The sequence below is a fragment of the Myzus persicae genome, unplaced genomic scaffold, assembly GCF_001856785.1.
Source record: "Myzus persicae strain clone G006 unplaced genomic scaffold, MPER_G0061.0, whole genome shotgun sequence".
Classification (NCBI taxonomy): domain Eukaryota; kingdom Metazoa; phylum Arthropoda; class Insecta; order Hemiptera; family Aphididae; genus Myzus; species Myzus persicae.
Window position 1 is genome coordinate 1 of NW_019102757.1, and position 72,089 is coordinate 72,089.

Genomic DNA, 72,089 nt, shown 5'->3' on the forward strand with positions numbered 1-72,089 from the left:
TTAATTATTACTTTTATTTCAGAGTTATTTTTATATTATTTTATCTGTTTTTGTTAGGTTTTACTACACTTATTTAGTTTTTATCTGATATGTTTTCTTTATATAATTTGTAAAAGGGTATATACCCGTTGATATACAACATAAATAAATCAATAAATAAATAATATTATGTTGTTACGCCGCTCGTATGCTATTGTTATACACAGTTCTCATCTAGTAGTATAAGTTCTATCATGGATGGTATCATTCAGAATCGTTTTTTGCAATGGTTTATTAATTATGACTGATTTTAAATTACACGTTATCCATTGCTGTAACTACTCAATGACGAGGTACGCACTAGAAACCTACATACTAGTTATATACTCTTTACTGCAGCAGATCGACTTCTCTGTTTTTTTGCTCTTGGTTGTTTATATTTCCCTGCAAAAGGCCGTTTTGTTAATACCCGATCTGAGGCTCGCGGACAAAAATTGACAGTCGCCATATCACATGATGATGTATTAATAATTTAGAATTGATACCCGGCGTATGGTGATGCGTTATTGGCGCGCGTCACCGCCCGGTTTCTTCCGGTCGGGGGCAATTGGGTCGAACGGCCGCGACTTCGCGCTGGAGACGCGCTCGCGAGAATAGACCGACAGGCCTAGCCGCCGTCTCAGTCTCGCGCTCGCTGAAGCCCTCCGTCTACTATTTATAAATGTTACGCTGCCGCAAGCAACGCGCGCGTCACACAATGGGCTGAAAATACGATTATCGGCCTTAGATATATGTGTGTGTATAGCGCATGTATGTTTAGTGTTATTATTGGTCGTTACGCAGTGCAATTTTTTTTTCTAACAAATACCTATATACTCCCTGCTGCCGCGTGTGTTCGACGACGACGTGACGCGGCTCGGCGACGGCGGCGGCGGCGGCGGCGGCGGCTTAACGATTTTGTTCGACCTCCATCCACCCCGATGCGTACCTGCCTACAAACGCACATCACGAGTAGTAGATACCTATATATATATATCTGGTATTATTATAATCGCGTAAGTACGGTTTTCTTTCTCTCCTACACATGCATCGCTCGCTTTAAGCTACTCATATACAACAGCCGTATTATTGCTACGGCGTTCATTGGACTGCGGCATTTGTCTAGCGGTCGGTCGGTCGGTCTGGCACTCGGGCCTGCTCGTCGTCGTCGTCGCGAGATAAATAATAATACTCATCGCGACGTATATAATAATACCTTTAAGACACACGTGACATCGTCGTCATCGTCGATATATTGACCGCGTCCGGATTTGTACGTTTTCCAAAATAAATCTTTTCGCGCGTTTACTAGTCGTTCTCCTCGTCGCGCGTCGTCGTCGTTGTTGTTATAGTTCGAAACGTCATTCTTAAAACTATGTTCCCCCGGCGGCTGTCGCTTTTTGAGCGACAAGAGTTCATAATGATCGGTGAGTTGGCCATAAAGCAAAAAAAATACGCATGAAACTTTTTGACCTTGAGAAAACTATAACTGTTTCGTTTTCGTCTACGTGTTTTCATCTTATATAATAAATGTATGTAATGTGTAATTATAATCATATCATTTGCGTTAAAAAATTATCCTCTTCTTAACCTGCGCCATGCCCTCGAAATGTACGAAATTTAAAAAAATAACCTCTGTAACTGCTGCACTTGTGTTTTTGACGTGTTTCACGCCCGACCGATTGATTTTCAAGAAACACATTTTTTATTACATATTTTTTTTCGTCGTAATGAGAAATAAACTTATCAGGAGGCGCCGCGCCCGGTATTTTAAGGCCTTATCCATTCAGTATACTTCCGTGGACTTGACAATATTATTATCGTCTACTATAAATGTAATCAACATAGACTCAATGTATACTCAAATATACCAAATATTCATTCCGATTAGCAGTACATAGTAATCACTAATATATTAATTTACACTTTAATATCGTTTGTTTTTTATCTTTTATTTGTTAATCCCATGTCGATAAGAGCTGTTAGTGTGTACAACGTCAGTTTTTAAATTTTGCAACTATTTATATGCATTTACAATAGTTATATACAAATTAATAATATATCATATGAGACGCACAATGAAAATTGATTGGCTTATGAAGTATTTATGTATAAAAATTGGATGATTATATAGACACTATAAAATATTGTATCTTTTCAAACATTAATATTACAAAAATATAAAATATACTTCTTAAAATATATATTGCATTTGAAAAACTAATTTTAACGTACTTATTGGTTTTCAATAATTTACCTATATTGTTAATTGTTATTTCACCTTGACATGGTTAGTTCGAAACGTGACAACGAAATGTTGGATCATAAATAAATTATAATATTTAACACTGTTTAAACTATCTGAAATTTTAAGCCTGAACATGTTATTATTTCTTTAAAATTATTGAAACATTTATGAACCAATAACCTAAAGTAACATATTTTTAAACCAATGTATTTGTGTTAAATGGGTTTGTACAATTCGTTTAAATTGTATGCCATAATAAAATATAATACGATATTTTCTGAAACATAATTCCTTGGTCCCGGGTCTTAACATAACATGACTTTGACGTTTATTTTAAATTTGAAAATACAACGTTATATAGGTTTTAATATTGGAAACAACAATTATAAGACCAGTATTTATTTCTGACAGTATTAGGCTTAAACATAAATTTGTATTTTTAATTATATCAACAATAATAGGGTTTCTTGGGTACTTATATAATTTTAAACCGCATATTCGTATGTGCGTTTAATAGTTTTAACCTATGTTTTAACTTTTGATTTTAAAATATTTACTATCTATTAGGCACTGGCTTCTGCCTACTATATAATATAGATTATAGGTACATTTTAAGTTTACGCTTCACAATAAACAAACGTTTTATGAGGATATTTTGATTAGAAATTCGTGGTATTAAATAGACTGTGATTCGAAAAAAATGAAAAGTTTTCATTGTTTAGTTTATGTATATAACCTCAAATGTAAACCGCTAACTAGGTTTAGACTATCACAAAAATATGTTATTATTCATGTAAGTATCTACAAAAATATTGAAGTTATTGGTACGGAAAAAATTGGTTATCTGTGTGTTATTTGGCATTAATATTCATGCATTTAATCAGTATAAAAAACCTTTAAGCTGTTAATTTAATTTTTATTTACCTAAACATGATTTATGATATTGCATTATATTGGTGTATTGTTTTCCTTTTTTATTTTCATTAATATAATTATATACACGAATCATGACTATTGTTTTATACAATAAAATATTATGTATCTAGTAGGTAGATACCCAATTGTGAAGTAGCCATACGCTGATTTAGTACCAACTTACCTATATAACTGTTATAGCCAAATACATTGGTTGTGATATGTAGACATTTCTTATTGTTACCTATAATCAGTAATCTCTTTATAATGTTTCTATGTTATCATTGTTGTTAAAGCCATCTATAAGTTATAAGTTATAACATAAACATTATTTTTATTTCTTAGTTTATTATATTAAAACTTGTATGATAGTTTGAAGAAGTTTTGTTAAATTATGAATTTATAAAATGTAGACAGAAAGAAAAGTTATATAATGTATGTGTTGATTAAAAAATTATTTATTTAACTTATTTCTGTAAGAATCTTATAAATTGTAAACAGATAACTTTGTAACTAAAAACTTACAATTTTGTATGGCAATTAGTCACACAAAATTGTATTTTAATAATTAATATCACATATATATGCTCATTGATAAAAATGTTTATGATAATAATAGTTTTTTAAATAATTTTACTTAGGTATATGGTTTAATTTTAATAACTAATAAACATTTTTAAGATAACACAACTAAACAAAATTTATTCTTTATTGCTATGTCGAATTCTGTCAATGGGAATAATAGTAATCTTTTTTAATTACGCATTTTACTAAATGGCTTATCACCTAATTATATAATACGTACGTCTTACATGAACAATTATTATAATATGTATTTATGTTATATGGTAATAATATGTGGTCACTAGACATAACTGTTACATAAATACAAATTATACTGATGTCTGATATACATAGAACAAGAATATTTTTTTGTATTGATATAATTATGTACAACTGCCATATTAGTTCAATGACATTTTTTGGTGTAAATACGATAATTTAATTGAACATGAATAAATGAGAATTGCAGTAACCACATTTTTGAGAATTATGTAGAAAAACACGTGCTATACTTATTTCTACTAAAATTTTCTAGGTGAACGCCTAAACTATGTTAACACGCCGCACGTTATCGCCATGGTCGGACTGCCGGCGCGAGGGAAAACTTACATTTCGAAAAAACTTTCCCGGTACCTAAACTGGATCGGTATCAACACTAAAGGTTAGTTTACAGACAGTATAACAATAGTTATGTTTAGTATAGACAGGGTGTAATATGAAGACCTAACAAAAAATATTGTTAAACGTGCGACAAAAATTGTGAAAATTATATAGATATAAAATAGTTTAAGAAATATTCTAATGTCAGAAAATTTCTAAAAATAATATTTTGAAAAAAGTCATTATGTTTTAAATTAATTTACCCCAGAACGATATTTATATTAAAAAAATTCTAAAAGATAAATTATTTGACTTAGATAAATGTTTTTACCTTAAAAATAATTGTTCTTATAATTAGGTTTACTAATAATTTGCTATTGTGTAATTTTTCAAAATAATTTAAATTAAATTTTTAAATTTTTGTTTTTGGTTTCAAGAAATAAAAATGAAAAAATGTATGCTGTGTTTTTAAATTATATAACAATTTTTTTAAATATTAATTATAACAAGTTATTGCATTACCTTATAACCTAGTCAATTATTTCTGTTACACTCTGTATACTATAGAATATGTTCATTGTTTTTGATACATCTGGTTTTGAGCGTTAGTCAATAACTGTCGTACATGTGAACTTCAAAAAATATTTCAGTTTTCAACCTCGGAGAATACCGGCGTCATGCCACCACGGCGTATAAGTGCCATGAGTTCTTCCGTCCCGACAACGTCGAAGCGATGGCAATTCGAACGCAATGCGCCATCGACGCGCTCGACGACGTCTGCGCGTGGCTGGACAATGGCGGTGAAGTCGCTGTAAGTACACTATAATGCTATTAAACAGGGTGATTCTTTTTGGGTATTTTTCTTAAAATGTATTGTCTCACGTTTTTGGAAATATATCTTTTTAAATTTGTAGTTATTACACAATATAAAGTGTTTTCAAAACATATATTAAACCATTTTTTTCACCGTTATAGTGTTTAATTTTTTACTTTCTTAATTTTTAATCAAGTAGGTAAGTATATTAATTGAGATGAAAAAAGTCTGAATTTTGAAAACTTCAAGCTTTGGGTGTGATATCGAAAAATATTCATATTAAGTACACTATTAATTTCATTTCTTCTTGTCTTTTTTGTAAATAACATATCTTATTTGTCATGTTTTGATCTTGCTTGTTAATACTTAACTGTTGGAATTAATTGTAAATAATAAAATTATACTATTTGTTATCACATTTAATAAATAAAACAAGCCAACTGACTCTAATATCTCTTAAATTCAAACCAGTCATATTCAACCTATTATATTCTACTATAATCTATAATATCTTCTCAATAAATTAACTTGCATTTAATAACTTCCTTTAAGTACAATTTTGGTTTAATCATATTTTTATAAGGTGCATACAGTTAGTACATTTCTAAAAATTAAAAATCATGAAAGTTTAGATGCCAATCTCTGACTTGCCAAGCGTTTTTAACTTTTGAATGACTGCATATTCATCTTCATTTTATATTTCAAATCCGAATCATTTTCTGATAGTTTGTATGTATACAAATTTAATTTTTAATGACTATAGTTAATTATATTCAATGTTTAAAAGAGATTAAAGTATAGCGTAGACAAACATTTTACTGTGCAACTCCACTCCGGGGCCTGGGCTCTACATTTCAAATACTTATAATAATTATAACTAATCAATTAATCGTTATATATTCGATTTTTATACATCTAAGGTCAAAGCTAGAAACATCTATTCTGCTTCATAGATATGTAGGTAAAAATGTATGTATTTCTATTAAAAAAGTGAAAACTTAAAATATTGATTTTTCAAAAATCTATTACATTGACTTAGGAATCGATGAGAAAAATGTTTTCATAAGCGTTAATCCTGTTAGGGAGAATAAAAATGTTTTTAAAATATACGTTTTATGTACCTGTGCTTGAAATGTAATTACATAATATAACTCCGTGGTTTGTAGGTGTTTGATGCCACGAACTCGACTATTGAACGTCGACAATTGATATTGGACATCGTTGTGAAAAAACGAGGATTCAAGTTATTTTTTGTCGAATCGGTGTGTGATGACCCAAAAATAGTCGAACAGAATATAATGGTAAAGTTAATAGTATATTATAATATAAATTAGGATAGTTGCCTTGTGTATATTATATAACATGTTGATTGTTTATATAACGCAGTGGTCTCCAAAATCTTTTGACTCGCAACCCATTTTTGTGAGGATTAGTTCGTGAAATTGGGTTGAAAACCAGTGGCGTAATTATTATATTGGTTTATTTCGTAGGAAGTGAAGATTAATAGCCCGGACTACCAGAGCATGGGTGCTGATGTGGCCCTCAGGGACTTTTTGCAGCGAATAGAGCACTATCAGGAACGGTACGAACCACTAGACGAGGTGACCGAGTCTGAATTGAGCTTCATGAAGATATTCAATACTGGAGAAAAAGTGTTGGTGCGGAAGCACGAGGGTCACATACAGGCGCGGATCGTCTACTATCTAATGAACATTCATATCATTCCAAGAACCATTTATCTTACTAGAGTGAGTGCGCCAATACACAATATATTGTGCATATTTTATCCAGAAAAATATAGTTTTTTCTCTTGAAATTTAAAAATCTGAGATACTCCATTTGAAAACTATTTATTATTGTTGAATTTGGGAACATTTACTGCCCTGCATTCCCAAGAGTCTAAATACTAGAAATTGATATATTATACATTTGACGTCAACGACTACTCACTTTTTGTAGCACGGCGAGAGCGAATGGAACAAGGAAGGAAAAATCGGCGGAGATTCCCAATTGTCACCTAACGGTGTCAAGTATGCAATCGCATTGGCCAATTACATAAACGAACAGAATATCAAAAATCTTCGGGTGTGGACGTCATGGCACTACAGGACCATTCAGACCGCGAGCGGCGTTCAAGCTCCGCAAGAACGATGGAAATCGTTGAACGAAATTGACGCCGTAAGAAATAAAATACATACCTATATGAATAATAAATATGATATAGTAGTACCACAGACATTGTAGTACAATTGACGTGTGTCATGTTATCACTCATTGTTCAGACGTCTAAAATCCCATTAGGTGAATGTTTATTTGCCCATTTGTTTTTTAAATTTTAATTTTTTAGGGTGTGTGTGACGGTAAAACGTACGCTATGATCAAACGTGAGTATCCTGAGCAGTTCGCAGCCCGTGACAAGGACAAGTTTGCGTACCGTTATCCTAGAGGTGAATCGTATGAAGACCTGGTTGCCCGGCTAGAACCAGTGATTATGGAGCTAGAGAGACAGGGAAACGTTCTGGTGGTCAGCCATCAGGCAGTGTTTCGGTGTTTGCTGGCGTATTTCTTGGACAAAAACTCAGGTCAGTCTCTACAATTGTATTCTTTTACAATTGTTGTGGACTTGTTGTATATTTTGAAATTAGTCAACAGTCGTTGTTTGTGTTTATAAGATATTCTATACGTATAGCAATTGTCTTTTTGATATTTATTTCTTTACAACCTTACCATCTACCGTATAGCTTAAATAGATGACCAGTTAAGAGTTTATGTATTTTTTATTTTATAGAAGAGTTACCGTACTTGGAAGTGCCATTGCATTCGCTGATAAAACTCACACCGGTGGCGTACGGTTGTAAAATGGAGCAAATCAACTTTCCCATTGAGGCTGTTAACACGCATCGTCCTAAGCCCCAGGTTAGTCATTTAAACAAAAACAAAAAAAATAGCATACAATAAGAGTTTATCATGGCATACACGTGATGTCACATTGCCATATGAATAAAAAAAAATGGCATTCACACGAAGATTGGAACTGTTATTATTTTTTAATCCCTATACTTAATCAAATGTTTGTTTGAAAATTAATGTTTACATTTTCATGTGTAAATTAAATCACATTTTATAATCTAATTTTAAATCATTTTATTATTTTTAATGATACTTATAATAAACAGTAATTTGCCAGTATTACAGGATTTTCTCTACTCTTAAAAATGTAAAAACTTCTTTGTTAAACTGTTTTGATTTCATTGTTTGTTTTTGTGTTTATACAAAATTAATAATTACTAATACAGTGCACATGCGTTAAAAGTTTTTGGCCAAATGTACCTAATATTTTTGTGTTTTAAAAATATTCTTAATATTTTAATTGACATCTTGATAGTAATTCTTTTCTAGTAACTTATACAAATTTTTGTGGTTTACAGTTAGGGCCTTTACTAAATCAACCTCATATTGTTTCATACATTTATAAGTCGTATGCAATATATTATATTCCTATACATAATATGTACTTTAAAATTTGTTCGATTTCAATAACCTATTGGATCCGTTGTGTGAATAAGTAATACATTTTGTTTATGTTTTGTTCTACCAAACACATATAAACTGAGTATTGGTCAAAAGTCAATGTTTGCATGTCTCTTGACTGAAAATCTACGCATACAATATAACTTTATGGTACACTATCGTATCGGTTTAGACATAACTATGTAAGTGTAATACATGCCCACAAATAAAATCTGTTTGGGTGACCTATCTGAACAAAATATGGATTAGGTAAAACATTGAATATTAGAACTGGTATGATACCACATGCCATCAATACATATTAGACATTGTAAGAGAGTATATTTTGTACTACCATACCTAATACTATTTTCAAATGTTGACCAAATTTGTTTGTAAATCACACAATGAATTTCAATCCTCGATTTCATACTTTTACAGTTTTGCTTGTCCTTAACTAATAGTTTGGCATAGTTAGAGTTCGGTTTCTTACGTAAATTAATAGATCTACATGTCAATTTGGCGTTCAAAAGTCATATAGGCCAAAGTGACTCAGTCACTTCAAAATACATAATGGTGTCAATCCTGAAATCACCAAATGGGTTAAAATGTTGACCAGCTCTTTTACAAATTATAAACGTTTTTTTCTACTGTCTTTTTTTCTTTTAAAATATAGCTAGTTATTCCTCCGGTCTTCAATATGCCTGTTTCATATGTAAAGTATGTCTACAAACCATCATGTAAAAATTGAATACTTACAATAATAACCAATTTTACATAAAAACAAAATATTGTCTTAAACATAGAAACATTTAAAAAAAAGTATTTATTTATATGTAATAGGTATTTTTGTTTCAAAAACAGTCTGTTTGGCCAACCCTAAAAATGCCAACTTCAGCTCAGTTAATACTTAATGCAACTAGATAAGGATAAATTATCTAAAATAACAACTATTCAGAATGCATATGCTGTTATAGATACTTCAATAATACTTTTCTAAGACTAATAAGTACCTAACATATCAAATTATTTGTATACATAAACATTTGTTTTACACAATTTGATATTACATTATATGCATTTAAAAAGGTAAACATATTGTAATTGATATATTATATACTTAATTATTGGAACACGTTTTTAGATTTAGTTGTCATATTATGACAAATAAATATATAACGATTATACGGTAGGCCCAGTTGGGCTTATGCATTCAGACGACACCATACACACCTGACTACCTGAGTCCTAGTTCACTGATGTCTTGAAGCACTTGCGTCTATGAGTTATACATGTTGGAAGAGTCCTGATTGTCCTGATTCTTAGTATTTATTCAATTTATTTGTGGATCAAAGTTTGTTATTAAAGACTAAAGTTAAATTCTTTAAATTTTTACTCTCATGCTTTTTAAATGATTTTACCTCTATCCTCTATAATATGATCATTTATTTATGTCAGTAAAATGTTAAGCAAATTTGTATTTAAATATCTCTTGTATCCTACTTGTTTATAAAATAGCTTTGATAGTTTGATTTGAATTATTGCTGGAATAATAAGTATCCAAAATGATTTTTAAGGAAATTTTGATCCATATCTTTTTTCCTATATTAAAACACCGGTTAGCAAGATAGCTAAAATCTCGAATAAATCTAGGCATTTAGATACCTGTGTTTATTGTATTTGGAAAAAAAAGTTATTACATGAAAATAAAAAATATTGTATTCGTTTCTCAAAATTCAATTTTTAAAACATTCATTTAAATGTGTTGATATTTTTAAATAATTTTTTCTAGAATTTGCTTAAAAACCAAAGACACAAACTAATTATTTCCAAAGTAAGTCTATTAATATATTTGATTTTACACATTTTTGCTTGACATGAAAACAAGGGTCGGTATTATTATTAACAAATACATTTTGTAGGTATTTAAAACTTGATATTTTTTAATAATGTCAATATTGTAAGTAACACTGCTATCAATGATTAATAATAATTAATATTGTACATATATATTTTCACTGGTATCAAAAATATTTAATACTCTTACTTAAACTTAACTTTAATATCTATACTTAACAAATGAATATGCCTAAAAAATAAGATTTATGATTAATTAAAGTGTATTTTATCATATTTTAAGTTTTTACTTTTTTGTATGGCAACATACACTTTTAATTTCATATTCTGGGACATAATAGTTTTTGGAGTATTTTCATACATAACAATTTAATTTCTGACTAGTAGCTAATTAGGTATAACTTATAAATATTTTAAACTTATTCCATAAGCGGTGAACAGGTGGCACCTTAGGTTGGTAGTGTTGGTACTTCACAAAATGTTGATAATTTATGCAAATAAAATTATCAAAAATAGATTTAAAAACTTTGTAAAAATTCTGTTTTGCAATAACTCATAAAATCATGTAAAAATAATATTTTTAAAATAATGAGTGTAGACACATGAATGGATTACATTCTATAGAAAACAATGTGTAACATTAAGCGATTAAATTTGTTTATGGGTCGGTACATATTTAGTATTTACAGATCAATTTTGGTTTGAGAGAACGCCATCCTGCATGCGTTGTCTTACAAACGTACTAAGTACAACTACGTACTTATAATATAGCAAATTATACGTTTTGAATAACTCATTTAATTCTGGTATATTTAATTTTAGAGTGAATTGACCTAGTACCAAATTTAGAAGTAAGAATATTATCGGGTTGATGACATAGAGTTCTCTTTTTATATTTTGATTTTTGAAAACAAGTTATTAGCATTTTAAAAAGTGCGAACAATTTACTATTTTAAAATAATCAAAACATACCCGATTTCGTCCTCTTGATAAGTATTGTGTATAGTATGATCATAATATTATCTATTCCTTGGTTTCCTTGTTAAATCTATATACATATGGGTACCTATAGCTTTTTTGCCGTATTCGAGTAATATTTAAAAAAATCAGATTATTATTACATTATAATACTCAATTTGCCACTTATTTAAAATTAGATTATATTATAACTGTACTACAATATTAAACTGGAAAATTTGTATATAATATGTACATACAGTTCAGGGCACGTCTCTTGTATAGGTCATACATTTTGCAAAAAAAAACTAACTATATTTTCCATTACATTACAATATTGGTATTTATGGTACTAAACAGTGCCTCCGTGCGTTATCCCGTTCAGGACAAACTTTTGACACTACAAACACTCATTCAACCACCAATTAAAATGTACATACAATTAAGGTAGTTCATTCTGCTAATCTTGTTCTTACCGAAACAAAAATGAGAAAGTACACAGTTTTGTCCAACCAGCCTTTTCGCAGAGAGTATTATTTAGGTTAGGGAATACGCGCATTGTGTAAACAATATTTACTGACTTAATTATTTTCAGTGTCGTATTTAAGGGGTGGTCCAGGAGTACTGCCCCTCCCCCCAAATATCACGAAAAAAAGTATAACTAAAGATAATAAATTTTAATAAATCCTATATTTGCATTATGTGCTAATATGTATAGTAAATAATGATCGATGCTCACTATTTAATTAAATCTTGAAGAATCGAAAAACACTGCTATTTTGGAGGAGGTTAGACTTTGATACATTATGAACTCTAAAATTGTGGATTTTAGGTAAAAATCATTAGGAACGAATGTAATTTCTCGGAAAAAGAAATGCAAAGTTACTCAGTTACATTGTAAAATGAAGGTGTGTGTGTTGTTTGGGATTATTTTTTTGTACATTTAATATTATTTAATTGATAGATCGAGTGGAGGTGGTGTCAACATCACGAATGACTATTTAGTGTCAAGTATTGTGTCGTATAAAACTATAACCAAACCTAATGTGGCAGTAAAACATGTCTTCGAAAGCTTGCCAACTTTTATTCTAGAGAAGGTGTAGAGGGGGGACGACGTGCACGTGCAGTCTTATGAAACTCGTATATTGTCGCTGAATGCGAGGGGGAAGCCATTTTTAGCTGCAAGTTGCAATTATCCGTGTTATAACAAACATATTACACGAGTCATTATCAATAATATATATGTATTACCCTTGTATTAATAACTATCTTATTATATTTTAATCGGTCAAGCGTTTTAGTTTTTTTTTTTTTTTATGTACAGGTTTACTGCACAAGGTTTTTTTTGCTCTCGAAAAATGTGTCACTTGATTAATGCGTTTATATAATATAATACAGATATCAGTGTATTGTAAATAATAATAAACTATGGCTGCAGAGGAGTAGTACTCGTATTGTTCACATTGAGTCTCTTCTTCTGTCGGTTAGACGGAAAAAAAATAATATATATTATTTTATTTAATGATATAATATGTAAATTAGGAGTTAAGGACTTGGCGTCTAAGACTTAACATCTTCGCTATACCAAGGTATAGATAGGTTCCAGTAGCAGAAAGAGCTTATTATGCGGTCCGTAGGGTAGTTAATTAGAGTTGACATATAATAATATTATTGCATTCATGAGGTATATGCGATAGGTGCATTGTCAACTCCTGACCTTAATTTTTTCAATTCAATTTTTCGTTTGAAAATTAGAGTTATGGACTATATTATGTAATATGTATATTGAATAGAATTAAAGATATTTGTACAATCATACAGTAAAATATGCTCCTACGTTAGTATATTTACTAAAATAAACTGATCGCTGAACTTGGGATACTATTTTTATTTTGACAGTGCACCACACTACTTACTCATATGAAATCGTATGATATCATTGTTGTGTTTTGTTTTTAAAGGATACGGTCTTCGATAGCACGGGCATCAGATCTACTAATACGGTGTGTGTTCTTGATAATAATATAGTTATAACTAGAGTTCGGATTTTTATGTTTTTCCCCAACTTCATTGAGTATACCTATGCAGTTTGACGGGAATGAAAAAGAGAAAATGATACATAAATTATTTTTTTTAAGTATAGGGAAATGTATTATTGTTTATTAAAATAGCTGTTTGGTAACCATGCAGAATCGTTTTTCGTATAAATTCAAATTTAACACTTCCATTACAGGAATATACTCAATACTCATTAACCATTACACTTGACCCTAAGGTATACTGTATTGTTATCTATAATTGACGGGTTTTTAATTATGATTTTGTTTGAAAATAGTTTTTGATTGGTCTCATTATTTGTACCTACATACAATAATTTATTACACACTCAGTTAAACTTTCAAGTTCCGTGCCGTTTTTCATGTTTATTTTTCTGTTAATTATTTTAATTTGCGCATTAAATCGAAATATTTGTACGTTCATTTTTAAGATTGAATATTTGTAGGTTTTTTTACAGTTTATAAGCATCATATTTTGAAATGTTTAGCATAAAACCCGGACCCTAGTTATAACGTTATGGCATGTGCGGAATTTTTAGTTTTATAACACTAATTTCATTGTATAATATTAATATTTGGCTTAATGTAAATAATACATACGCACATAAGATAATATAATGCTAAACATACTTTGTCAATTTTTTGTTTTAATTTTGTAGCACTTTCGTGTTTCGTATTTTTAAATTGTTACTATTATTATTTTTAATGCACTTCATGCAAGCTGCATTTCAGCATGTACTTTTGCAAATTTCTCTAATTTTTGGTATACGAAATTTGCGGATATAATTCAGTGGTACGCAGAAATAACGATATAAAATCGATCAGCTACACAATATTACTTTAAATTCACTAACGTCGTATGTTTTATCTTATAGGAACCGGGATTTCTGGAGGACCGATTCAAGGATGATGTGAAAGACAGCGCCGGAGGTGGCGACAGTACGAACGGCAAAAAGGCAAACAACGGAGATGCCACATTGCCCACTTAACTTACTATCCACCACCACGACCACGACCACGACTATAATATTACCATACTTTTACTATACCGGGGATACCGCACCGCCTTCTCTGTATGTGCGCTTGCCGTCAGAAACGACTTCGTTTCTGCAGTGGAGGTCGTGATGAAGAAGGCATCGTCCACGCACTAAAAATAAAAAAATAAATTACCCATTATTATTATTTATTGTTTCCGTATGGGGGAAGGGGAAGAATGGTGAATTTCGATTTTTTTTTTTATATATAATTTAATATTTAAGAAATATATATATTTGTGTGTGTGTGTGTGTGTGATTGTGTGTTTGTAAGCGTGTGTGTATCTATAAGTGGATGATATCAATACATATATTATATAACACGCGACAGCAACAAACTATCCGAATTTGACTAATATACCCGTGTATATATTTTATTTTAATAATATATGTATATACATGTGTAAAAATTTTTTCGATTTTTAAAAGCTACTTAATTTTTAGACGGTATTGTAAGTACAGTTTTACTTTATTACAATCAGTTTTACATTGTATAATAATATAAGTAAGTAACATATACAAACGTCGTAAACCACACATTACCATTAAAATATTTATCGGTACCTACAAAATTTACTTAATTGTTTTTTTTTTTGGTAAACTTTTTACTTTCTGTTTTTTTGATTTCATAGTTAAAGAAACATAATTTACTATTATAATAAGGAAATTGTCTGTCATCTTATCGTATAAGCTTGCTTTGTAAATGGAAAAATAACAATATTTTTTCAAAAGCATTCTTCAAATAAACATCGCCTATACTATAGGCCATATAGCATATGTTATTATTGCTTTAAACCAATTTTATTGTGATATTTTCGGAAAATAACTGTTCATCTTTTGTTTTTGTATACTAAATGTTCTTCAAAATAAAGAATGTTTGTTTTTTGTTTTAAATCTATTTAACGTTGTAATAAATTGTTAAGTATAGGTGAGCACAATAATTTTGCACACATTACTACATAATTATAACAATAATCAGGCCATTTTTTTGTGGCATCACTATAAGAGGACAGAACTGTTAGCATATTGCTTGACTCTCATCATGTAGCATCGTTTATTAACAGGATAATACATACAACGTTAGATGACCCTTAAGAGTTAAGGGTGGAGTATCCGAATTGATTTCCATCTAAAAAAGGTGTTTTGCGAAGTTGGACCGAATTGGTTTGCATTTGTTTTCAGGTCAAATAGTTTTAAATTTACATTTTTAACCATTATTTTGCAATAGTAAATCATATGTATGTAATACGTTTAATTGATACAGCAAATAAATTAGATCGTACAAAATATAAATGTGGCTACACTCTATAGTATATACAATAAAATGGCAATACAATGTTAATGTATTGGTGTTATTAAATTTCGAAGTAATAATGCAAGGAAATTTTCTAACAAATAGGAAAGGAATAACCAATACTTGAAAAACTGTATGACTGAGTACATTGATGAGAAACTTACATGAATTGAATATTTGAAAGAAGTTTGCTTCAAATTTGCAAATCAACGATTTAAAAATTACAATTTTTTTTATTTTGTATACCTAAGTGATGACTGGTTGATTTCCAAATTTGTCCATTTTAAGTTGATTATATTATATTATATTTTTTAACATTCATAACCGCGCATTTTTAACCAAGCCTACTTTAAAGTTGACAATCCTAAGCCTGTTCAATTGAGATGGAAAATGTAAACGGGAACCTATTCGGCTCAACTTAATAGGTTCTGACTAAGAGCCCGTGACTACTTTCCTTAGCATGTACAGGTGTGAACTGTTTATGCAAAGACCCAAGTTAGGGTGATAATAAACATGCCTATTCACGACATCTCCACAATTTTAAAGGTATTTCATAATTCCGTTTACGTTTTCAATGTTTCCGTGGGATACTTGTTTCGCGTGAAGAGCGTTTTACGCTAGGCCGTGATTGCCACCACTGGATGTTGTGCTGCAATTATTTCGAATCAAGTACTCGTAAAATATTTCAGACGAATCGTGTACCTGAGAAACTAGCAGCTTTCCGATAACGGTAGGTACATACCTTTAATTTAAACATATCCCAAACTAAGTGTACATCTCATCTCGAATTGTGTAAGCTCCAAACATCACTCGCATGTTTAGTGTACAATAAATTGTTATTGTATGCTTAACGACATCACTATAATAACCAAATCCCTCGTCGGTACCACCATTTCAGATCTATTACATTATTACTATTGCGTCCTCGGTCTGTCGCTTTTTAATGGATTTGGCGAATGCCTGTGCATATATGACATCATTATCGTTTGTTTGTAGCTGCAGTAAAACGTAAATAATGTTGCCAAGTTTTATATACATACTTGCCTTTCGGATTTGTAATCATTATTGTTAGGAGAGCTTGTTTTTCGTCTTGTATCTGCGATGCACTCGTATAATATTATTGTTCTGTTGTGTGAACGACTCTGTTCGAGTCCACCTTGAGAAACTTAAAATGGATAATCAAAAGTGCAAGTGTACCTGTGCGTATAATAAAACAAAAATAGATGTTACTATTTCACAGTCGTAAAGGCTATTGGTTGGTAATGTTAAGTATTTATTTTTCGAAGTACTATAGATATACAAATTACAATCATGAACCTCGTATTCAAGTTTTTGACGTCTGTTCGATGTACAGACGTTTAGATAGTGGTTTTTAAATAGAGATTTAAAAAGTGGAACTGTAATCTTGGCAATCGCCGACGAATTTATGTAATAAATAATTTTATATTTATAATGATAAAATATGATAAATTATAAAGTAAGATTTTTATGATAGTAAAATTATGATACCACGGCGTTGTACACGGCTACCAAAGATACATATCCGTCTGTTCATCTTTACGACTAAGGTAACTATTACAACATCATACTTTTCTAAGCGAATTCCATTTTTTACATTTTAATATAGATTTATTTAAATATATTCTTAAGTGATTTGAATTCAAAATTTTAACATTTCAGAAATGTAATAAAATACAATACACTGATTTATAATTAACAGTTAAACATAAATTAAAATAAAGAAATTAAAAGTCGTTCAAAAGTAAAACCAATGACGAATGTTTAAAAGTCTTTTTGGATAAATAGATCATTCGACAATCAGTATATAATGAACTAATAGCACAAATTTTAAGCGAAAACAATTCGTTCTAACTGGGGACAGTGCTTAGTAATATTTAAATTATAAACCAATTTCGTTTTTAGGTAATGGTTATTGGTTATGTTTTTTAAAACTAATAGATTCAATATATTTCATTGTTTTATACATTAATATATTAGTAGATATATATAGGATACTTACCTGAGTAAAACAATGAAAATGTCTTACTTACACACAGGGATATCACATATATATTAGCTGTATGCCTGTATTTATAATTACTATCTAATATCTATTAGGTTCTCAATTATATTGTTTGTAGTAAATTATAGGTACCCACGTGTACAAATTAAAAAATTAAAATATTTTAAAATCTGTAATAATTATATGGGCGAGTCATATTTTTACGAAAATCTGCACGAATATAAGTTAAATATAAGCCTTTTCCCTAAGCAGTATTATATTTTTGTAATGTTAAGTCGGTGGAAGTTCAGCCCCCATCTATAAAAATATGTCATTGGCAGATATTTATAGATGTTCATGCCTCTAAATTGACAAATTATAATGGTTGTAGGTTTTAAACAGTAATGCTTTCTCTATTCTCTCCTACATACCTAAAAAATTACTGTTTGAGGTCATAGGGGGCACCTACCACTTTTCTTTCTCAAAATACAATACATCAACTCCTAAGGGTAGAGATCGCACAGTCAATAACATGTAAATGTTTCAACAGTATCGTACACTAATACATAGGACAGAAGTCTATTATGTGAAATGACGTCATGCGTTTTGTAAAATATACATTCTGATTAAATATTGTTTACATTGTACATAAAAAATAACTTTACGAAAGAGTTTTCGGGCACTGTACAGACGCGATGAACACAAATAGTAAACACTTGTTGAATCCTATAGATATAATATTTTAACTATTATTATCAACTGAGCGGAGTATGGACATTGGACAGATGCTATTTATTTATTGAAATCACAAGTCGTGGCCGTGGGTGCATGCATTGCTATCTGCTTCACTGTAGGAACCAGTCGCTGACAAATGCTCAACGATGCAGAACTTTGGCAAATAACAAATACACAGCATTATGGTGTGTGTACAAAAAATTCTCATTCAAACGTCGGCGGACACGACCTTAGTATAAAATAATTAATCATATTTCATATAATATTATACATGAACCATTTGCAGTCTTGAATTATATTGTCTATGGACCTATACCGGGCTATACAACTTTGTATGTATTATTTTCTTTTATAACAAAATAATATTCCCCCTAAACGGTTACCTTCGATTATGTAACTATGATACAAAGAAAAATTAAATTCTGAAAAAAAACTTGATGACTAAATTAATATAGTATAGCCTATGATTTATAAACATTTAAAATGTTGAAGAGTGTTGAATGGTGCATAAATTCTAAGAGTGTTCGGATGTTCCCTGAATACCAACTACTACTATATAATATACAAATATAGTAGTCAATTGACAATTGAAGACTATTAGAGGTCAACTGTTGATACCCATTTAAATATAAGATACTTCAAAATTTGAAATCCAATCATTGGAGTGTATCAAATTTAAAATACGTGATTAAAATAGTTGAAACATAACTTACCATAGTAAAAAATAGTAAATCATTTTTAACGCAATGTTGTGTTATTATGAGCTGACTGAGCTGTGATTATATAATAAGTACCTACACTAAAAAAAATACATACAATATTTACTCATATAATGAGTGTACTGTGTAGACACAATATAAGGGGACTTGGAGGGGCTTGGTATTAAATCCTTCATTAGTTATCTAATCTATACATGATTCAGTCAGCGTAGTTTGAAGAAATTATTTTCTAATTTCTGAATTCGGGTCCACCTACAGAACATAATTTAGTTTTAATATTAGTATTACAAATTATTAATTACAATATATATTACTGATAAGTGATAACATTAAATGTATTTAGAATATAATCGATACTCAATAGCATAATGTTTTTATTTTATAAATTTTGCAATTTCAAATACATGGTTAAAATTATTATCAATTATAGGTACCCACTTATATGTTGGAATTTATTATGAAAATATTTTTCATTTTAGTAATAGGTATATGTATTATTTTAATGTTTATTCGATGTACGAAAGTGGGTGAAAAAAAATGATGATGAATATATAATTATGTTGCATTATATTACGTAAAGTAATATATTTTAAAGGTATTTTAACAGCCTCCCCCCACCACTAGTCTGTTTCATTTGAATATATAAAGCCCTTCCAAGTCAAAAACTTAAATTGCGCCTATAGAAACATACATACGGTAAATCAATATTTACACTACATAAGAGTATGGGTGTATGGCACACACACACTGATGGTTATGGCATCATTGCTGATGAGTAGGTACCTACACAAATATTCATTCAGTTAATAAATTATTATTTTTTACAGGACTGGTCCATAACATAATCTCAAAATTGATTTTTTCAATCTGACTGCATAATATTTAATTACTTTTTTGAAGTACCCATATCAAAATTTATGTAAGTACCTACTATAAATCAAGTTAATTTTAATTATTTCCTTTAATGTATTCAATCAGTTGTTAGATTTTCAAAAATATTTTCATATTGTACTTGGTTTTGAAATATGACATTTATCTAAGCAGAGTTGCACTAGTTGCAGTATCTAATATAAAATATAAAGGTCTATTTAACGGTACAACAAACCTATCCGCGCCGTCGGAAGCAAGTGTACTTATTATAATAATATATATCAATGTATACATTGTACACGTTCGTAATAAAAATAACTTGAAATTTAAATAATTAGTCAAATCAACTAAATAACTATACAATTGTAACAACCTTTGTAGATATTTATTTTCACTATTAAAATAATTCAAATAATGACCCAAAGTTGTAGTAAATTAAACCCTCTAAAACCATTAAGCTAAATAACATCGATTTTCAAAAAAGTAATTCTAATGAGTTATTTCAATACCTTCAAATATAAAAGATACTATATTTAGATAAGTGTTTCATTGCAAATAATTTAACTGGCAAATGCAGTTAACTTCAACTAGTTAAAACAACTATCCCATTTCTATATGTGTGTAGCTCAATAGTAATTTGTCCATATTTAGAACGGACTGGTTCTCGGTATAAAATAATAATAAATTATGAAGTGTGAAACTTTCTTTTTAATTAATATTTCAACGCAAATATTTGGTCCCAACTACAACTTTAGAATAAATAAATAAATTACTAGCATACCTATAGTAATATGAATGTATTGTAAACTAAGTAGGTACCTACCTATCTCTTGGTAGTTATTTGAGTAGGTAGGTATTTGATCAAACATTAATTGTAAGATTAAAATGTTCTAAAAAAACTATCCTTATTCTTGTTCGGTAGTTATATTTTACATTTCTAGTTATAGTTATACTATAATTATTAGTTATACTTTATAGCTTTTATACGAACAGGATCATATATATAGTAGTTAATAGTTATATAGTAATATAGGTACACGTCCAATTACTTTAAAATGCATCCTACCTGTTCGGCTATACATATTTTATATTTTAGTATACAGAATATTATGTAAGTACTATACCTTTCAAATTCAACCCAACATTTATTTTCGTTATAAGGTTAACCATATAAGTATCATGATATTGAGAGTAGTGTTTAGTTTTTAAATTTTAAGACAATGTGTTTGCTATTTGATATCAAAGGATCAATGACGTTGACTGGTAAGCGTCAGACAATAGGTGCTCATATAATAAATCACGGTTTGCTTGGTAACAAGGTCGAGTGCATTTTATTGTACACCTTATCCTAATAATATGTCAATTATGTTTTGGAAATTTCATTACTGTACAACCATAAGAGCAATTTCAATTTTTAAATTGGGAGCGATACTATTTGAAGTAGAATAGTCCCTTGGACTACCACGGTAATTATAAATTACCCTGGGTATACACTTTTTTTTTTTAACTTTGTGCGTTATATGGTTATTGAATAAATGTTCTACTGCAGCTTTTGACATATTCTGTAAAAAATATTAAACCGATGTTTTAAAAATATTTCCCACTTCGAATATTTAATAATAGGTCCCTAAACATAATATGTATATATTTTCTTGAAATTGTATTAAAAAATAACATTATAATTTATATTTTTATACATTAATGTTTAAAACATAGCAAACTATGTGATTGACAAAAAAATATAGAGGTATGCCTCGAAATATATTGAACCATTTTGAGTACCTGTATGTACCTTTCTTTCTTTTCTTTCATATCTCTTTACATCTTCTTTATTATCTTAGTACTAACTAATTAACAAAAACTATAGTTACGTAATTGATTCTGGAAATAATTTTGGTTTACTTATTATCAATTGCGACTCTCTAATTGTTAGTAAGCTTAATAATACGTTTTTAATAAAATAATTGAATACATATAAATTACTAGAGCTAGATAATTTTATTTTAAAATTACTTTCTTATCCAATTTCATAAATTTTTATAAACTTAAATGGACAATTTAATGAAACACACACACACATAGAAAACATATTTGCAAACAAACTTACTTAATTATTTTTAATTTCATCATACAATAATAAAATATGTAGTTATTTAGCCGATTGCCAAAAACATTCAATATGTTAAGTGTGTGTTCCACTAATCAGAATATCAGATGTACGCAAGAAATTATTAACTATGATCCTCCTACATATTATTATGTTGAAATAAATACCTACTAAACAGAACGGTAAGCAAAAAGAGTACCTTAAAAAAACAATAACAATAATAACAAACGGACTGCTGCCACACACCAAAATCGGTTAAAGAAGATAAGAAGTAAACACTAAACATGTGCTGACAAGGACGGTCACCGCGGACGTCGGAGCTGACCTCATCATTTCGTGCCGGCGTCCGCCGCAGGAGTCGTCGATGCCAGTATGCCAAGCTCAACAGGTGGTCGATCAAGCCTATCTTGCTCGGGTGACATTCCGACTAGATTCGGTAAATGGTGCAGAACGTGAACGTGAGGTGCGCGCGGTCTCGGCTGTGCTTGTGGTCGAACAGCCCTGTTCTTGCAGACTTTTTACTCCTCGGCAAAGGCATTAGAAGAGGCCCTGTATTACGGAAGGCGGACACGTTGGACACGTTGAATGTACACTGAGTTCCGGTGTGCGAAATAATTTTGGCCCCATGCCCGGATGCTCTAATGCGTTCTAGCATACTACGCTCGGTCGTACCCATAACCCATCTGCCGACCACGCAACTGTTTGGGACATCAGCGTCGTGCGCGACTCACCAATCACCTGCAGCGTCCAGCAACGCGTGTACACCGCGAATATGTAATATCTCCTGATCCACGCTCGCTGTCCGAGTTTTGACGGAACAGTTCGTGATTAGTAAACTAGCATAAATGTGTTGACGAACGACAGGCCTCCACTCTGCCGGTCGTCTTCAGATCATCCCTGGTTCATCGTGCAGTACCCGAGTTACCTATATGTAGCTTAAATAAAACGTTTTGAACGTGACGATCGGATCGTCGAGGAGTAACGTTAGTCGTAGCAGTACCACGCGGTCTAGGTCACCGACGGCGTACACTATCAGCAAGCAGAGAGCTTGCCGTCGGAAAACAGTATCCGGGCCACCTGCAAGCTGCCCGTAAATGTTGGGCCATAGCTGGATCGGCTGGCGCAACGTTTTGGTAGCGCTACACGGGCTGTCGCGTGATCCGTGTGATCATATACGCCCGTTATTTCATACGGACAGTTGATGTCGTTGTCCAGTTCCTCGATTTGCGGCCGCGGACACGGTGGCCAGCAGCGTTCATCGCGCGTTGTCTGATATGGACAGGAAACTACCGCCAAGCGCTTGATACTCGATCTTGGAAGCTTTTATCCTCGAATTTGAGTGAATATTGTAGCTCAATAGACGAGGTGGCCGGCGCCGTGGCCCACTGATCGCAGTACGGCCGGTTGCTCCCCACGTGCACCGTGGCCAGGTAGTATATGCGGGATGTTGGTGGACGGTGTGGCCATCTCGTGCTGTCAGTCCACGTCGGACGTCAGCAGCAAGTTGTCAACGAACGACGGCATGTTCGATACATCGTCTGACACCACAGAATAATATAATAAAGTTGTTCCTTGTAAGCTGTCACTATTCAGCCACTAACCTGACCTACAGCTGGCCACTATTGGCGCGGTATCAGTAGTGCTCACCACGATGAAAAATGTTGGCTATTAACATTGTTATTATTTTGTTACATAATTTGTTTATAATTATATCTACTTGAAACACCATAATTAAATTACATTTCAATCAATTAAGCGTTCTAAACGTTTGCATCTCCACAGAACAATTCTTAAGTAGTACAATAATTCTCAAAAGTTTGAAAATATGTTCAATCATTTACTTGTAAGTGAATTTAAAAATTCCAAAAATTAGATTTTGAAAAACTGCATTATTGAAGAAAAATTTGGCGAGCATTCTTGGTGAATCACCCTGTATATTATAACATAGAAGTTGAATTGTTATTATTTGTTATTATTTATTGTAATTAAAATTACAACTATCATAAGCTTTAGAGACCCGTATTTATTGGAGTAGTAAACCAATATATTATTATTATTGCAGAATTATTATTGAATCCGATTCAACCAACAAAATGTTCAAATAAAAATCTTCTATAAGTACCTATTCTTAAAGAAAACCATTAAAAAATGTTGTTATTTACTATTTAAAAAAAAGTAATTTTTATTTGGTAGATGTTAAAACTGAGTCAAAATTTGAAAACTACTTTTTACAAATTTGCAGTTAAATAGAAATGAAGACGTATTTTTATGTTTTTTTTAACATCCATACCTTTTTGATAATTTTATTGATCCGTAATCATTAAAGAACAACACGTACATTGTTTTGTAATAAGATATTCACTCTGTATAGAGCAAAGTGGTTAGGTATTTAACAAACATTGTGATACGCACAACTACTGTATATGGTATCAATCTTATAATTCCTAAACTAATACCACTAACGTGATTACGTGGATAATAATATAATATAATATTAATACACTATATAGTATAAACGTATCAATTGACGTAGGTAAACGTTAAGTGGGACCTGCCACCGTGACCAATTTAATTTAAAATTATGTAGTGATTTACCAAGTAAGTGTTTTTTTAAATGTTCAAATAATTTCCAGCTTGAAATACGATTTTGGTGTCCAGATTTACGCATCTTTCCTTCCTCATCTTGTTACTTCATGCAAGTTCCCGAAAGTTCACTTATACCCAAGCTAAATGGTTAAAACATAAATAGTTTTAGTTTCTCTGTAGTCTGCATTGCTTATTTAACTGTTCACCAATTTTTAAAGATAAATATGTGTATAAAATATCACATATATCTACATATGAATCAAACATTGTAATTACCAATTATACAACTATTATATACTAGAACACATTATATTGTTACCATATTGATATCCCTGTGCTATGGATTTATTACTTTTGTAATTAAATTATGTCAAGGATTTCGAGATTTGTTTTTTTTTTCTTTAGATAGAAAACAATAGGATAGGTGACTCTGTTGGACAATACTCGCGCAGCAAGCAACTGCTTTTATATAGGCTTATACTTCAAATCAAACACGGAAAGACAATCGAAATCGACTTTTGGGATCACTGAATGTGATGTAATCTAACTTCGGGGTTGGCGTATTTAGATTATTATCGTGATTAAAAATAATAATTACCACACGACCGGAAATTTACATATTGGGCGTAACTATATTACCGTATTGTACTTACGCCAACTGCATCAGCAGATATACATAATATATATAGGTACTATATGGTAGCACTTCGAGTAAAGTTAGGTTATGATATCCTGCAATATCCATTGTGTCTTAGAAATGTCATACAATTATAATAGTATTACTATATATACATAGTACAAAAATTTAGAAGTAGTTACAGCTCGTAAAACAGCAAAATTTAAATCAGAGATTTATTTTGAGTAGAACTAAGTTCTGGAACATGCGTTTTATCAATGTACCTAACTTCCTACCCGTAATATGTTAATTTAGAAGTTATTGTTATTATCATTAATTAACCGAGTTTGTGTATTAAATAATAATATAAAAAAAAAAATATTAAATAATATTAATATTTTATAATTAAAAAAGTACATAAAATATACCTACCTACCTAGTATATATTATACATTTTAATGAAAATATGTTTTTGTTTTATATAGGTGATCGAATGATATTATAACGTCTTTAAAGTAGTGTGCCATTAATATTTTTGACAGGAAGACAATACACATTAAAGTTACTGGTTTTACAACCATTAAACAATTTTAACTATCAAAAATAGATTTCTCAGTGCACGCATTTATCTTTTACTCTCCTGACTATAAACATTAAATAATAAATCACGCCTATAACTGCAGTACTTTTCAAAAAAACTTTTGGTCTGTGAACTGTGGTATTCAGAACTCCCTTCCCAAAGTAAAATATTGGATGCGTTGTAGCCTCGTAGGTACGTATAGTACCTCCTGTCCTCCTACATAATAGAATAAACCTTATATTATAATATCTCCATAGACTATAGAGGATATATACAAAATAGTGTATAAATGTAAAATAAACAAAAAATAATGCGATAACAAATTTAAGTTTTTTTATTTCAATAACAAACCGTTAATTAAATAACGTTCTTTTTTTATAAATAAATATTTAAAAGTCATTCGCAAATGATTTGTCCATGTATTATACACGCAGTTTTAAAAAAAACTTTTTATCGAAGGGCATTTCAGTCATATCAGTCCATAATAAATATCCTTGCGCTATAAGTACTCTATTAAATTACACTCCCGGTGAAATTTTTTTCTTACCGTTTATTGAATAGGTAGAAGATTGCAGTTTATTATTTATTGAATTGTGATCATCCTAAAAATTATCAAATAGTAATATTATCAACATTTTATTATGCTTAGTTACATTTAATTTCAGATTTTGAACGCTATAACTAACATAATAATATATTAATGTGCCATAATAGTTTAGTGATACGAGGGTTGGGGCCTAGATGCCCCTAATAAATAATATTTATTGACTAAGGAGGTCCCGACTAAACCAACAATATCCTACTTCGGTATTTGATTTCAAATTTAACACCAAATATCAAAATTATAACAGGTATTATATTGAATGAAACAAATTCACGAAATACGGTGCAAGGTTAGGTTAGGTTATGTCCAATGCGACGATAGATATATTAATAATCAAATAATTCCAAAGGCACAATGTAAAAGACATAACATAAAAATACAAGTATATTGTAACTTGTACGTATATTATATAAACTTTATGGTCATCAAATTGTTTTAGCGATACAGTGAATGTATTAGTGTATTACTATAAAAAAAGTCATTATTTGGTATATATAATATGAAATAAGCATTTTTTGCCTAGATTTGTACGTAGGTTAGATTATAACATAATCTTATAACACATTTAAAAAAAACTATTTACTTTTTTACATGAGTTTGTATACAAATCAAAAAATTATTTCAAGAAAAAAATCTAGGAGTTACCCATACATTATAATATATTCATTGCTTTGCGTTTTCAAGATTAATAATATAATAAGTCTGGTATAATAATAATTAATAGGCATCATAATATTATGTCCACCACTAAATGTATTTTGTTTAATTTAATAGGTAATTTTTTGAGTTATGGCCGTTGAAAAGTCGAATCTTTTAAGTATAACAAATCGATTATACTGTATCCTTAACGAGCAAGTTATTATATATAACCTAACCACCTATAGGTATACATGCATGTATTTAATTTAAACTTTTATGTGATGTTAAATTGTTAACCCCAACCTGTTACGATAAAATTTGTTATTACTTTTAATTGTATTTTTAACCATCATTACCTTATTTGTAAACGTTAGAATTCATAATAATAAATTGATGTTATGAAAGACGGAAAGTACAAAGGCGGTTAGTTTTATGGAATAAACATTACGGAAGACATTACGGACAAATGGTTTATAAGTAGAATATCACCGGTTTGTGGAATATAGCTATAATAATAGTTTAGGTACCTACTTTAAGAAAATAAGCCTCGTCCTATCTATTTAGTTGAATGGCTCATACTTGTGTGGGAAGGGCTTTACATAAACGCTTCGGAGTCCGTAAGATTACGCAAATCGGTTACTGGAAATGTTTTGACTAGTATGAATATTAACGTTTGAAACAGATTTAGTATAGTCGAAAAATCCACTTTCGAAATCATTCCTGATAATAAGTAAGTTTAGTTCAGTTTTCCTATATTTAAGTATATTTTTATTATTTTTTTATATAGGTTCATGTATAAGGTATACTTATGTCAAGATGCATTACGACCTACGAAGACGATCGACGTGAACAATAAAACGCATGACCATCGGGTTCCATACGAATGTCATTATAGTATTATAATATATTTTAGTTCGTCGAAGAACGCGGCTCGAGCATTTCAATTGGATATTTGGATAGGATTAAACGTGTCGAGCGTAATAAATGGTTGTGTTTGTTTTTCGTCAAAATAATTTTTATCCTATATAGTCTGTATAGTCTGTATCTACAGGTTAGCTAAACTGTGAAGGTTTTACTTTATATGCTCGCGCTGGTTCGTATTCGCGGACAAGTCACGTAGAATACGATGTTCCTATCTTATAGACACTTAGTTACTTTAACACATCCAACATTGTAAATATAAATATACAAAATAATATGTATTATATACAATATAAATATATATGATGTGCACATACACATTACCCCTGGGAATTAAGTTTATTTAGGTGCACGAAATACAAATATCGAATATCGTAATGTTTTATAATAATAATGTGTAATAATAGGTAAATTCATAATAAAAAAATCGAAAATGTCTAATATTTGTTAATAAAAACCTCAAAAAGCGTCAAAATATTATCATACAGAGAAAAAGATAATATACACATTTGGTGAAAATTGCAAGTACCTATCTAAGGTTATTAATTTTTGGTTACACCAAAAAAACAAAATAGGTTTTGCATAAAAATTCTCGTTTTTTCTTCATTTTTCACTTGTTTATCCCTAATTAAATTGAAAAATAACACTGTGATTTTTTACTCTTGATCCTCAAAATACTAACTGGATCTAATTTGCTAACAGAAACCACACTCAAAGTTGAAAATGTTAGCATTTTTTCTACAATAGTAAAAGTGTCTTCGGGCACAAACAGAATAACACACCATTATACATTTAATACACTTATACGCTCCCTTCAAAAATCTAAAATAGTAAAAAAAATCCAATTTAATAATACAATATGGCAAAAACTGTATCTATATAAAACAACTGGCCTGCAGGATGCAGGATGTGATTAGCTTCGGTGACACCCTTCAATGGCTACTGTAGGCACTTTAGATATTATTTATTTTTTATTAGAGCTAATACACGATTTATACTAGGTATCTATCTGATTTATTGTCATAAAGTCATTCACTCCAAACTAGGTCCTAATCTAACTTTTAAAATATATTCGACTATTGGGATTTATCGAGTACTTCGGTAGTTTAATGAATTTAGAGAGTGTCAAATGAGGTGGCAGGGGTAATGTGAAAGATGTACAAGTATTTATTAGTTTGATTCTTTATGATATGATATCATCGACTATCGGAAATATGATATTATAAAAATGTTGAAATCAAAATCTGTAAAAGTTTAAACTACCCTCAAACACAAAATTTCTCATTCTTATGATGTAGATTAGGTGGAATCCATCGAAAGATTATAGTACTTACTATTGTTTATTATACCAATTTATCCTATTCATAATCGTAAATTTGTCAAGTTAATTCAGCTGACCGATTTGGGTTCTGCCAGTTGGTATTCTAAGACCTCAACTGGACCACAACATCTAGTTGCTGGCTGCTGCTGCCCAGTATTCGACGGAGGTGACTATAAGCGAGTGTTTCGATGTTCTAATATTATTATTTACCCACGTCCCACTGGCCACAGGCAACAATTTATGAGCGGGGCACTGTATAATATTGTTATTACAGCGAAGCCTCGTCGAATGGTCCGTCGACGGGCGGGCGTTGGCAACACTGATTTTCCCGCCAAACTGGTAGTGTGTCGCCGCCACCGGTGCCAGTCGCGTTCCTGCATACACCACGGCAGACAACGGGTACCATTATAATAATATTATTGTCGTTTCGTCCTGCTCCCGGCGAGCGATTGGGTTCCTAATTCGATAAAATATTATCGTTTATTAAAAATATTATTTTTATAGTTTTGTGCCGCAAACAGTATTATTATATTATCTTTGCGGCTGAGGGTCGAGTGCGTGCGTCCGTTTTTCCCCCGTGATTTCCTACCGCGACTCGTTAGCGTCTTTTCCGCCGTTACACCACACACACCGACACCTTCGAAGTCGCCGGTGGTGCGCGTACTCGTCAGCCAGCCGTTGGTCCTTCAGATGTGCACCGCTGTAGAGTGACAACGACGATGACAATGGCGCAAGAACGCAAAAATAGCGGTCAAAACTTAGAGATGCAAGATAAACCCGACGGTGGCGGTTGCCTGTCAGCGACCGACGAAGAACGCGAACCCTGTCTGAAGGCATCCGCCGACCCGTCGCCGACGACCGTAAAAAACAACGGCACCATAACCGCGACACCGCCGTCCGCCGACAACAACAACGGCACCAGCAACGGAAAGTTCCACCCGCTCGCCGCCGCCACTAGCCTGGAGCAGAAGCTCCGGGACAAGACCGGCTTCTCCAGAACGGGACTGGCCGTGGCTGTGGCCGCGGCCCTCCTGTGCGTCGTGCTGTTCGTCACGCTGGTCGTGCTCCTCATCCTGTGGCCGGCACCGCCGCGTCACTTCCCGGTATGCCGGAGAGCTGCCTGTCTCCGAGCTTCAGCTGAGGTGAGTTGTTGAACATCGGCCGTTATAATCATATATTATTATTACACTATATGCACTAGATAGTGACTTAAATAACGTCTAGTGCAATCATTTATAGACTGCAATATACTTATATCTATGTCGTATTTTGGAGTTTGGGGGTTCACTTTGTGTCCGTAGCCAAAACTCAAATCTCAAAAGAATCACCCCTGGTGGGAAGGCATCGGCGGCAAATCGTAGGTTAAAAAAACTCGCGAGAAAGAAAAGACTGAATTTTTTTCAGCATTTCGAGTCGTCGCGAATATAAATGTGCAATTCAGCATCAATCAGTAAGATTTTTCAGTATAATTTTATCGGGTCGAGTAAAAAAAAAAACTGATTTAAAAACCCCTGACCAACAGTTTTCTTCTATCGTGTGGTATGTTATCTTATACATACGTACTATAATACAATAACACGGTTATATAAGTCTTATATTATAGAGGTAATTTTTTTTTTAGGTTTGTATTTTTGTCAGGTTCATTGTTTGTCTAGGTATATTATCATTTATTCCTGCACCAGTGGATGGTCGTTTTTAATATTATTTACTGTAAAATGCAAATTTTATGTTAATTTTTCGTGCTGCTTAGTGACACGGTCGGCCACGCTCGGTGTTCTTGACCGAGAACGCTGCTAGAGGAAACGTTTTTCCCAATGCGTTTGAATAATTTAGTTTTTGATGTGGTCATAGTGACAAACGATGTTTAAAAGGTTTTCTCAGAAATCAACTAGTTGGTTCGAATTACACGATGTTGAATCAAAGGGCGACTAACGATTATAGAGTGCATACTGTATAGACATTTCCTATTCGCGTGTGGGTTTAATAATACGAAAATATCTTTGGACCTATACCAGACTAACACGTGTAGGTTCTATACCATAGATCACTTGTAGGTACGACCTTTTCGGCGTGCAAAAAGACAATTGTGAGGTGCATTCCTGGAACACGTATGTATTATATGTTTATTATATCGAAACGTTGGAGAGAACGTCCGTAAATGGCGTCGTCGACGGTGGCGGTAACAACCCCTCTTGGATCGACACAAAAGACCATTGCCGCCGCCGCCACAGGACCCGTCAGCATGCTGCACGCCTGCACACGATCGGTGCAGGTATAAAAAGGGTCGGACGTTGTTTTTTTCCGCTCATTTTTCCCGTCCACCGTCGGTTTTACGATCGTCGTAAAAACTACCTTTGCTCTGTCGGCTGTAATATTATTACTATATACCCGTGTATTATTCAATAAGAATTTCATACCAACGTATTCACATATAGGTACTATTGTGTTTATCGTATAATATATTTCGTCGTCCGATCGTGTTGTATGATAGGTATTAAGCGTATTTCGTAGACCCATTGTCGAAAATGAATATCAAACGGTCGTCGAAAATGTACAACAATATTATTATCATTATGTACCTATATATTCCAAATTGTATTATCTAAAAATGAGTTGATAAAAACACCAAGCGCGTTTCGATATAGAGCATTTCATTAAAAAATGTTTCTTTCGACTTATCCAAGTATGATATATTAATATCGGATAGGTATATAAGCTCTCGCGTATAAAACGCTGCACGTACTACGGTTTCCGCTCGATTACGCTTCCGATCGGCCGAATCCTTATATTTGCGATTCGCACACGTTGTACTTATTTTATTATATTGTGTCCTGTCGTTGTTATTCCGGTAATTCGATATCGCTCCGTATGTCCGCACACGCGGTCTCTGGAAACGGCTCGCTGCAGGATGTCGTCGTCCTGAAGAATTGTACAGCAGGTGTTTACGGATAACGAAGAATTTCTGTTTGTATATTATACGCGTCACATTGTACCGACGTACGCATATTATTATAATATTTTTTTAGTACCTATTCGAAATCTGCAACTCCCGTACAAAATTCACGGATTTTTACTATGGCGTGGACAGATTTTTCTTCGTTGGTACTTATGCAGACTACCAGATAAATATAAGGATATTCACTCGTTCGGAATTATTGTATTCTCGAAAAAAAAACATGACGGTATGGTCCGTTTTTATCGGGCAAATCAAATTCTGTCATGTCCGCTAATGTAATAAGTTCTACGTTTCGTATACTCGAGGATGGTTGAGTGTAATTTAAACAATATTATTCAAAACCTGTTGAATAATTTTAGACGATCTGTCAACCTTTTATAGGTAGGTAGAGATATTAATTATACGTCGCTACGGACTACGAATAATAAAATGTTGTTTTTTATTTTTATTTAGTTTCACATGAAAACATTGTGTATCGCAGCCGGACATCGCACGTTGGTTTATTATTACACCTAGATACCCCTGAAAATACTTCAAAAGGGTTCTTTTTGTTTTGTTCTGTTGTTCAACATTAATTTTCCCGGCAATAAAATATGCAGGCATGCTGATCATTTTTGTCTAAAAATAACTCGATTTAGTATTATGTATTATTATATTTACTGCGTAAGTCATGTGTACATATAAACTATAAAGTATACACTTTATTATATAGATTGTAGGTATTGTATTGAAATACATACATTATAAACAATATTTTCAGATACACGTGTGCGTAATTGAGGAGCACACACATTTTAATGTCATTATTACAGACGTTTGATGTATTCCGTTTGTTGTGTTTAAATGTTTTATAGGTCGTTCGTTTAGACGACGACAGATGTAATGAACGAATGAAATTGTCATTGGTATATCGGCAGACGCTTCGAATCAAAGACTGCACGTGTTCGTTGTCTGTAGAGTGTAGACTGAATATGCATTTACATACATGATGCGTTTGTGTTTTACGGATTGTCCCAACGGTAATTTTATATTTCTACTCATTTTGCGCATCTGCGCTCCATTCTACAAAGCTTTAATAATATAATATAGTTGATAACTTCCAATTCCGCGTAGGTGTATAAATATTTATCATTTCGTAGGTAGCTTGTCTAATTATCAATTATAGTCCCGAAGCGATTTTTGGCGTCTTGTATCGACAGGAGTTGGTTGAATAATATTTCTGCAAGATACCATCATCTTTAATGGAAATAACGTACCTACGCCCATGGGCTAAGGTGTGGACGTCGCGCGCGCTGTATACGGATTTCGCGTTATTCGTATACAAAAAAATAAAAATGTATACAAGTAATATGTGATAGTACTTTTTTAAATATAGAAAAAACACGATTATTTTAATAAATTATAACACACCTCTAAAGCGATTACACTATGTTTATAATAGTCTATATAATAACAGTAGTCAGTAATTATTAGGCAGGTACCTATTCATTATTATTACTTATTTATTATATTATTACATAATATTAATAATTATTAATTATTGGTATACACGTTTAATTATGAATTCAGCCCAAATCAAAAAATGGTATTTTTGAATGATTTTATGTTTTATTTTACAATTTTTAAATTTGAACGTGGACTGCATTGACCGTTTTATTAAAAATATCTCATGCCGTCGCCCGTGGCTTGTCGATATCTATTCGGTCCGTCAGTCGGATGTGTAAAATGTTAAAATATAATTTTTTCTAGAATAAGGATCAAAGTAATCTGCAATTAAACCGCCATTAATATAACTAACTGTACATGTTGTAAAAATCTCGTACAATTATATTACATATATTTATTTACTGGTTTATAATATTATTTAAATCGACTGCTTTAGACGAGTCAAAATTGGTCACGAGTAATAATATTATCATCCATTAGTGTGTAATGAGAAGTACCTATTATGTATAATTTATATACAATATTATTATTTTATCGCTGAGACGACACATTCTAAAGTATAATACTATACGTAGTCACCACTAAGATATGTCCAAATAACATGCGGGGCTAGCCATAAGTCTTAACTTTTCGACAATTGCTTTTTTATCTTCAATACGGTAGTCTTGAAATAAATACAAATTCCAAACAAGCCATCTCACATGTCAAACAAAACCCCTATCTAAATAAACTTAATAATAAAAAAATCTAATTTGATATACTGTGTATTTAATAAAATATTATATTGATAATACAATGCATGATCAACCAACGCTATTGTGTGATATTGTATCACATTTTTATTGTTCAATAAAGAACAAAATCATTTAGCGTACATCGATTTATGAAGTGAGCAGGCTGCGGGACAGTAATAATTGTTATTATTTATTAATTTCGATCGATGTCTTGCTAAAAACCCGTGTACGGTTTCCAATATTATGTCGACGTACAATACGATGTATTTATAAAAAACTATTGTACAATAATAATTTTGTGGCGCGGTGTGGCGTGGTCGTTCGCTTAATCTGTGGAAACGCTCTGAGCTTACGTACCGGCCACCGTTGTTAGCTCCTGGATGGATGACCATCCAGGATTTTTATCCTTGCTACCCATCCATACGTGTAACCAACCAACCGTACCTCCCCACACAGTAGCAGGCTAAAGACCTTAGTAGTTGAAGCCTGAATTCTAAAAAAAAAAATATATTAATAATTTAGCCACAAATCGCTAGTTTGGAAGTCAAAAAATGCTCGTGTACAGGTTTTTCTATGTTTTTACCTCCGGATCAACAATAATAAATTATAGGCGTCAACCGAATTGTATTGTATTTTCAGATTTTCCCTAATATCCTCTACTTGAGCATCTACCTGAGTATCTCGCTTAATGTAATACACGTTATTGGGATTCAGAGGATAATTGGTTCCCACTAAAAACGCAATATCCAGTCAATGCCCCCATCATAGCTTTATACACAAGAAATGTTTTTTCTAATACCCACAAGGCGGATTCAGGAGAACTAATTGGCTTCTACAGTATATACTCAAAATAAATTATTACAGGTCGAACAATTGGCAATACAAAACATCAATGGAAATTTATTTATTCATTGAGATAATAAGTTATATGAAGATTATCTCTGACGAGCGTATTTAGTGTAGAATCTACCCTTAAAGAATGTAGGTCATAGCCCATGTATAGTGTATAATTAAAAAAAAAGTTAGTTCTGAGTTATAGTTTCAAAATTAGTATTATCTTATCTAATTTAATAGTGCGCCTCGCATCTAATCATGTGTCCATGTTTGTTAGTAACACTAGGCGATATCTCAATTTACATTTGTTAAATGTGTTCTGCTACTACTGCTACTACAATCTCCAGTAAAATGTATTACAGAAAAATAAATTGGCTGAAGATCAATACTGCCCGTCCGCGCGTACAATTATGACTGGGGACAATTATTATTCGTTTACCACTTTATCGTACTCTATACACATATGACGCCTATGTAGTGTGTATGATATTATATTATTATTATAACACCATTATAATATTTTGTAAAACATATTTTATATACCCTTGTAATAGTTACACGGTGTGTGAACTCTTACACGGACTTCGACTGGTTGTGTTCGGTTACCACGGTTATTGTTCTGCGAGCATCACGATGAATATATCGTCGCCGACATACGGAGAAATATATTTCATATTATTTCGTTTCGTTAACCGGAACCCAAAACTGGCTAAACACACACTCGACCGTATTTACAGCTATGTGCGCGTCTGTGCTGACTGCTTCTATAACACTATTGTTTTTTTTTCTTTATCCTGTAACTGAGCGTGAGAAGGCACTAAGGCAGGAGAGAGAGCAAAAAGAACTCACAATCATCTGGTTGCGTGTTTCATCTACTTGCTGCGTGAATAAGGGTTTTCTCGTGAAAAAAATACTATCATCAACTTTTAAAAGTGTCGACGACGCGTATATACAGTGTGACGTTGTATACATAAATGTATTGGTCGATTCGTCATACCCGAGAACCGCGTCATTGTTGATTTCGGCACGATTTGTCGTCAACACGATTTTCGTTCATTATTTCCGATATTGCACGATAGTCGTAACGACACGCTGCCGATCACAATATTATAATTAAAACAACAAAAACAAATTCGAAAGAACTAGTCGATTTTTAAATTCCACGTCATCATTTGGTTTAATGAAACATGAACATTTTAACATTTATCTCGATACTATGGCCGATACTGGTTTTTAAACAAAAACACTGCTTTTAAAAGCTCCCAAATAAACGGCAAATTTGATCCGCGATTGAATAAAGTGTCAACTCTTCTGATTTGAAATAGGGTAGTGTTTTTTTTTATTATTGTTTTCCTTCATTTTTAGGCTGTCCTATTCAGTTCGTCACACGATCCTGTATATTATCATATTATAATATGCTTACAGGTCTATAAGTATAACGAAATTTGTCCTTGGACGGTCACTTATTTCTTTTTACCCTGTTCCATCATTGTCTCTGTGTTTCGTTAGAGCGTATGCTGTATATTTATTATGTGTGCGTCTTATAAGAAGATTAATTCGACACGGAGGTACATTGAGTACAGGTAATATAACACAGAATTTTTCTGAAAACCTGGTCAGGACTCGAGTAAGGACATAATTAAAAATACTATGCGTAGAGGAAATAATCAAACTAAAAATTATTACCAACGGAAGCAAAATAAAACGGTTGGTCGGTTACGGTGTACGCTCCCTATATATATATATATATATACATACAAAATACAACGGGTTTCGTGATGAATCACGATATAGTAATTATAATAATAACTAATATATAGGTATGCACTATTCGTGTTGTGTACACATTAAAAACACGTTTCTGTCGATAATACGTAGTTTATTAGGAAGAAAAAAAATCGTACTATGTGAAAATCGGGGGGTTCACTATTATCTCATGTATGCTTAGAAATATGTTGAGAACCTTATTCTTAATTCCGCCCAAGTCTTCAGATCAAAATTATCAGAACTATTGTAAAACGACGTATTATCATATATGGTCGTAAATCGTAATCGGTCTAGAATTACAAAAATTACATGATGATAATAAGTAAAAAAAATCGTTACTTTATTATATTATATTATAATTATTACCTATTTTATAAAGATATGTTGTATCTATAAATCTGTAATATAAGTTCAGCGTCTACAATTAAAAATATTCCAACGAAATAAAATGGCGAAAACCGCTTGGGATAGCTCTCGGTTTTGTTGATCCTACATCGCGTGTAAAACCAGCTATATCGATTAATCGAGTATCGACTATATAGGTACCTAAATAATATAGTATAATATTATCGGTCTGATTTTTTTTTTTTGCCCATTTTGACGATTACGGTATACGGCGTAGTCTCTTGGTAGTTTAAAGTACTAAATAGGTACAGTCGATCGCCGTTACCAAGGTCGAGCCATTCATGAGTATTATAATATATTATGGAATAAAACAGCCTCTCAGGTCTGCACAGGCCAAAAATAATTTTCTGATTGGTCCACCTAATTTTGATTTGCAATCCGAGCCGTTATCAATTTATTTTCATCCAGTAATGATGAAGTTATCCAAAATGTTATAACTTTACTCTTATCTAGCATTTGAGAATGTATTTTTTTTAATTGAAAATTCAGACAAAATTTCCCTTATATCATATTTCAGATAGAAGGTAAGAACAATTCTACAGCAAATATTTTTAATAATAAGCAATTAACTCGGGCCTAGGCTTAATAATTACTGCCCATGTTTGGTCCGGCCTTTAATGATTTTTTAGTATGCATTTACGGACATAATATTATGTACAATATGCGGCATATTTACAATACCTATTTGTGATGAATAAAATACGATAATTACGTTTAACCAAATTCTTATTGTCTTATTTAGCCATATTGAAATAATTATGTACTACAGAGTTGAGTATATTTTACTATATCGTGTATTTTTAGACGATCGATGAAAACGAGAATAACACGTGGCTACAGTTTTCTCTAGTGGCGTCTCCCCTGCAGCCCCCGTCTCCCCCTGTCACCGCAAGCGGTATAATATTAAACAGCACGTGGCCATCACCGCAACTCCATACCTCGAAATTACTGTGTTCTCGAAATCGGTATATTATACGCGTGTTGCAGCAGTAGGAGTAATATTACAGTATAGGTAATATTATATTATGTAGAACAATTTTTACTATGATACCTATTTGCCGCTTTCCGTCTTCCTCCAACTGGTTGGTTGCCTGTCTGTGCCTCTCCGTCCTCCGGCCTCCGTGGTTCCAGATAGGTCCAAAAGAAAACGGACAGGAAAAGAATAAAAGATTTTTGTGCTGCCGCCAACCTCACACTCATGGTAATAATAATAATACATTAACGTACTGAGTACGTATACCATATTTAAACCTATATGGCTATATATAATATTATGTATAGCCATAAAGGTACATGTGGCGATCTGCAGCGGCCCACGCAATTTGCTTTAACAAGTGCTCCGACGGGTTGGCCCATCGGTCATTCTAATAATGTGTAGGTACACGAAATTGTTCCGAAACGTGAAGTATAATAATACTATGTTTAAAAAGGTATTTATACGCTTTCGAGTTTTCAACATTTGTTTAAGTACGTAATTTTGTAACTAAACCTATAACCTTTCGATTTTCAATATCGATATAAACCTTTTATTTTGTTTTTATCGCCTCGTAGACCCTTTTATCGCGGGAACGCGGCGCAACAATGGACATGGCTCGTGCACATTATTGTGAATATATCATACATTTATTTAAATATTGTCATCACTATGACACTTGATCGAACTATCTCCCAGAACAAATTCAAAAACAATACCTTACTAGTCTGCCGTCTAAGATTTTAAAATGAAATAAAAAATTCCACTGATTCGTTCAAACCGAACCCACAAAATGCTGCCGTTCTGTTGTACATACGTCGCTCTTTTTGAGCCTGACTTTTTCTATACACGTCATGTGAAAACTGTTTTGATAAAATATTTCGTTTTTCAATTCTAAATGTGGATTTATTGACTCAATTTTTGAGCAATACCATGTACAGTGTTATGCCAGTACTCAGTTGCAGTTAGTACGTAGTTTTCCACAACTGGCGCTGTTAAACTGTTAGTTTCGCTATATTTATTTGTGGATGTTTAATTTAATATTCATGTGGTATAATACGCAATATGCATGTATAATAATATAATATATTATATTATGTTTTTGTTTTTATGGGAACTTACGTTTTTTTTATGCTCCAATGTTTGTTTTAAACGTTAGTTTTATGGAAGCTATAACTGGAACCATACTTCATTGAAACCATGAACAATTTAACAAAACTGTATTTCATGACGGATTTGTTATTTTGAGATTTTCATCAAAAATAAAATTGTATAAAATTTGTTTTTTGATTTAGCTGTTTATATAAAACTTGATTGTTTGTCGAATATTAAAATTTAAAAAATTTTAATATAATTAATCTTAATCATTGATTATTTTGTAATAATATTTACAATGCCCATTGTACTAATGTATACTTACAATTTACATCATGATAAAAGCAACAAAAAATATTTAGTATATATACAACTTGATCGAATTAGTGGCCATAAAACGTGTCTAGGGCAAAGACCTAAACTGTTGACCGCGGGCATAACATCATAAACTATAAAGGATTCCATATAATATATACGTGTATAACCTTGATGGTTACGAGACTCATGAAATTATAATTTAATTATACTATATACGATTCTTTTTTTTCAATAAAGGTACACAGTCTGCACTGTATGATCATTAACGATAACGGGTTTTTGATATGCCATCAAATATGTATCATCGGTTATTAAGTTTAAAACAGTATTGTAGTATAACGACGAAATTTGAACAATCCATGCGTAAAATGTGTTTTTTATTGACTGTTTTTGACACGTTCGTTTTAGAGAAATCCGGCGTTCGAAACTATTTTTTATGGAGATTTAATTATTTTGGCTCGGACTCTTAAACATTTGAATTGTGTGTGTGGCTGTGTATTTGCTATAGTTATAGACGCATATTGTAATGTTCACCGTGTGTCAACTCAAATCATTTTGGCAACAGATTGTAATGTATGTATCGGATATAATATAGTAGATGTCGAATAAGACGTATTTGTAACTTTGTAAGGTGGTTCAACAGAAGCTATACTTGTGTGGAATGCATTGACGTACGTTGTCTGAACCACCGAAACTCGATTTTGAAAAAAAAAACCAATCTGCTCGCCACCAGTAACCACGAGCAATAATAGTTATCTCAGGTTTCGCGTGAACAAAAAAAGTGTCGAAATATAGAGGCACAATTTGTATATAATAATAGTACATGTATACTGCTATCGCAACGGATATATAAAAAAAATCGTGTCTATAATATTATATACAGTGACCGTTTTGAATCGGTTGGCATAGTCGATATCGCGAAACGGTTTTTTTTCCTTTGTGGGACGACTACGTACGTATTCGCTGCAGTGCATGTAGGTAGATATTATATTATATATAGGTAAATCGTGCTCGTACACTGCCGACAATAATGGGTACCTGTTCGGAATGATTTATATTATATACCTATATGTATGTGCAGCTATATATATATGTGTATATTGTATATACTATATGTTGTATCCATATTACGTCTGTGTGAACACGACGTATCAGACGGATTGTGCTTAAGGGCGACCTCGTTTTTTCTCCATTTTTCTTCTTCTTCGTCTATTATACTTGTATCAGTGTATAGCAAGTATTCCACCGCTGTGTCCAGGGAATATTGATATGATATTAGAACGTATGGTTCCAATCGCGCCATCCATTGGGAAGGAAGGAAACGGCGAACAGTATATTTTTTAAAAATAATAAAAACAACATAATATATAGGTTAGAGACACGACCGCGAAGCCGCGCCGACTATATGCGTTAACGGTAAAAACGGCAAATCGCTTGCCTTTTGCATCTGGTTGCGTGACGTAGACTTTGTTAATATATTATATTATATGGGTGTACTTACGATGCTGAAGACAATACCTCTACGAGAAATGACATTTTGTAATATCTGTGTTCAATATAAACAAAATAATAGAACTAATAATTACTGTAGCTACGTTTTATAGGCTGAGCTTAAGTGGAAAAAAACGTATCTATCGCATGTCGGCAACCGTTCGTTTACAATGTTATGTACATAATTCCACCCCGCAATGAAGAAGGTGATATATTGTGAGTTTTGTAAATCAAAAATATTCTCTTCTATTTATGACCTATAATAGTTCAGCATAGATCGATGTGTTTGAGGGTTACACAACCTTTACTTGTCTAAATATCGTCAAATAGAAACTTAAATTCACAAAAAACAAATATTATTTTTCAAGTCAAATAAAAATTCAACTCAAAACTGAAATTCAACCCCTCGAAAATATTATTCTCTATAATGTTTCTAATGAGCAATTTTACTCTAAGATTACTTTAAAATCATAAAAAAACGATTTCGCTCGTCAAAATATTTATTTTGCACATATTTTAAAGGGGGAAAATATTTTGCACCCTTTTAACATAAATTCGTGAAACTTGTCGCCTTATATTAAAATATAGTATTTTTTATAAATTATTCCAATATCAAGGGAATAAAACATATTAGAAATAAGCAATAACAAACAAACCGAGATTAAAACATAAACACATTGTTGCTGTGTGGAGGGAATTATTTAGTGTTATCGAAAATGTCAAGTTAATATATATTTATAAGGTTCAAGTCCGAATGTATGTATACCTAATGGCTAATTATCTACATAGAAATATTATGCTCATAAATATACAGTGTTTCCCGACCGAACTGAGAAATAACTGTATATAATAATATTATAAATATTATAATAAAATATAAGCTTTAATCCTACGCGCCATCATCGCAATATACCGTCATCATAATATTATATTGTTTGAAAATCAACATTTTTACACCTTCGGCTTTAATATGAGCTACTGGTGGTGACAGCGTGTAATGGCCAGCGAAGGATCAAATTGCAGCTTAATTACTGTATGCAATCAATCACGATAGTATGATTTCGTTTCCGTTTTTTTTGTATGTCCTTGGCAAAGAATTTTTTTTCCATTACTGTTACGTAACGTTACGTACACAGAAACAATTTTTTTGCTATCGCCACAAAACGGAATTAAATCACAGGTTATCAATGTGCATTTATGCGATGTATTTTCGTCAGTGCACTTATATTACAGTGACCTATACTTGGTAAAGTTCAGCACTAATATATACCTATGTGTAGTATAAGTATATAATTTTTTAAAAAAAATGTTTGTTTTCTAATCTCTTTCTTCCATAACCGTTTTTGTATATTATATAATATATTATGCACTACCTATATATTAACTGAGGTTAATTTATGTTTCAATTAATAACTATATCTTCAAGTGTACTCGAATAAAATTATGCGTAGGTACTTGTCTATTGTAGGTTCCTATATAATATAACCGCGATTACTATGAATAATAATACAGTAATATTATTTATGATATTTTATACGACAGTCAACGACAAGTTACCTATAAATATTTAAAAATCATAAGAAAGCCGTTAGTAACTTATATTTGTAAAAAGCTAAATTTTTATTTTATAGTTGCACACGATTTATATTTATTCTAATATTATATTCTTACATTATATATTGTCGATGCACCTACGAATCGTAAGATAATTGCATTTTGTTGTATCATGCTTTTACATTGAAGAGTATGAATAAAATACAATTATTATTATAGATATTATCTAATCTAATTATAGTTATTTTAAAAGATATTCTTGAAAAATAAATTCCTTTGTAAGAGGATAGTATTACAACAGTTTTGTATAAAGTAAACCTTAAACACTATGAATTGTGTTAATATAATTAAATACAATTTTGTTTTGGCGTTGTTTTTTGTTATTTATTTTCTGTTCTATATTCTAAACAACTGACGTCTACAATTTCAAAACCTACTGTTGATTAAAGTTTTATTGCACCATTGTTTTTTTGACTGTCACAACTGCTGTAGTTATTTGCTGAGTGTGCACTAAATAAATTGTTAAGATTTCACTCGCTTAACTGTAGATAGGGCCACAGAGGTACACTAATAATATTATTGAATCATTGATTTGGTTAAAAACGAAATAAACAAATCAAACTAAAACAGATCATTTCAATATTTAATAATATTGTGTCTCCGTTCCTCCGTGGCTAAAATATTACTTAATTAATTTTGTCTATTAGTTGTGTTCTGGCCCTAAAAAACCAACGATTTCGACGTTGTTTTAGTTTCCTTCCAAACGTTTGGAATTAAGTATAACATACGGTTACTCTTGAGTGCCCTACAAATTCACACATATTTAAAAGCATCGTTAAGCGCAGATCCGGCTATGTAATATTTAATATGTAATGGTATGTGCGCTTTTCAGTTATCAGTATGGCAACTTTTTAAAGTAAAAAACACATCGTCGCAAGCTGGAATCAAGACGGATAACGTAATTGTCCGATCGGATAATAATGTGGTCTGATAAAATATTATGTCTGGTGTCGTATAAATCACGGACTTATTTGCGTGTAGTTTCGGCCGGTTTCAAAGTTTAGATTTACTCACATACTCACACCCCCAATAAACCGTGTGAGTGAGATAACGACGGTATACACACGCACTTACATACTACCTATACACTGCACCCACACAAAAACTCACAGAGGCAATATACCTTATTATCACACACGTTGCACCTAATTATTATTATCATCATTATTCGTTTGTTTACACACTTACACACACACTGTTTTATATGACGTCTACATACATACCAATCGCCATCGTACTTTATCTATACTCTATATAGATAAACCATACCTTTACGTGAAAAGTACTCTGAAAAAACTTAGTAGCTACACGTTTCGTAACATATAACTATGCATACTCATATTTATTAATGTATAACACTATAACACTCTATAAGATGAAGCTTCTGGGTACAATTGGTTTTCCTTACATTTTCGTAAGACCGCTACGTATATAACATGCGAGTACCTATACTTTGTCAAACTGCAGCTTGCTGAAACACAGAGTTGTACTTACATAAATGTGACATTTGAAAGAAAAATATTTTTAAACCATATGATATCTCACAGTTTTATAGAGCGCACGCAAATGGATGAGATTACAGTAGGCTGCACAGTTTTTAAGATCATTCACGACGTGTTGCGAGCGTGCGGGTGACAGACGATACGCAGATATTACTATGACAATAAATATAATAATTAATATTATTATACCATGGCATACTTACCTACCTGCCTAGGTATCTGTGCATGTAATAATGTTTTGGCACCGTGAACGAATAATATGCGATCCAATGTCACTGTGGGTGCTTATGCCGCTCCGACGACTTTACTGTGAGCGTATAACTTTTCACCGCTGTCGAAGCCTGTCGACAATGGATATTTTAACGGATAGAGACAAACCTAAACGAAGTTTGTGTTTGCTCACAAATAACGACAAACGTTAAGTGTAATAATACGTACACTCACAGTATATTATTACAGACTTGTGAAAATATAGGTAGGTATGTGTGCAAGTGCTGCATGTGTAATATGTGTGATACAAAGGCCCAAACTCCACCGATAAACTGTTTATCCCGGCCGTGATGATATAAGTTACCCTGAAATACTACCCTGAAATCGAAACAATTTTCAAATTATATTTATTATGTTTTGTCGGTATGAATTTAAGGACGTAAATTGATTTTCAAATTAAAACCTTTAATATGTATATTGGTATCTTGTTTAAAGACGTCATTCTGCAGTGTCGTATTTTTGGGAAGTGATATGGTGCTTGACGTAAAACCCGGTCAAAACAAAAATGATTTGTAATTTATTGGTAGTTATAATGATAAAAAATATATAGAATGATTGATGAATTAATCAATTAATTATGACACTTAAATTATATCTAAATATTAAAAGAATAGGGATTTGGGAAGATTGATGTTAAGTGGTAAAAAGGGATTGGGGTCACGGTATATAGAATGTGTGATGTGTGATGTGTGACTAAGAGCATTTATGACAAATGCATACCACTGTTTAGGAGTTTAAATGTTCTTATTTTAGTAAAAATGTAACCTGTTTATAACACGTTGGCTTGTATATGATATTTTTGTAGCAAGTAAATAGTAGTAATTACATACACTTGTACACATAAAACTGATGCGCTCCCTCTTGTATAGAATATCAACAAATATAATAAATATATACATAATATACACCTCAATATTTCAATGCACGAAAATGATCTGTAACCGTCGTTTGAATTTATCGTGTGAACATTCTTAAAAATTTGTATTTTTATTTTCTCAATTAGATCTTGAATTCTTAGGGCCATTGGTAGAAAAATACATACCTAATTGTATTCGTATTTTATAGTTTTGTTCATTTGGGTTGTATAATGGTATATTTTTTTTCAAACTAAATGTTTTGTTATAAATTATAATTTTACATTATTTTCGTTTAAATCGGACGGGTGAGTTGTTCAGTATAAAATGTTTTAGATGAATACTAACATACTGCCATTCCTACCACTAGACCCGTAGTTCGTATACAATAGGTAGGTATATGGACCCGTTGGACCCGTTGAAATATGGCTTTTTGGATTTATTGCAGCCGTCTGCCGCATGAACTACATTACGATTTCCCAAACTGCGGGTGTCCGATTCCATATTATAATCATAAATGTAACATGCATATACTATAAGGTATTTAGTCTGAGCGCCAACCGGTTCTTAGGAAATCTCGTATATAACTATAACAGCCCATCTACAAATTTTACGAGGGCATTCTAACAAATTGTATGTGTTTGTATTCGCTGCGGTCGTATCCTATGTACTATACATAGCACTAGTTACTAGAAGACACTAAAATTGTAATATTATATATTAGTTATAATGCTAAACCTATTTTATATGCATCACTATAGTATGTTATTTCGTTAAAGGTACAACATAATGATATATTTAAACCGCAAAAAAAAAATTAAAATAAGGGTGATTACTTTTTCGGTGGCCTATTTGAACGCTCACACTTGCCGGATATCTGCCACACAACCATGGTAGGTAGGAAACGTTTTTCGGGTCGTCTACCTCCGCACCGCGCACGGCAACCAGATGTAGGTACACATGATGTTGTACGCGCTCAACAGGTATGCCCATACAACATCAAGCATCGCGACGTACTATTGTTTCACAACCACGAGCTATAATATTATAATTATTCTCCCGTGTGTGTCGCAGTATTATTATTTTAGTTTTCCGTCCGCCGACGCGGTGTAATCTCGGTTTGATCTCGGTGCGTGTGTGTGTGTGTTTGTTAGAATATTAATGTTTGTGTGAGTGTGTTAGTGCACGTTGTGTGCTGCAGTGCACGCGCATTCTTGTGCGCAGGGAGACTGTCGGACCAGATACTCCGCCGAGTCGGCGGCTGTCCGGCCGGAGGGTCAGTTGCATGGCGAAGAGAGAGAGGGATGGAGTTGGTGAGTGTATGTGAGAGAGACGATAATTTAGCGGTACGTCGTACGTGTCCACATTATTCTCGACTGGTTTCCTCTTCTCCTTTCCCACCACGCCATAACCGACACTCGTACATTATATTTTATTCGCAATGGTTCTCAAACCTAGTCTCCCTCGTCCCCACATAATACTCAACATTCAAAAACCAACGTATACATTTGTATCTTTATAATTTACGTGTAATATTATTATATTTTAAATATCCGCCAAATATCCTGTACGGAATTTATATGAATTTATAGTATTTCCGTATGAAATCGTGCATACGAGGGAGTACGAAACGATGATAACGAGAGATGGGACTGACACTGTTCCGTTGGAAATCGATATTCATTCGTCGGTTGTTTTGTTCCCGCGAGCTTAGTGTCTGTGACCTGTGTATCGATGAATTCAAATTTCTCGTGATGTACTCTGGCATGATCTTATACTTCATTGTTAACGCTTTTGGCGTTGAGATTTAAAGTTCTCAACCATCGTTAATAGCAATACCTATTCGGTTATAAATTCGTGTTTTTACAATTCTAGCTGTTGCAAGACAAGTGGTGCTGTACATTATTTAGTTACGAACAAAAAACTATATTTTAGTATCGAAAAACCCGTTTGGAAATCACGTATTTGTTTAATATGTTATAATTTACTAATTGTGAATTGTTTTTGTGTAAAAAAATTTTATCCACAAGAAACTAATATTATATTGAATGTATTGAATGTCAATTGTTAATCAGTTTAAAGTGAAGTATCGCGGTTTATTGATATGATGGCACATGTATTGTGCGACGAAATATTTGTGGTTTATCGTGGAGTTCCAAGTACAAACGTATAGTTATAATAATGTCATTTACTGTTATCATATGATACATATGACTTCATAAGGTCCTGTAATCGGAAACTAGCGTTTCAAAATTTAATTTCGCCATACTACGCATTGTCACATTGAAATGTTTTGGTGACGTATGGTTAAACAATAATCAATGAATAATCAAATAAACAATATTTTTATCAATTTAGTTTTATTTATTACAAATGTTAACGGAATTTAGTAGATATAGATTAGACATACGGCGTTGAAAATAGTAATTCAAAAAATCACAAGTGTGTAAAAAAAAATTGTTTTTTTGGTGTATATGTTTAATAAGTTTATATAACCTAATAATTAAAAATGACAATATATCTAATACGATTATGAAAACTGTTCAATTAAGTTCTCTAATTGAGTGACGTACACCGATATTTTCAATGCGAAGGGTTAATATAAAAAAACAGTATGTGTACCTGTATTATGTTTTTTTTAAAATATTTCTTAAATTTTATTCATTTTTATACATCTCTACATATAGTAAAAAATACCAAAGGGGGTTTAAACACCCCTTCCTCGTTTATACGCTACTGTGTGTTTAGGCTAATCGTACTTTATTATCTAATTTATATTGAATGTGTAGTTATTTATATTAATAATACACTGTACTTAGTTTGTTTATGATTTTTAAAACTTTTATATACTTCCAAAAAAACATGAACAATGAAGGTTTCAAAAAAAAAAAAATAGAATTGAATGTATTACGTATGTTTTTTCTATGCTGTCCTTGATTGTCAATTCAAATTAAAGGAATTTTATCTTTTTTTTATGAGTAAAATATCGAAGCTATAATACTAATATATATATATATATTATATTGATAATTTTTTATTGGTGATATTTCTTTGCTCCATCAGTTGTAATAGTTATTCTTATTGTTACCATCATAAGTATTCAATGTTTCGTTGTTTGTTATACAATTTCAATATAAACACTTGCTTGAATATTCGTAAAATTCTGGTTTTTTGAGAGCAAATATAGAAATTGGCGGGGCTTAAAAATATTTTTGTCTACAATATTATCCGAGGATATTTTATCACTTTTTGGAGCGCAACACACATGTACACGTGGTGTAAACCTGTCGGTTGGGTGCACGGACGTTGCTTGACAATATATAATTATTTATGCTCCATAATATACTCGATTTAGGGGGAAAACGTAAGTCACATATATGGTAAATTCACAGGATTCGAAACGCTACAGTCGTTATGCTGTTTCCGATCTCGTATTACTGCTATTATATCCTTATGCTATTTATATCGTGTAATGTGTATACACATAAAATATTAAGGATATAATATATTATATTATGTACGATCGTATACTATACAGTGTATTGAGCGACAGACGGGACGATATTATACAAAAATATTATATTATTTACGATCGTGTTGACGGCGAAAGCTTTCAAGTCGACGAGCACCAAAGAGGTAAAAAAAAAATACAACCGCCGAAAGAGAGGAATACGCTGGAAATTCGACTTATGTTAGGTACACAACATGCAGGGTACGACACAACACCTAACACGGCATCAACAACGTGACGTTATTATTATATTATTTATTGTCCACTGTGTGTCACGCGGTTACATCTCCGTAGATGGCAGGTACACCATGTGCTTATGTATCTACGTGGGACGGACTCGCTGGCCGAGATCACTCACCGCCGGCCGGGCGGAGGCCTATATAGCTGTGACGAATTCAATTATATGAAAACACTCGCTCTTACAGGTATATATTATATTATGCAGGGTATAAGATTACCCGTGGAGAACAAAGTATTATAACGTGTAACGTGTGCGTCCTTAACCTTGCCTATTGTCGAACGCGGCCACGACCTCCTAGTGAAAGTATTCCTACGAGTATAATAATATCGTACCATTTTGTTGTGCACCCGTACTGTGTTACGAGGACCTGAAACGAAACGAATTATAATATATATATATATATATATATATCTGACCGTGAATTCATACATTTATATATATTTATTTATATAGCCATATAGGGCGCGCGTGCTCTATCCGAGAGTGGCACTCCTGTGCATTTTTTACGGCCTATGCAACGTATATTATTATTATCATCATTATCATTAGTACCATCGTGTGCTGTAGCAGTAACGCCTCGTCTAGATTCGAGGGCGAGGCTCGGGTGACGACGAAAAAACCGCTGGCCTAGCCCACTTCGATTGAACGCCAACACGGTTCATTAATCCCTCACAGGGGTTACGCATTGAGATTTTCGGGGTAAAATATAAAAATTAAAAATACCTAAATCATGGGCACGCGGAATATATATTAACATATCGTGATTAATACGTGACGGGATGCACGGACGACAGTGATGCAGCGTTTATTTTCGTCTCGACGGTCGTTTGACGTTAGGTGGACCGGAACGTCTCTCGTCCGTATCGAAAACCCCTTTTATCATGAGCCGCACATATTATAGTGGAGGAAGCTGCTCTGTATACAGCGTAGATGACGCGAATTTCTACGATATTTTTTCGTTATTGAATTTCATTATTATTGACTGCATTCCCAAAGTTTCCATTAAGTTCGAACTTAATACCTCAATTGTATATTTATTTTTTAAAAACCCACCGAATGTGATATACTTTAAATTATAGCATAAATATACTTACTAAATTGTATCATTAATATTTAGTATTTTAAACGAAGACGGTAATGAATGTTTTTACACAAATTTTGTTGCCAGTATTTTGCCACAATAATGCAAGTATTTTTTCGTCAGATGTTATACATTACCTTAGCTTCTACGGAGTGAATATTTAAAGTCATTCATAGAACTTCAATATACGTGCAACAGGTAGAAAATAAGATTTTTTGAGTGGGCGTTGATGGCGTTTCATTGTGGGTTTAAAATGTTTAAATGTATACTATTATATACCATTTGTGGTTACGTTTTCAAAATAATGAGAGCATACCTACTTGGTCTCAGTAAAATATTTACTTGTGATTGATTTATGTATTTTTTCTTTTGATATTGCTACTTATGTAAACTGTCTATAAGCCGTCTCTAGAAATGTTGAATAGCTTACTCATTTCTGTAATAATATTGATTGAAATGTAATATTAAATAATAATATACAATTATTGTAGTACTGATATAATTTAAGTAAAGGACAATATTGGTCTTCCGGAAACACATTATCAGGATACTGGGACCCTATAATATTATCAAAACCGGTACACTGCACAGTCGCGTATATAAGTCGGGACGTATAGCAATCTATAATTTAATCGATCAATGAAATCTAACTATAAATCTCATTTATGTTTTGTCATAATAATGTATTCAGTATATATTTTTATAATGACTGTTATGCGTGTCTAACATGAATTCTATACCTATCTATTGTTTAGGTATCAAGGTATGGTAACAATGAACCTAACCTAAAATGCTATAATTTATATCCAGAGCTAAATGATCGTTGTAGGTCGTCTGTTTAAAAATAAATAAAAAAAATGGTTCTCAACACTTGTAATAACGTTTAGATGTTATTGCGCTACGTATGATGTTCTACAACGCCCATAACGTTTCTTTAGAGTTTGAAATCGAATTAAAGCAATAAAGCATAGAGTTAACGATCCGCAACCGAATACTACAGGAAACTCTTTGTGACTTGGCGTTTAAATTTTAAACATACTATATATATGTGCTTATATTAATGTGATATTTATTTTTGTTTAAAGGTTCTACCCAAAATTAACTTTACTCAACAGCCGTGCGAAAATTTTAGAGAATACTCTTGTGGAGGATGGCTGCAAACCAACGACTTGCCGGCATACATGAGTTCGTGGAGTTTGAAAAAACGCATTCAACAAGATCGTAAGTACATCGAGTGCATATTATATGTGTTAGAAATATTATACATTGTAAAATAAATATTGAAATTTAAACCGTACTTTTTGAATTTGTATAGAAAAAATAAAGATTAGGAACATGGTTGTTACGCTGAGAAACGTTGCCAGTTCCACCTCGTTGAACTGGAAGATGAAGCATTTCTACGAATCGTGCATGAACCTGGACAATATTGAAACAGATGAAGGAAAACCTTTAAAGAAGATTATTAGTACAATCCTAGGTATGTTTTGTTCCTCATCTCTCGGGTGGTCCATTCTAAATGATTTTTTATGTGTACCTTACAATATAATATAATTCAATTACGTTTATATTATACATTAGGCGGTTGGCATGTATTAAAAGATTTTAACGTTCATGAGTGGGACGTGACTAGTACCATTGTACAATTGCACTCCAAATACAACGTGAGTCCGTTTTTCAAGATAGACGTTGTTCCAGACGATAAGGTTTCAGGCCAAAACATAATTCAGGTATTATTATCAGTGTTATTATTATGTCATTACTTTGGTTGGTTGTCGTATAAAATACTGAATGATTTTACTATTTCAGATATCTCCAGCAGGACTAGGGTTACCCGACCGAAGATATTACTATAGACAGCAAGAAAACAGAGTAAGTTTGCTTGCACACAACTTAAGATAATAATTATAATAACAATATAATAAGAATTAGATTACAGATGTATTATACTATAAATGATGATTATTTGCAGATTGTGACCGCGTACAAACAGTACATGGTGGACGTATCGCAATTACTGGGCGCTACCAGTGGTGACGCATCGATATTCAGCAACGACATGTTCCACTACGAGAAACGTATTGCGGAAATAACGCCAGCTAGCAAACAAGAGGATCCATTTAATTCTCACCGACGATTCAAGTTGTCGAAACTGAAAGAAATCGCTGGAATGGTACGAAGATATTATATTAAAATATACAAACATAATATGTAGTGATCCATACTTTTAGTTATTTAAAATTAGTTTTGTATATATCATAAATTTATTTCGACTTCGTTCCTCGTTGTAGATCCCACTTTTAGACATTTTGCAATCAAAGTTTCCAGAAAGTAACATTGGTGACGACACGTTCGTTTCGGTTGTGTCGCCGACTTATTTCAGTAACTTATCTAATCTGATATCATCGTCAGACCGCAGGTTAGTTTTTTGACATAGTACATTCAGATAACTTCGTTTCTAACAAAATACTGTAATTTTATTTTTCAAATAGTGGACTAAACGACTATTTCATGTGGAAAATGGCTGAAGCTTATGTCCCATATTTGTCAGTGAAGTTTAGGGAAATTGTCAAAATTTACACAGCCGAACTTACTGGCGAGAAAGATTTGCCGCCTAGATGGGAGATTTGCGTTTCTCTGTTGCAAAAGTTTATGGGATTCGGTATAACCGCTACCCTGGAACCGAATGTCGAAAAAAAAGCTGACGTTGTAGCCGTAGTGAAAGACGTTTTTGAGAACATTAAAGAGTCAGTCATATCAAACGTTAATAAAAACCAAGACTTAGGACCCGAATTGAGTGATCACGTTTTAAACAAGGTAATAGTCTACACATTTAAATTATTTAGTTTGGGTTGTAGATTACTGTACATTCATTTCCGTTTTAGTTGAACTCATTGACTGTACAAATCGGGTTACCAGAAAATATGCTCCAAGAGAACTACGTAAATCAATTCTATAACCAGTTGCCCATTCAAAAGCTCGACTTTTTCCAAAACGTAAATTACGCCATATCATTCATTAAAGATTATTCGCAGATCAAACTCAAATCCAAGAAAGAAGAATATGGGTAATTTTCATATTATAATACCAAAATTGTACCTTAATATATTTTGTTTAATTTTTTACTAAGAAATATTGTGTCAACTTTATGAGGAATCCTAGCTATAGGGTATTATTAATTATTTTTACTATGCCACATGCATATTGGTAATGTACTTTAACTTAAATACATTTAAAAAAAGATCAATAATCATCAAAAAAAGTTGTACTCATTTTGATAATTTTAACATATTATTCTAGTATAATAATTCATAAATATGATATGTGTTAATATTTGTAAGAGTAAATTGAATAATCGTTTCATCATAAAATGTATTACCTATGAACATTGAACAAGATAATATTGATAATAAGATAAATTGATTAATATTTACAATCTTTTGTTTTACGGCCATTCAACGGAACATTTTGCCATATTGGTTACAATTCCCATAAAATTTTTATGCATGTATCAGAATATTTTTTAAAGTTCACCTTTGTTCTATTTTCCGTAGATGGTTGGATGACTTGGTGTCTGAAGATCCAAAAGTCACATACAACGTAGCCAGTAACAAAGTAATCGTTCCACTGTCGTTGCTGTCGCCACCTTATTTCGAGACCGGTTATCCCGAGTAAGTACAAAAAAATATAAAATTATGTGTGTGTTCACAAAGCCGTACATCGATCTAATATCGATTGTAAGATCCATCTTAGGACTAACGTCTCTAATATTTAACAGGGCCTTGTTGTATGGAGGTTTGGGTGTAGAAATCAGCTCAGCCATTCTGTCCAGTGTGTATCCACCGGGAGTGGCTCACGGTACTGACGGTGTATTGTTACAAGCCCACTCGGCGGCCGTCAACCGAAGTATCGGCGCCACCATTGAGGCCCGCTCTTGCTTTAGTCAATTCCTAAAGGAGCAACAGGTGGAGTTCGCTAACAACACAGTGCTGACAGCCATGTTATCAGTATCGAGTGTCCGGTTTGCCCTGCAGGTATGTTTATCAAATGATAAAGATGTGTGATAGTGATATTTATGTCACCGCGGTTTATATTATTGCAACTCACAATACGTAATAGCTCATAGACATTGTATACAGAGGAGAGGTTGGACTTTACGAATGAATCGACACTAAAGTTGTTTAGTGGGTGTTGATCTTGCTGCTTCTGGTAAACGCATGACAATATAATGTGTATATTTTTCTTGTTATTCATTTTGTATGAAACCTCTTTTAGATGGACTCAGCAATCAAAAAGTTGCTCGTAGACGTATTAATATAAATTAAGATAGGTTTTTAACCTTATCTCACTTCAGCGCTAATATTCGATAATCACCATATTATAAACTATACATTTTTGATCATAAAATCTCGGTTTATGTTTTCTAATTATTATTGTAATTATTTGAGTACAACTGTTTCCCTCACCATTGTCGCCTTTTGAGAAGTGGTAATGTTTAGCTAAATATACTTCACCAACTATCGTAAATTATTCATTTTAAGCTTCGTTTGAAAATGCAATCATTATATTTAATATCTTGTTTTTACAGAGCTTAACGAAAAAAACTCAAACTGAACCGCATTACCATCAACCAGCCATGGAGTCCTATGAATACGACGCTCTGTTCTTCATAGGATATGCACAAGTAAGGACATCAATAGTACAACAATGAAGTGCAATTTATACAGACAACAATTAATTTGATTTTTGAAATATTCTTATATTAATCTCTTATTAATCTCAACAGTTCTGTAAGAGTCTAAATATTAAGTGATCTATTAAGTGTTTTTTAATGTTCTGATAAATTTAATAAAATTATAATTTAGTTAGTGACAGCTATCATTAATTTTTGCAATAACCGAACTCTGAGTATACGGTTCTTTATATCCAAGTTTCAAATTATAAAGAGTGCCCTTTATATAATTCGGTGTCTGTATATTTAACATGATAATACTATTATTAAATTAATATTATAGAAAATGCCAATTTTATGATGACAATATCCGTGTTTTTTTCGTTACAGTCTCTGTGCACAATCAAATCTCCACAACAACAAGATTTGGACACCATGTACGACTTGATGTCTGACGAATCTCTTTTGTAAGTATAATAGTGTTATTGTGTATTTATAAAATATATTGTGAGTTGGGCGTCACAGGTTGGAAGTAACACGAGGCGTTCTGTATAGGCAACATATTGTTTATGTAAGGTGGCATGGTGTTATTATTTAAGGCGTTCAGAGTTGTGGGTTGGCTTTTTTCGTTTTTCCAACAAATTATTTTTCATGTTAATGTTACGTTTTTTACAGATTAAAAACGATATCTGAACATTCGGAATCATTCAAAAGCGCGTTCAACTGCATGGGGAAACCAACGAAAACATGCAAATACATCTACTAATTGTTGATGTTGTAAAACTGTAATATTATTACATCTGAGTGCATCCGGGTTCCCAGAAATTATGCACCCAACAACGAGTATTCGAACGTTTTTTTAGTGACTTATTTCTCGTTCATTATCATTATTATTATTATTATTTTAATTATCGATATAATTTATTATTATTAACTATTATTATTATTATTTTTACTATAACTATTGTTGTTTACGATAAGATTTGCGCAAATTGACCATGACATCATTTTTGGATGGAGAGTTCATCGCCAATACTTATTATATATATCATAAGTATTTTTATGTATTCTAAAATCACATTTGCGCACACGTGTATCAAACAGTGTTGATGTTTTAAGTTTTAACATTGATGACTTTTTGACATATATCATGCAAGTGTGCTGTAAAGACTGGAAATGTGTGTGTTTTTGTTTTCATTTTTTTTCTTAGTGTTCAATTATCTATTTTTACGGCGGGTCTTTGATGTCAAGATAATTTTATCATTGTAGTTAGTTTTACGAATTCACACACAGGGTATTTAAAAAAAAAGTCAGTAGAAAATTTCGCATTTTTCTCTATTTGTCAAACCCATTGTACATAAATTATACACATACTTTCAATTTAAGTCTTATTTTGTTGTTGATATTAATATGCCTTTGAAATGTAAATACGACATTTTTTTTTTGTACCTTAAAATTTTTTATTTAAATGTATTATGTAAAACTTATGACAAAATTATGAACTATATTTAAAAATAAATAAAAACACTATAGTCTTAAGTATTTTCCATTAAATTAAGATATTTTGATAAATCTTTGTTTTTATAATTATTACTTCTGTGTAGTTTGCAGTTTCCCACCAGTCAACATTAGTAATGTTATTTGTACATCATTTGAGCATTGATGGTTCACCATTGAATTTCGTCGCATTATATCATACTATGTTAATTTTTTTTAATAGCTAAGGCATACTAAACAATAAACATTACTACAGTAGGTTGACCTTTTAAAAAACTGCTTGCACAATAGCATTCCTTTTATAATTACACACTGATAAAATACGGTAAAAACATGTTTATAATTTGTAATTATGTATTTTAATTATAAATAATTTAAACAAATACACCCATATACACACTTATATTATAATATGTTAGTGGTGTGTTTAAAATTAATTAATTGGTCCTAGATTCAAGTATGGTAAAATCATTGAAATACTTAATCATTAGTATGTAACTATTAACAATGAGTCAAACAATATCAAAATTATTATGCTATTTACGTTTAAAATTTTAACATAATTAATAAAAAAATTAACTAAATCGTGTTGAGCTATTTTACTGCATGACATAAAATATTAATGTTATAGTTTATCAATGTCGTGTATAGTGTAAACTTGTCGAAACACCTTTTCTTAAATTTTTTAAGTATATCGAATGTAGCCACAAGGTTTTTTTTATCACAACCCATAACCACTATTTTTATCCACGGTTGACCTAGAGATGGATGATGACTGATGACAGTAATAAGCTACTGAAAATAAATTTAAACCCTTCGTGAAGTTGATCAAAATTGATTTTCTCACACTTTTAAATGATAATCAAATCTCAATCAAGATTTCCCATAATCTATGTAAATTAGTTTATGTTCTATATTAACCAACACTTAATTTAAAAAGTTGCAAAATCAATCTCATGTAGGCAAATAAAATTTACTTTCAGGTACACTGACTATCCCTGCAGCGTGCACAAGACAGTTTTTACATCTTGAAATATTTTAATTTATGAATAATGTAGTGATAAAAATAGGTATAACTAATCTTATCTATGAATTATGTCCACAATATTATAATATTACATGTAAACGACCAATATTATACATGCCATTGTTATTATAGTATATTGTAGTATATTTTCAGGTTCAATGTTATAAGTTTTAAACTTAAGAATAACATTTGATTTTTTTATCGTTCACCAACAAAATATCTTAAGTCTACAGTCTACATCAAAAATGTTTGTTCATAGTGGTTAATGGATACTTATCAGTTCTAACCTGTATGATGAGTCGCCGAGTACAAACAATTTTGAATAAAAATTCAAATGAAAATCTAAAACCGCGGGAAAAGTAGACTTGTGTATTAGTGTGAATACTTTATTTACTCAAACTCTTAAACTTAGGTTATAAGCAGAAAAAAAATGATAACATTGATGTTTTCTAGAGAAAGAACCTTTTAATACAACATAACAATTACTCTTATTTTTTATTTTTATTTATTTTTTCGTAAAATGAAACTAAATAATAATTTATACTAATTTTAAAATTGTATTTTTCTAGTTATTGTTACTATAAATGTCAGAAAAACCTAATTAATAAAAAGTATGATACCTACCATGAATTATAACAGACGATTAACCTGATATTAAAAAAAATTAATGTTAGAATCTAGAACGCAATACTTACAGACAACAAGTACAAATATATATGTTTCCTGCATGCAAAAAATACCACGTCATAGTGTGGACACTGATAAAACGGTGCACAATCTAAATGCGAACACAACACTGCATGTATTAAGATAACGTTAAAGGAAGCGTCGATATAAAAATACGCGTTTATACGGAAGAACGTTCCCGGTTATTTGATATGATACCTAAACAGAAATTATATTTTTATTGTGCATGGCATAATAATTACTATTCACTGGTCAAAAGTGCTCTTTCATTTTCATTGAAAATTCAACAGTAGTTGTAGTTGATTGAGTTTTTATCCAAGGTCATGGGACAATTTTAACTCAACAATTCACCAGATCGTTTTCAAAATACTTGAAATAAATTACACGAATAGATAAATATTTTTCCCATAGCCCGCTCTCTTCATTTTTTTCATAGTCCATTAGCTGTTACTATTTTTAGTTTTTACCTATATTTGATAAGATACGTTTAAACGGTCCGAACATGTTGATTAAATCAATTTAGCCGAGAAGGACCGCCTGGGATCCGTAATAAATTCTTATTTTTTTTTTCTTGTAAACCAGTACCATAATATACATTATATTATCTCCGATCGTAATAACGGTTTTTGTCTTAAATTCTATAAGAAAACCTGATATTTTTAACCTACCGCGGTGGTCTATAGACCACTTGGACATAATTTTACTTTGAAGTGTCTGTAAAAATGTTCTACATAGGAAATAGTATGATAATTGTTGTAGGTATCTTTAAAAAATTGGACATCATATATATATAATATAGGTATATAATATTTAAGCTCAGTGAGTTATTATTATGGTAGATACTTATATAGAGTGTAGGTATAAGTTAAGATATTATTTTAGAAATTCACTAACCACAATAATTGTTGACTTACATCTCCCTTCAAATGGCAGCCAGTGATCGGCATTATTTAGCATGACATTTAACTGATTTGTGGGAGATTTTTATTTTTAACTGCGCTGACCTCCGAAAAGGACTAAAAGTAGACGATTGTCGTCAATATATGCCAACACAATAATAATATATTACCTGACTTTGTTGATAATCCTTCTGAAATTCGCGAGTGATGTAACGACGATGTACGTTATGTAATGTATTACCTACTTGTACCTACTCGGTGTGGATGGATACCAAGTTACGCGTTACATAGCACACGCCATGACATTAGAGTATAGAGCTAGTTTTAAAACGACGCACAAAACTTGTGAAATACTAAATGTCTAATAATATAACATAATAACAACATGTAATAGTTGCAGGCGGTGGGTACATTTAAATGCATTTTTCGTGGGTGTTTTATTGAACGGCACAAATATTCACTTTTACTGCATTTTACACGAGAGGAAATTTAAATTTGCGTGTATTCTTAAGAACGCATTATCCTGATTTTTTGATTATTAAATATACATTTTTATTCGTTATTAGTACAAGGACATAAAGTTAGTTATAGTAATTGTATATCGTTTTAATGATAATATTTTGGAGTTAACTCAACTTTGAAATAAAATACTTAGGAATCACAAACCACGCATTTTAATTAACATCCCCGAAAATTTAATATATGACAGGTATATTAATAATAAGTCTTGTAATCAGTCGTTAGCTGGTAATTTATTACAACTTTCCAGTTTAGGCTCACTTTGCCGAACATTTTTAACCCAACGGACACGCAGGTGTCGTAAGATTATTCGCGAAATCCGCGATTTATTGTAGTCGTGTAGGTCGTCGAGGGAGTGAGGGACTTTCAAAGATTGACGTCCATCACTATACGTATTATCTGATATCACGTGGTTTTAAACCATGTGGCCCGGGGGACTTGCGACAAGCTATCAACGTATTTGAATTATTTAAATCAAAACCGCGTACAATGCGCGACGCATAATTAATTTTGAAGTGCAACACTACCCTTCCTCATGCACGTATACATATAAAATATATTACAAAGCATATTATCTTTACTTTAGCACTTATCGTCGTTGAATAATCAACCATTGTTGAAGTCTAACCGTTGTTACTAAAATAATGCGCAACGACATTGTTACGATGACGTACTGTTGCTATATTACAGGTAAATAGGTATACGTATAAGGTATATCGAGACGATAGACGGTTTCGGATTGATTTCCCGCAGTGCGCCAATATAATATTACTATTACAACTACTCGCGCGTGTACCCGGCACATTGCACATGACCGTAATAATCATACCAGGGCGGTATAATAATATATAATATTATTATATTGTAATGAAAACCACGAACACTGCAAACCGGGTCCACCAGATTAAAATCATCTCTGGGCGGTACTTACGTGCATCATAAAATAAAAAAACTCAATATTCCTTGCTATGGTTTCGCATCGATCTTGTTATAAATACATAATAATATTGCATCAATTTATATTATTGCATAAGATGATGCATATTGCAGAATCGGATAGGATAAAGGCGGGATAGTCGAATTGCACTTATTACCTACAAATGAATGGTCGAATTGCACTTGGATTGAAAAAAGGTAATGGTCGAACTGCACTCGTTCAAAAAAAAAAAAATAAAATGGAAAGCTCGTTAAAAATATTGTGAAGAAAAATATGTAAATGATGGTGCTAAATGGCGTGGTACCTATCGTGGTTGTCTTTCAAAACTATATCTAGATGAATTTTCTAAAGTAATTTTTCAGTCTGAACTGACACATATTCATGAAGAACCACTTAATTTACCCCGGAGAATGATTTCAAATTCAGCAAATAAAAAATCACTTCAAATGCATGATAATTTTATTAAAATATTTTTTTGAGCCCAAGTGCAGTTCGACCACTACCTGTTTTTTACCCGAGTGCAGTTCGACTATTACCTTTTTTAAACCCAAGTGCAATTCAACTAAAATAAGTTCAATTCTACCATATCCGATAAAGGTTCTATACAAAGGTAACCTTACGTAATAAAATCCAAAACCGAAACATTACCTTAACCCTTAAAGTATTACTTTTTATTGGCTATAAGGTTTGTTACTGGAATACTATGGATATTATACGGCTGCAACGTCAAGCATGACGTATAGTGTGCACGCGCGTATTTATTAAAAACAAAAAAACAATTCGATTAGGTAGTTTTAAAACGGTATAATGATAAGACACTATATAATTTTATCGCCTGCATCATTAACGCACCACTCGTACACATTTATTAACATAATACAATGTTATTAAATCAAATTACAATTTAATATTTATGGAAGAGTATAAATGACTTTTTTTTTAGGTTAACGGGAGATTGCATTCCCTACAATTGTGGGTATTTGACTTAATCACAAGAGCAATTAATGTTATATTATTATGTCATTACGATACACGTAGTCAATGTAGTTTTTTCAAGATTTTAACGGAACGTAGTCCGATGGGCGACGGTATACGTCCTGACATCATTCATATGATAATACGATGTCGTGCAAGTCGTTTCCGCGAAGCGTTGAGTGACACGCGTCGAATCATCGCCAAACATCATCACCGTTAAAAGCCTTATGGCTCTTTTCGTGAATTTTTGCGGTTTTTAATCGGTTCGCTACTTCAAAGTATTCCATATTTGTCACAGAACAAACCATATATTATATCATATTATTACCATTTACCTTCTGATATCTGAAGTATACCTATATAGGTATGGCTGCAATTACTAAATATTGATAGTGCCTATATTTATATTATATATTATAATGCATATTTATATTTGACAAAGTGAAGTCACCTTGTCAAGAATAACATATTAAGCTACCAATAAATATAGATTTTAAAAGCTATGTTATGTACTTAACTGTACATTGCGAATATCACCACCAAATTTCGATTTCGACAATGTGCGTATTTAAATAATAGTACATTAATTATTACTCATCGGTTAGGTCAATCTTACTAATTGTTGACAATATAGTGTAGTCGTTTGGATTTGCAACGACATGAGGTACTTTTGCAGTTCTCTCCACTTAGCATGACGTATTCATATTCTTGAAAATTAATAATAATTGACTATGGCCGGAACGGTGAACTCGTCAAAACTGTTCAAAGACCGAGTTTGAAATAATTTTAAAATCATCATATTGTACTTAATCAAACTTTTCTATCAAAATATCTCTTTCGAGCGTTCGCATCTTCTAGACGCCGTCGTCTGCGTGAAAATCAAACCCATTTTTCGATTATCGCGATCGCGCGTGAGATTTGGACGATACTGTTCTCGTCGAAATGAGTTTTTAAACCGGAATAGGGTGCGAATAATAACTATATATGCACCGCGCTTTATCAATGACGTTGACATAATTATTATGAAGGGTGTGGTGGGCGTCGGAACACACCCTTGAGTGTGTCAAGTATACTGTCTGACGGCAACTTCCGCCACCGTCAGCCGCCGAGAGGGAGATTTACAATTCTCAGAAGGTCGTCGGAAATCGTATACCTCTCTACGGTTGTGTAGTTCACTCGGAAACCACAACACGTCACTCAAAATACTTACATTGTAGTTATAGCTGGTACCTAACACGTCTTCGTTTTGGATTTATTAACAGATTATCATTTCAAAACAGACCGTAGGGGATGGGGGACATTTTATTTGCAGCAGAATGAATTTGAGATTTTTAAAAAAATCTCAATAATAATCGTGGAAACAAACGGCCGATTGCAACTACATATTATAATATGTATGTCTATTCTGTAAAATATTTGTTATAGTGAATCGATTTTCTCTCCAGTCGGCGGGTCCAAAACGCTATAGCGGCTCAAACAAACAATACATCGCATCGTGTGTAATATATTCGTTATTCTGCGGTACTTCACACAAGACCAGAATTTCACGAAATTCCAACGGATATTTCCGTGCATTTTCTGCGTGTCTGTCTGGTGCAGTATCACACCCGGTCGGTTCTCGTCCGAATACACTCGGCGACGCGTTACTATACGATTCGTTCGATTTGTATAACAACCGTTACACATATTATTTTACACACAGGAACGTATAAAATATTATGGCGATACTCGTCGCGTGTAGTACCATCGTGCACATAATAATATGTGACACGAAACGGTGTCTGTTCGACTGGCTCCGTTTTCTATCACTACATATAATGATGATAATAATATATTATATTATTTAAGTAATATTATTGTATTGTCGTTTCTTCCACCTCTGTTAAACGCCGACAGCCAGTGACATAGTTACACTAATATGATATATAGTTATAGCGGGCTATTTGTTTACAGACAAATATTTTGTACACATCAGGCGTCTAGAGTCTAGACGGTAGAGACTTTCTTGGGCAGAGGTGTTTCTAATCGTTTATAGGAGTCTCCGGGACGGGCACGTCAACACACACATGTCACACACATGCACACGAATTTCGATAAAACGCCATATTATAATATAAATATATTATTACGTGTATATTATAATGCGAGTATTACCTATCGGAAGATCGTGATACACAATTTAGTGGGGGGGACATCATCATTTCTTTCCATTCTGGCTGATTTCACGATTTTCTCCATAAACTTTTTCGAATTGTCGAAATGTATGATATTTTTTTCTTTGACACTAATCGCTAAAATCCAAAATATTTTTATTAGAAATTGGAGACGTTTTCTTAAAAAATGGTAGAATATATATGGGGTGCTCAAGTACTAAGCACGGAAAACAACGAGTTGGTTAAATTAGTTTTAAATTAAACAATTTCGTGATTTGATTTACTGTGGCTGAAAGCACTGTACACTGTACATATAAACTAAATGAAAATATACAATTTAATAATATGTTGGTACTTATATATTTTGGAGATGAAAATCCGGTTAGAATAATTCATATAGACTACTGAGGTGATGACGTATGGTTTTCAAAAATGATTTCAGAACATCATAAAAGTGTTACCTAGTATGTAATTTATTTTTATTGCTTTTAATATTATACAAGGTAAAAATATATATTTTTTTTTAAACATAAATATTAGATTTTTTTGTTGTTTCAAGATTTTCAACCATCTGAAAATGGATAATAAACTATAAATACTGTAACGCCGAAACTGTTCTTCAGTGATGTTCTGTGTGTAGTAAAATAGAACACTGTACCAAAAATAATATATAAGTACAGTACTTACACGACGGTAGGTTAATAGTTAGTGGTACGATATTACGATAAGTTGAATAGTTGTTTTTCTTGTATTGAAAGATGTTCTATACTATTTTGTATAATGGTAAACTGGATAACAAATTATTAAATAATATGCACAGTAATTTTTATGTAATTGAATATTTAACCACGTATAAAAATATACAATTAACTGCTGCAGAAAGCTGTAAGCCGGAACTTAGAACGATAAAAATATACTTAAGTCATAAACTAAACATGTTTACTATTAGGATTTATACTAAGTAAAAAATAAAAATACAGAGTAAACTTTATTATTTTATGGTACAGATAAATTATATACTATGGTATTATACATTTGCTTCTATTTATTACTCTTGTGCGTTGTAAACGAAATTAACTTTTCGTCTTAATGTTTCAATTAGGTGGGTACCTGCCTATATGCTGCGAGTATGATACATTGATAACTATATGCAGAGACTTAAGTATCGCAATGACGTTAACGACGCGAGAAATGTAAAATGTTGTAAAAAACGGGATGACTGATAACTCAAAATGGTTTTTCTCGTTTCATCGTATAAGGTATAACTAATATTTTGTAAACATATTAATATTAAAAATAGATAGGTACAGCTTGGACGTAATGTCTATTCGATGAAAAATGTTCACTATCACATCTGCTAAATACAACTCGAAGGTAACAAATTGACGCGGAAATGCACAGTTATGAGTTATTGCCTACACATCAGCATAAGCTAATAGCAATATACACAAATACACAATAGCAATATGTTTACAATCTCTAAGAATTAGGTATACATAATTTGAATCTCGACTTGTTTACAGTCTTACGTAGATATATGCACTATAATTACTATGACGATACACATGGCGATTTTGTTAAATTCGTGTGGATGAGTTCGAACACTCTGAACACAGTTTTGTATTTACACATTCAAGCGAGGACAGAATACCGTGATACACATTGTATTATGTTATAGCAGTTATATTATACTGTATCTTGTGTAACGCAATTTAAATATCAATATCAACACAATAATAATGAATGAAATTATTAACTTGACAGTTTAATATTTTACTATTATTCTTGATTGAGATTACACCTACTTTTAAGGTCGGAGAAGTAAATATTTAAAATAATAATTCAAAATAATATTTTACTCTTCCGTTAAGGGTCAACAAGGTTTGATTTTCATGATTCACGATATTATTATGTTATGCAAAAAATCAATAACTGTAATAAACAAAGTAATTAGAAATGAGAAGTGAAAATTTCAGAAAATCGCATAATACTTGGTCTAAAAATGTGTCTCTCTTAATATTGTTCTGCTTCGTAGACAAGGCACTAAATACTTATGCATACACGATGCTGTATGGATTAAAATGACAAAATATTTTGGCTATATAGCAAATAAAATCACTACCTATTCCCATACATGATATTATTATTTTTTATACATACTCATACACTTGTGTGCGAATATTTTATAGATACAATGTGTATTGCCGGATTATCCACAGTGGTGAGCGGTTCTTGGAAAAATTCATATTATTGTGATCCGCTCACAAGTCATTACAACATTTATATGATTGCGATTCATGACAACAAATATTTTTGATGTTAGTTTTTATTGTACACGTCGTAAACCAAACGAGTATTAAGTGTATAATAAATATAGTAATATAAGCACAAAAAATCGTAAGCCCAATTCCCAAAAGTGTCATAAAAATGATTGCTGAAGCCTGAAAGTCGGGGAATTCTGCAGTTGTTTACTGCAGATATCGCACAGCAGCACACGCCGATACCACCGCCGGATGGTTTGTAATTTTATTTGTTTATGCTTCTGGCACTCATGCAAATGTTAACGTTTCGTTCACAAAGGTCTCAATTATTGTATTATGAGAAATCTCTAGTCCCCAACTCAACATAATATACCATCCCCTTTTGTTGATCGATTTTAATTGTAGTTTCCTCAGAGGGACATAAATCCGTCGCGTATTCTTAATGAGTCATCTGGGGTGTCCCTTCATTTTCTGCCGAAGTCATCTCAACCGTACAGATGGTCCTAGACGCCCGAAAAGCATTATTTTTATTATATATATTATATAATTGTGTGTATTATGGCAAATGCACATTGTTAGAGAGCTATTTTCTCACTCATAATTGGGATGGCACCGTCGCTAGCGGCCAACATAATTATATTTTGTGTGTAACACACATTATTCGGAGTAAGACAGTATTGACAGGACAAATAATGGTTGCAAAAAAGTCATACACGCAAACCATCAGGAAAACGTATTCACCCGGAGGCATCAAACGTGTGCGTTTTATATATGATTTCGTGAAAAAATCTGTTATAGGTACTCACGAAGTCGCAAAGAGCCGGAGATGAAGGATGCAATATATTACTATCCATTACAGAAATCCATAGACAAAATGTACCAATTTTAATCATTTAATATTATTAAGGTTAAAATACCATGTATTATGTAAGGGATGTTTCGTGAGTCATGACTTATGACTTGTGGTACTTATATACATATTTTGGGATAATGTGTAAATTATTTTACGTGCATAGACCGAACTGTATTATGTGTTAGAAGTTAGAATGATATCAATATATCATTATATCATTTTATTTATTGTGGTTTTTCACTCTCTTATTATTCACATTTATTTTTAGCCACATCAACAATTCAACCCCTAAATTTAGAGGTACAATGAGGGTAACTAAGCGGATTTAAGTAAAGAACTATTGGTTTGAATCCCAAGTAAATAGTAATATAAATCATATTGACATGCTAACAATAGAAAATTAATGCACTCTAATTTTTTATATTTTTCTTTTTTTAATTCGCATAATTCAATTTATTGTATTATAATAAAAATAGTACACTATAACAAATACTTAGTAAATACATAAGTTATTTTTACAAATATAAAATTCATTATTTATTTTTCAGTATTTATAATATTATACGTTGCTTATTAATATTTTGGTGAATTATAGGCAAAATAAGTGTACTTACACTTTTTTCATGTGTAATGTAATTTATGCTTTAGCATATTTAACATTAATATTTTGACTGCTTGTATGTGTAAATCATTATTGTTACTACAATTGATGGAAAAAGTAAATATCTTCAATAGTTATAGTAATTTATCATGGTTTCTATATTGTAATATATTTATGGTATAGACATGTTCATTGTGTGCGTGTATCTATAACACATGGAAATAATAAAATGGAAAACATCGTCGTGCGCACACAATTTATGGATAATAATCGTTCCCAAGAGTATTGGAAAATCGTTAAAAACAAAAAAAATCAGAGGTATAACGTCTGCGGACAAGTGGGTGCTCATAAGTTATACACACATTCATAACTATACCTACCTACCTAAACACACTGTTCTGAAACGGCCGTTGGCGGTTGTCCGTGGCCGTTTCGCACACACTATTGTAACATTTATCATATCATACAGCAACAAGCACATGTATAATAGTATGTAAAGTGAAATCCGGCGGTAGTGAAATACGCCATTTGCGTAGTATATCGTATGGGTACCTAGAATATCGTAAACAAAATATAAATACGAATAGAATAATATGTACACAACAGCAATGTTGTGCGTGCACGTTATACGTTACAATGTGGCGCTCAAGGTTGGGTCCGTATGGGAAATCGGACAAACTTATACGTATGTTCGCGGATATCTCCACCGACCCCGCCGCCGCCGCGTGCCCGTCCTAAGTATAATAATATTATTATTGTTATTTTATTATTTTGCGCGCCACGTATGTGCGGGGCCGCGGACGATCTGGGTATGGATCAGTACAGATCAGCAGCTTCAGAGGTCGTCGTTTCCCGCGTCGCCGCCGCCGCGGACGCCGCTCGAACACGCATAATACCCGCGAGTGGCCACGGCGTGTGCATAAAGTTGCCTCACCCCACTCTGTCCGATCGACTCGGAAATACCACGAAATAATTATTTGCGAGCGTTAATCTCCCCCGGGAGAAACTCCGAACCAGATACACACATACGACATCGACGACCACGACCACGTTATCCCGTCGTAAATTTAATAATAAAATATCTAACGTTTGCTTTGGCGTTTTCGATTGGGGGCTGGAACTCTGGAAGAGTATATACGTCGTTGTGCGTCGTATGGAATAATAATAATAATAATAATAATAATGTAATGTATAAATCGGGGTGAACGACCGACATCTGTCGAGTTTTTGGCCCGCGCCGCAAGTATAAAGCACGACACGCACGCCATTATACTTATATTATATGTATATACGCCGGCGATATGATGATGATTGTTTGTTTGTTGTTTTTTTTTTTTTCGTATTTTGGGGTGTAAATAATATTATATTCGCCAGTTAGTAGATATACGTATGCTCCGTGTATAATGCTGCACCTGGACCGCGGGGTGAACGCGAACTGCGGCACATACGTATTATAATGCTGGTTTGTTGTATTTCTCATTATACTACATATATGTGTAGCGGCGGTTGGAGACGCGCATGGGTATGAAGTCGCACCTGGTGCAGATGAAGATAATATGATACTTCAGGTAGGTACTGCGATAATATAACGTTTTCACGAGGTTTCCGCGTAGAACCGTCTGAACGCGTTTTTTGCTCGGTAAAAGCCGTTAGGGAATGGAAAATCATCTGACCGGGAATAATAGAGTTAATATTATTATTATACTGCTATACTGCCGGTCTTGTGTCACTGCAGACAGATATATGGCACTCGCGATGAGATTATGACTCGTCACGTGTTTTTATCGCATTTATTGATTATAATTTATAAAATAATACCTATGTGTTATTATTTCACTTTTCGAGTTTGAATGACGTTTTATCTTAAGCTCTGTTTGATTTATAAACTCATGTCAATATGTCACGCATGTAACCACTAACACTTTCCAAATTTAAATTGGACACAGAGGCGCGTTGTTATCTATCGTTTTCATCGCACATTTCGGGCACGTGTGATTATTATTCGGCTCGTCCAAACATATATTATCAGCTTTTACCTTTTAAGTTGTGGATATATTTTAAAATGTACATAAAAACATTGAGTACTTGCATTGAAAAAATGTATTAAGTAAAATATTAAATTAAGTGTAACGTATTTGTAGATATTGGTTGTACGGTCAAATTATGGTCCAACTTATTCTTGGCCGGTGAAGTTATTATACCCATACTCCTATGATAAAATAAAACTTATTTTTTACTAACAGAAATTAATTATATTTCATATTAACATATTTTAAATTTAAACCGCTAGAAGAAGAATGATACATCGTTTAGATGCCGCGATGAGATTATACGCACGTCATAATTGTTTCGATTAAACAATTTTACATAGGTAAGTATTATGATAATTGTATTCTAATATTATTCCATCTTTATTATTAAAATATTAGTTATTACCATCACAAATATTCCGGGGCTAACTAGCATGCTGTATCTGAAAGAACTATAGTGTTAGCATGCATCCAACTATATATGGTGGTGCAACTATAGGGTTAGAATGCAGTCGATAATTCATGTGTCTGTTTTCTTTTTAATGATTATACGAACACTTGTGTCTATATGATAACAATATTAATAGGATAAACGTAACCACATTTGGGTTAGTTAGTAGTTAAATTTTAAAAATGAAATCCATTGCTGTAGTAGTTCATATAGTATTTTGTAATTCATGTTGAAGACTAATGTGTTTGAAAAACGTATTTTGAGCCTTTTGAGTATTGACCTTTTTTTGTTACTATCCTAGTCTAGGGCGTGCGCAATATGTTCAATTTCGAAATAAATTTATTCACCCTCGACTTTTACCCACCTTAGGTATATTTTATTTACTTGGGGTTGCAGAAAGACAACTAAACTATTTACCGTATACATGTTATTTTTTATTTAGCTAGAATAAACTAGTAGTAAATATTTGTAATTACTTACCTACTATATACATATGTAGTAATGATACTTTTACGTAATTCCATTGCAGAAATATCGCACATATCAAAAATATATATGATATTTTATGGTAAGTAGGTTGTTTAGAAATTTAACATCGATTATATTATACTATATAGTCACTACTTGCTGATCTTCACATCACGCATGTTGGAGTTGCTCAAAAATAAATAATAATAGATTTATTTTATACCTGTTCGAATATGTATCTAAGACTACTGAAACTAAGATTACGTAAAAACAGTATCCCTTGCAATGGCGTTAGAATAAAGAAAATATTTTGGCAAGCTCAGCTGCTGGACAGTTTTGGACTTTTAGTTAATATTATTTGGATTGGCACTCCATGATGTACCTACATGACCGCAGTATCTGTACGTATACGTGCCTGACGTTCCACACATTGAAATTTTAAAATTTTGGACCTGTTTTACAAATGCATGTTACTTGCATGCTATTTATTTGTTAAGAAAAAAATTTAAAAAAATACTTCTGATATTTTATTGTTAGGGAGGGGGGAGGTTGACGCATTAGTCACTCCATGATGGAACATAAATGACGTTTGTACTAGCATAAGAGTAGCTGTATATCATCCGTATAAATCCGCTCAGTAGTAGTGTATAATACTAGTATATTATACTACAGAGCACACCGAAGATTTGGTTTTTATTCCAAAATAAAATATTAATAACACTTTGTTGTCGAAAACCAGAAGTTATACAATGAATTGGATACCAACTATAAATTAGTTTAATATGTAGTTAATGATGAGTTATTATTGTTAACTTTTCACCACATGCTGCAATCGCAAAATATTATAATACGGTCTAATATGTGAACTCGTAAAACTGTACATCATTTTGTTCAAATATTTGTGCATGTATTATTATTTAGTTGATTTTAATTTTAATTTCATGTTCTGGAAAAAAAATTTTAATCCAAGTTCATACTTTTATATAATCTATATTAATTTGAGCTACACTTTTTTTCGAGTTTAACATTATGACTTGTGGTAATGTAGTATTTCTACAATTAATTAATTAATTTATATATTTTACAACAAAAAATATGGCATTGTATTATAGAGACTGTTACATTACATAATTATTTTATTTGAATGAGACTAGTTAGGCATAATGTAAAACAATTAAACAACACTTAAAGATATATTATAATAATGAGTTATTTAAAAAAAAATTCGTTATTATAATTATCATTACCTATACTCTATATATGAATATTTATACGGTACCGGATTGTATAGCCGTTTGTTATCAAACGTCTATGACAGATGGATATCTATATTTTCTCTAGGAACACCAGTCCACGGCAGTAGATATAGGTACTGAATCAGTAACCCTGTGCGCCTATATAC

At 32.1% G+C, this 72,089-nt stretch overlaps 2 protein-coding genes and 1 long non-coding RNA gene across 5 annotated transcripts; all 3 read left to right on the forward strand.

Moving 5' to 3' along the window:
• The first annotated feature begins 1,240 nt into the window (after window positions 1–1,240).
• Window positions 1,241–15,356, forward strand: LOC111033082 (6-phosphofructo-2-kinase/fructose-2,6-bisphosphatase 1). Of its 3 annotated transcripts, none has more exons than XM_022313673.1 (10): window positions 1,241–1,445; window positions 4,281–4,406; window positions 4,996–5,156; window positions 6,326–6,460; window positions 6,650–6,907; window positions 7,119–7,337; window positions 7,507–7,741; window positions 7,948–8,075; window positions 10,462–10,503; window positions 14,416–15,356. In XM_022313673.1, the coding sequence occupies exons 1-10, from the start codon at window positions 1,394–1,396 to the stop codon at window positions 14,527–14,529; spliced, it is 1,470 nt and encodes a 489-aa protein (XP_022169365.1). In that variant the 5' UTR covers window positions 1,241–1,393; the 3' UTR covers window positions 14,530–15,356. The 3 variants fall into 3 exon arrangements, with proteins under 3 accessions (XP_022169365.1, XP_022169364.1, XP_022169367.1); XM_022313672.1 differs by lacking the exon at window positions 10,462–10,503 and adding an exon at window positions 13,445–13,486; XM_022313675.1 differs by lacking the exon at window positions 10,462–10,503 and having other exon boundaries at window positions 1,245–1,445.
• Window positions 15,357–20,006: 4,650 nt separating this feature from the next.
• LOC111033086 lies at window positions 20,007–28,692 on the forward strand. The gene is made up of 3 exons (XR_002604369.1): window positions 20,007–20,099; window positions 20,152–20,243; window positions 28,114–28,692. It is a non-coding gene; the product is annotated as an uncharacterized LOC111033086 (long non-coding RNA).
• A 1,233-nt stretch (window positions 28,693–29,925) lies between these two features.
• LOC111033084 (endothelin-converting enzyme 1-like) lies at window positions 29,926–56,714 on the forward strand. Its single transcript, XM_022313676.1, has 14 exons — window positions 29,926–30,710; window positions 51,746–51,881; window positions 51,976–52,137; window positions 52,239–52,387; window positions 52,467–52,529; window positions 52,630–52,830; window positions 52,949–53,076; window positions 53,150–53,474; window positions 53,543–53,724; window positions 54,212–54,328; window positions 54,436–54,691; window positions 55,246–55,341; window positions 55,720–55,796; window positions 56,005–56,714. Exons 1-14 carry the CDS (start codon window positions 30,288–30,290, stop codon window positions 56,093–56,095), a joined length of 2,406 nt encoding a protein of 801 aa, XP_022169368.1. The 5' UTR covers window positions 29,926–30,287; the 3' UTR covers window positions 56,096–56,714.
• The last annotated feature ends 15,375 nt before the right edge of the window (window positions 56,715–72,089 follow it).

Bases quoted from the DNA above. Each gene is read 5' to 3' on its own strand.
- LOC111033082 (XM_022313673.1), top strand. From the start codon at position 1,394: ATGTTCCCCCGGCGGCTGTCGCTTTTTGAGCGACAAGAGTTCATAATG. The intron at 5,157-6,325 runs GTAAGTACACTA...CGTGGTTTGTAG, and splicing joins ACAATGGCGGTGAAGTCGCT to GTGTTTGATGCCACGAACTC. The intron at 8,076-10,461 runs GTTAGTCATTTA...AATTTTTTCTAG, and splicing joins CGCATCGTCCTAAGCCCCAG to AATTTGCTTAAAAACCAAAG.
- LOC111033084 (XM_022313676.1), top strand. From the start codon at position 30,288: ATGACAATGGCGCAAGAACGCAAAAATAGCGGTCAAAACTTAGAGATG. The intron at 52,388-52,466 runs GTATTATTATCA...TTACTATTTCAG, and splicing joins CAGGCCAAAACATAATTCAG to ATATCTCCAGCAGGACTAGG. The intron at 52,530-52,629 runs GTAAGTTTGCTT...GATTATTTGCAG, and splicing joins ATAGACAGCAAGAAAACAGA to ATTGTGACCGCGTACAAACA.